The 70,363-nt window shown below is 35.6% G+C and overlaps 3 protein-coding genes across 4 annotated transcripts; all 3 read left to right on the top strand.

The window, feature by feature from the left end:
- Nucleotides 1-20,520: 20,520 nt before the first annotated feature.
- Nucleotides 20,521-36,980, top strand: LOC101892841 (chitin deacetylase 1). Its single transcript, XM_005180460.4, has 5 exons — nucleotides 20,521-21,420; nucleotides 26,058-26,227; nucleotides 27,457-27,706; nucleotides 34,412-34,730; nucleotides 35,208-36,980. Exons 1-5 carry the CDS (start codon nucleotides 21,369-21,371, stop codon nucleotides 36,034-36,036), a joined length of 1,620 nt encoding a protein of 539 aa, XP_005180517.1. The 5' UTR covers nucleotides 20,521-21,368; the 3' UTR covers nucleotides 36,037-36,980.
- Nucleotides 36,981-60,944: 23,964 nt separating this feature from the next.
- On the top strand, nucleotides 60,945-66,795 carry LOC131801497 (chitin deacetylase 1-like). Of its 2 annotated transcripts, none has more exons than XM_059120254.1 (6): nucleotides 60,945-61,098; nucleotides 61,269-61,363; nucleotides 62,655-62,775; nucleotides 64,795-64,907; nucleotides 65,355-65,504; nucleotides 65,567-66,795. In XM_059120254.1, exons 2-6 carry the CDS (start codon nucleotides 61,312-61,314, stop codon nucleotides 66,715-66,717), a joined length of 1,587 nt encoding a protein of 528 aa, XP_058976237.1. In that variant the 5' UTR covers nucleotides 60,945-61,098; nucleotides 61,269-61,311; the 3' UTR covers nucleotides 66,718-66,795. The 2 variants fall into 2 exon arrangements, with proteins under 2 accessions (XP_058976237.1, XP_058976236.1); XM_059120253.1 differs by lacking the exon at nucleotides 64,795-64,907 and adding an exon at nucleotides 63,790-63,923.
- A 1,079-nt stretch (nucleotides 66,796-67,874) lies between these two features.
- Nucleotides 67,875-69,976, top strand: LOC131801498 (guanine nucleotide-binding protein subunit beta-2). The gene is made up of 7 exons (XM_059120255.1): nucleotides 67,875-68,034; nucleotides 68,588-68,803; nucleotides 68,863-69,092; nucleotides 69,153-69,354; nucleotides 69,421-69,550; nucleotides 69,616-69,702; nucleotides 69,761-69,976. Exons 1-7 carry the CDS (start codon nucleotides 67,966-67,968, stop codon nucleotides 69,865-69,867), a joined length of 1,041 nt encoding a protein of 346 aa, XP_058976238.1. The 5' UTR covers nucleotides 67,875-67,965; the 3' UTR covers nucleotides 69,868-69,976.
- The last annotated feature ends 387 nt before the right edge of the window (nucleotides 69,977-70,363 follow it).

The following is a 70,363-nucleotide window of genomic DNA, read 5'->3' as shown; positions in this document are numbered from 1 at the left end:
TTTAACTGTATTGTATTATTCATATATGTTTTTCTCACTAATTCTTAATCCAATTTTCTCCATAGAAATAACAAAAATATTATTATAACCTTCAAAAATTGTTTACCATCTCTGAAGGGGTTCCTCACTCTCTCTCTCTTTCTCTCTCTGAGTTTTTTGTACATATTTAAATGCAAATAATACTTTTAAATATACTTTCAAATTAAAAAACTATTTTCAATTCCTTTGTGATGGAAATTCTTCTCAATTATGCCTGTGTCGAAAATTTAAATTTCAAAATTAATCTCTTTCCCCACCCTCCATAAACTTTCTTATTATAAAACTTGTCTTCAACTCTGCCGTCAGTGGCCCAAGGGCCAGCATGGAATGCAATCAACTTTGTCGAAGAATATCATTCTCTTTTTCTATTAGCGATTTTTATTACCTTTCACTCAGGTCATATTGTTGAAATTGAACTTGTATCCTTTTTGTTGTTGGAAGAGGAGAGTTTAAATAGCCTTTGGCGCAAGAGAGACTGACTGGCTGTTGCTACTCACATTTCAGCAGAAGCATCGTTGTCGTCGAAAGTGGTCGCCGTACACGTGCAATGAAATTTTTCAAACACCAATCAACAACGCACACACACACACACAAACCTATACACTTGAGCTCACAGTCACATGCCACAAGAAAGTTCTCGTTCTGTTTTTTTCTAGTTCTTTTTATTTTCAATTTATACTTTTTAAACGAAGACTTGACTTGTCCACTTGCCTGAACTGGAAGAGATATTGATTAACAATTTGAAATCATATCTCCGGCATGGCGTTGAAATGCCATGACATGGCATGGACTGGAAGTTATGTTTGATACCAGTAAACAGACAGGTGTATGGTAGACCAATACAGCTGGACATTTCTATGGAACTTGTCTTAATCTTGCTCTCTATTGTCCCCTTGACTTGCAAGAGTATTGCAAAAAAAATGGTGGGATTTCCCCAATGCCGGGAGAAATGGAAGGGGATAGAGTGAGCCAGGCAATAAAAGAAAAGCCTTAAAGAAAAAATATATACTTAGTAGGGCTTAAGTGGACAATAAAGTGGGTTGGTGATGGTGGGGTGGAACGTGCAAAGTCATAAAGCTTGGGTATTAAGTTCTCCCAGAAGAAATATTAGAAATCATTTGAAATTTCTCCTCCCATCCAAATGATTTCCCCATAAAAACAAGTGAAAAATATTTCATTTCACCCCACCCTAACGTACATAACACTGAATACTCACATACACACATGTATGTCTAATTTGCTGTGACATGGATTTCCCAGTTGTGTGACACCAAACCAATAAGAAAATACATAACCAGAAGAAGAAGAACAAAAAGAAAATGAAATAAAATAAAACTCAAAGCATACATTCAGGCTGCTAGACCGTGTGACAATTCTCATGATGATGGAAAACACAAGAATGCAAGAATTGCTTGTAAGCAGCAAATATTGTATTTGACAATAACAAAAAACAAACAAACCAACAAACAGACCAACTGACATGACAAGTGCAACACATGAACGGGAGAATTGAAAAGAGAGAGAGAAAAAGTACAAGCAAGAACAAAAAATGTCGTAGTTGGCGAAGTTCTACAAAATAGCAACAGGGGAATTGACAACAAGTATGCCGATGTCATTAAAGGATATTGTGTATGGGTTGCTCTATGAGGATCATAGTTAGATTTATTAAAGGAAAAATATTCTGGAGTATCCCTTCTCTAGGCCTACTATAAAAAGAGCTATTGGTCCTCTTTGAGAGGACCAACAGTTCTTCGTTGAGAAGACTAACGATCCCCTTGTAAAGGCCAACTGGACTTTTTTGGGAAGATTTATTGATCTTCCTTTATAAAAGACATATTGGACTTCTACAGGGTGAGATGAAAAAACTGCAACCAACTTCAGGCTGTTGTCATTCCAAGCCATTCGTCCGACAGCTGTTAAATTATTACAGCGACAGATCATTATATTGTTTACAAGCGTACAAAAGTATTTTGGCAAGAATTTTCCAGAAAAAATTTATTCGTGATTTAATTCATCATGGTTATTCGTGGTGGAAGTGGCTATCGTTAGAGCACTCCAGCATTTAAATGCGAGAAAATCTTTTGTGACCGTGCCTGACTCGTTACCGTGATGCTAGTAGCGTAGCCCGACATATGTCAAGGATGTGGACGGAGAAACAGCAACATATCAGCAGAAATGGTCGAAAAGTAAAGAAGCGACTGATCGAAACCTGCGTCGCAGAGGCCGAAAAATGGCTCGTGAGCTGAAAATATCGCAATATTCCATTTGGCAAATATTGAAAAATGAGCTTGGGGTAAAGCATGAATTCCAAAAAGTACAAGAACTTACACCTCAACTGAAAGAAAATAGACTCAAAAGAGCTAATGAGTAGCTTCGCTTGGCCAAAAGTGATGAACTGCCGAATTTGGTTTCCTCGATTCCCTAAAGAGAAAACATTCGTTGTCCAGCAGTTTGTAAACAAACAAAATGATCGTGTTTACTTGCCAAAAGGTTCAGCTAAAAACGTGCACCTTCGGTTGGCCACCAGAACTCAAGCGCCGGTCATGGTGAAGCTGTGGGCCGCCATAACAGACGATGGTCGCTCTGCGCTCGTATTAATCGACCGGCATCAGAATAATTGCCGATTATTATCGCGAATGTATTCTGGAGGGTGTATTAAAGCCTTGAGCACGCAAACATTTTGGCCGCAGACCTTGGACATTTCAGCAGGACTCAGCACCATCGCACTCGGCACGCGTCACCCAATAATGGTTACAACATCAGGTTCCTCGATTCATTTCCAGCGCACAATGGCCACCAAAATCTCCGAATACCAATCCGTTGGACTATTGTATCTGAAGTATTTTAGGATGAAAGGTTGGCACTAAAAAACACCAAAGTGTCGATCACTTCAAGCAAACGCTTGTCCGGGAATGGACCAAAATACCGCAGAGCAACATTCGAGCAGTGTGTCACGGTTTCATTAGCCGTTTGAAGGTCATTATTCGTGCCAAAGGTGACCAATTCGAACAAACCTAAACTTATTCTAAAATTTGATGCTATTTCCGACATTTTTTGCTTTCATTCAATAAAATTTAAGGAAAGAAAATGTAAAAAAGATGGCGTTTGAATTTGTTGCATTTTTTTATCTCACCCTGCATAAGAAGACCTATTGGTCTTCCATAAAAAGTCCTGAGAACATCAAATGGTCTTCTTTGAAAAGACCATAGGTTTTCCTTGAGAAGACCCACTGAACTTCAATTGAAGATCAATTATAAAAGAAACCCAATTTCTTCCTTGATAAGACCAAGAGATCTTTTAGGGAAGATCAACTGGACTTATTCGAGAAGGCCAACTAGTCTTGTATAAGAAGATCAACTGGTCTTCCCTAAGAAGACCAACTAACCTTCTTTGAAAACGTAATTGAAGGTCAATTCTTTGAATAGATCTACAGGTCTTCGTTGAAAATACCTACAGTTTTTTCTTTGAGAAGAATCAAATAGGCTTCTATTATAAGACCAATTGGTCTTCTATAAGAAGACGAACTGCTTTTCCGTGAGAGGACCAACTAGACTCTTACAAGAAGATCAACTTAGTTTCTATGGGAAGGCCAACTGGCCATCTATGAGATGACTCGTCTCCTTTGAGAAGGTCTATTGACCTTCTTTGGGAAGACCAATTAATCTTCTTAAGGAATACCTAATCGTCTTCGTTGAAAAGCTCTGTTGACCCCAAGAAAATTTGTATATTTTTTCCCATGTTATTAAGTGAAAGAACTTCTGCTACCAGACTAAAAGACAGTTCCCCAATTAAATCCCACCACTATTTCAATATCATTTCGAAATGGGCAAACACCCATAATCCAAATGGCCTGACTCATTTCGCAATATTTTCCTAATTTCCCTTCTCACTAAATGGTTGGTGGTCGGATGTGGGATGGCCAAAAACAAGAACATCGAAAATAATCTTAAAATTATGTTTGAATTTATTATGGACTTTGTTGTCGGTTTAATAACTCTAAGCTCTTGGCATTTTGATGTACACTCCTATACACGTGTGTGTATGTGTGTAGGTAAGTATGCATGTTCAGGTTATGGATTGGGGAGCGTTGTTGAAGAAAGTCAAAGTCTCGGGGTGCTATGGAAATGTTTTCTAGTTTAGCTAACAAATACTACATTATAATATAAAACAGGTACATGGTTCATTCGTTTGGTTCGGTCGGTCGGTCGGTTGGTCGGACGGGATGGTGAGTCGGTAGTTTTATATTCCAACTTACAAGGCTAACAAACCCCAATATCAGTTTGCAAATAAATATAACAATACTTTTGCCAAGGGGAGTGCAGGGGTATTGGAGAAAATACAATGACAAACTTGTACACCAGGTCGGCCACCAATGCGCAAAATAATATAAGCAAGAAAATACGGTGTACAAAAAACCAACAACAACAACAACAACAGCAGCAGCAGAGAAAACAAGGAAGTAGAAATACTTATTGTGGCATGGAATAGACGAACTATAAACCAGTCAACCCATAGACACAAATTCTCCCTCCTTTCTTGGTCTCCTCACCAGTTTCAGATAGCTTTACAACTTTTCATATTTCCCTGCCCAAGGGGAGGGTGTGAGGGAGGCAGGGATAGTGGCACATTTTACGATGACGTCGAAGGGCACCACCAAGTAAGGCAGTCCCAATAAGAAGGACATACAGCAACCTGTTACAAGGCTACATAAATAACAACAACAACGACAACACAGGAATAATGTGTGGCACTTGTTACAACAAGGCTCTCATAAATATCTATGAGTGTCACACACAAACGCACTCACACTACTCACTCGGTAGAGGGTATTCGTGTCAACAAAATAAATATATTTTCGAATGTTACAAATTCCAAATGGGCCAATGTTTATCCAAATATCATTGTTTTTATTAATTAAATTTCAAAACAAACGAAATGATTTCATTTGTTTTGACCCAGGATAATTGATAGCAGCCTCAACGGAAAGCTTTCAACTAGGCGAGAATTGAAGAGAGCCAAAGGAAATCAGAAACAAACACAACTAGGGAGAGTATAACAAAGCTGTTGCATGTGTCGGTTATGGCGCTCTCTCTCATTTATATGGGAGGCAAACGGGGATGAGAGGAGATTGGTTATATGGATTTGTAAATAAAACTCTTATACAGGAAGGCATTTTTATAGCAAGGTTTACTCATTGAATTGAATGCAATTTAAATCAATTGTTGTACCTTTTATTTATTGAAATCAATTAAAACATTAGAAATATATATCCGCGAAGTGCTTTAAAGACACCCTATACTATAACATAGAAAAAATTAGGGGCAAGAGAAAAATAATTTCGTTTTAATTTTGCAGTCCATGGGGAAGCATTCTGTAAGTATGCAAATTGGGAATCGATGCCTCACTCTTGGTGTGATGGTTCGAAATTCAGACTGTTTTTTAGAAATTGATAATGAAAGTCTTCAATATGCACAAATTATTTTCTATTATTAAATTATTTTAATTTATTACATAAAAAATGAATTTGGCTTGAAATTGTAAAAATATAGCAAAAGGCTGTCACTTCCAAGCCACTCGTCCGACAGCTTTTAAAATTTTTCCAGTAACAGCTCATTATATTGTTTACAAGCGTACAAAAGCATTTGATGAGATTTTTCCAGAAAAAAGTTATTCGTGACTGAAGTCAAGCGTGATAGTTTGATTTCTTTATATTTGGCTGTAAAACAACAAGAGGCTATCGTTAGAGCACTCCAGCATTTAAATGTGAATAAATCTTATGTGTCTCGTACCATCGCCCGTTACCGTGATACTAGTAGCGTAGCTCTAGTTTAAGGAAGTGGACGGAAGAAAACAGCAACATCAGCAGAAATGGTTCGAAAAGTAAGGAAGCGACTTGATCGAAATTCGCGTCGCAGTGGTCGAAAAATGGCTCGTGAACTGAACACATCGCAATGTTCCATTCGGCAAACATTAAAAACTGAGCTTGGGGTAAAGCCATTGAAATTCCAAAAAGTGCAAGAACTTACACCGCAACAGAAAGAAAATAGACTCAAAAGAGCTAAAGAGTTGCTTCGCTTGGCCGAAAGGGGTGATCTGCCGAATTTGGTTTTCTCCGATGAGAAAACATTCGTTGACCAGCAGTTTGTAAACAAACCAAATGATCGTGTTTACTTGCCAAAGAGGTCCGCCGAAAATGTGCCACTTCGGTTGGCCACCAGAACTCAAGCGCCGGCCATGGTGATGGTGTGGGCCGCCATAACAGCCAATTCGCTTTCCGCTCGTATTAATCTACCATGGCATTAGAATAAATGCCGAATATTATCGCGAAGAAGCCAATATTATGAATTTAAAATTAGCCTCGCCTTAAAGTTAACCCTTATCTCCACTTAACCTTTTCAAAACTTAACTGCTATTTTTCTTTATTAAAATATCTCAGGTATTTCTTTCATCTTTTCAATAATTGCAGTTCAGAAACCTAAACTGCAAGTGACATTTGAATACGATAAGTGACGGTGGTGTTGGTGTCGTGGTGGTGTGGCTTTTTTAGATAACTTATCATTTCTACATTTTGTTTTGCATAAAAACAGTCTTTCAAGTGTTAACATAACAAAAAATAAAAGAAGAAAAGATAACAAGAAATATACTTCATAATTGTTGATATTTTATTTTCATTCCTTTTTTTTTGGTTTTTTCTATTTTGCACAAACCAGTTAATGATCTTCTGTTGAACAATTGTTATGGAACAAATTAAATCCAAAACGTGATTCAAAATCGCCATTATTGGAATACTTCGAACGGTTTATTCCGAAAAGAAATCACATAATTAATATGCGCGATTCGAAGATAAGGTTAAGACCGAACAAATTGGCCAACGATAAATATGAAAATAGACATTTGGAATTCTCCGCAAAACGCTGTTGTATTCAATTGCATGAACACAAGCCGGATACATCTTTCGGAATAATGATTAACTCAGGCGTGTGATCGCAACTAATTAGCATATATTTTCATACACCGAAAAATATAATTATTATAAATATATATGTACAATTTGGTTAATAAATTTGTTAAAGATTTACTCAACGACTCCATTCAAAATTAATGAAAATTAAAAAAAAAAATAATACAACCATGGTAGAAGAATGCTGGTAAATGCATCAACGCTTGGAAAATTTTTGAAATGTTTCTTCAAAAATAAGTAGATTTGTATACGTTTTCCTATACGACGCCATTTGAAGATTGTATGTTATGCATTTTTTTTTTAAAATTTTTACAAATTTGAATAATTTTTCATTCAAAAATTTCAATTCCAAAATTGATTTGACAGTTCATTGTCCCAGCAGCTGTGTCGATGCGACTACCTGTATTCTTCTACCATGAAATACAACTCTGTATACCATTAGGCTTTCTTCAAATTATTGAAATACTGTTTAAGCATCGAGTGGATTTCACCTGTCAATTCCATAGCTTATAGGTCAAAGAAATCCACTGGAATATTATTTGACAGTTAAAATCCACTGGGTTTTACAACAAAGTCAAACGCAATAATTTTTACATTTTTTTTAAATTTTATTGAACAAAAGCAAAAATGTCGGAAATAGCATTACAGTTAAGAATAAGTTTAGATTTGTTAGAATTGGCCACCTTTGGCACGAATTATGGCCTTCAAACGGCCAATGAAACCGTCACACGCTTCCCGAAAGTTGCTCTGCGGTATTTTGGTCCATTCCCGGAGAAGTGCTTGCTTGAGGTGATCAACATTTTGGTATTTTTTTAGTGAAGATTGGCACTAAAAAATATTCCAGACACAATAGTCCAACGGACTGGTATCCGCAGATTTTCGTGGCCATTGTGCGCTGGAAATGAAGCAAGAAACCTCATTTTGTAACCATTCTTGGGTGGCGCGTGCTGAGTGCGATGGTGCTGAGTTCTGTTGGAATGTCCAAGGTCTGGGGCCAAAATGTTTGAGTGCCCAAGACTTTAATACACCCTCCAGAATATTTTCGCTATCATATTCCCCATTTATTCTGATGCTAGGTCGATTAATACGAGCGGAGAGCGACCATCCGCTGTTATGGCGGCCCACATCATCACCATGGCCGGCGCTTGAGTTCTGGTGGCCAACTGAAGGTGAACATTTTCAGCCGACCTCTTTGGTAACGAATATTTTCTCATCGGAGATAGGAGAAAACCAAATTCGGCAGTTCACCACTTTCTTTACTTTTCGAACCATTTCTGCTGATGTTGCTGTTTTCTTCCGTCCACTTTCTTGACGTCGGACTACGCTATCACCGTAACGAGCGATGGTACGAGCCACAAAAGATTTATTCACATTTAAAAGCTGGAGTGCTCTAACGATAGCCACTTGTGGTTTTCCAGCCAAATATAAAGAAATCACACTATCACGCTTAAATTCCATCATGAATAACTTTTTTCTGGAAAATTCTCACCAAAAAGGTTTGTAAACAATATAATGTCACTGGAATAATTTTAACAGCTGTCAGACGAGTGGCTTATAATCGACAGCAGTCTGAAGTTGGTTGCAGTTTTTTTTTTATCTCAATCTGCATATATAGGTCCCATGGTAGAAGAATATAGGTAGTCGCATCGACACATCTGCTGGGACAGTGAACGGTCAAACTAATTTTGGAATTGAAAATATTGAATGAAAAAATATTGGAATTTGTAAAAATTAGTGAAAAATGCATGTCATAACAACCTCTGATTGTCGTCGTGTAGGAAAACATATAAAAATCTTCTTAAGTTTGGAAAAACAAGAAAAAATTGACGTATCCATGTTTCGAAGGTTGATGCACCTACCTGTGTTCTTGTATCATGATAGGTCTATTATCATAACAACTCTTAATGCTAACTCCTAAGGCTAATTTAAACCGACAACTAAATTACGCGTTTTACAAAATTTCAATTTTTTTATTATCAACGTAAGTTATAATAGCTTTTTTAATAAATAATGCTTTACTGACCTCCATACCTTAAATATTAATTACACTATAAAAAATGTGTATATAAAAATAAAATAATCGCATAGCTATACCCCTCCCCCCACTCAGAACTCCATCTTTATTCCACAAAAAATATCCCCTGCCAGAATACCAGCCAGTATTCAGAAATAGAACAACAACTAATTTGCATGTCATAAATATATTAAAAAAATCCTATGGTTTTGCAACTCAAAAAAAAAAAAACATTTTAATTACTTGTTACTAAAAATAAAACGACAACTCTACAAACAAGTAAAATATTGTACAGGATATTGAAACGATAGAGCGAATGGAACAGCAAACGGTCCCTTCAAACAAAAAAGGTCATATGCAGAGAAGAAGAAGAAGCAGATGCATCGCCACATTTGTTGTTTTTTTTTTTTTCTCTTCATGTTTTGTTGTGAATCCAAATATTGCATGCAGCAAATAGATATATCCTTCGTGATGAAATTATAGACATATTTACACTTCCTGTTGCGGCAAGGTTAACGTTATGGTAATTAAATTATAGCAGAAATGGCAATAGAATTAAAAAAAATCTCTGCTAATGCAGTAAAAACAACTGCAACCTTAATAAAACGATTACAGTTTGCCCGATTTAGTAAACACAGTAGCTTTAAATTACCAATTCCATAGCAAATATGTCAAATAAATTCTCATATATAATCTACAACAGAGTTGACAATCGAAGAGGGAGATTGGATTTTATTCTCATTAACATTGGCCCTTCGAGCCAGATAGAGAATTTAATATATACCCAAGTGAAGCGATTGTGTTTCCTTTCTCACTAAACATTGCGCCAGTCGAGCCGAATAGAGAATATAATTGACAATTGAAGTGGAAGATTGGATTCTATTCTCATTATTAAAAACATTGATCTTCCGAGCAGGATCCAGATTAGAATTGACAAGAGGGAGATAGGATTCTATTCTCACTTGCACATGGTATGGCATATTAATGTCTAATTATGAGTGAAAAGAGTTGTAGGATTTTAGTGTGTCTCTGACATCCTTTTATGAAATGTCACCAAATATGCCATGCCTTAATGCCAAGGTGCTTATGTATGATCACCTTAATGTAAACATACCATAAGTTTCTTCGTCTTTGTCAGCCTGGAACGGTAAAAGCATAGTAAAATAAAGAAAGTAAAGTCATTTCAATAAGCATACCCATCTTTGCATTTTCCGCAATTTACCGTGTCAAATTTCACAGCATGGAAAACAGGTTCCCATCACTGACTTTGACAATAAAATGTCGTCAAATGAAAATTTTTTTGAAAAAAAATGCATATGACTACCTTTATTTACCATAGGTAAAATTTGCAACCAATTTCAGACTGCTGTCATTTCTAAATTATTACAGTGACAGCTCATTATGTTGTTTACAAGCGTATAAAAGCATTTTGGTGAGAATTTTCCAGAAAAAAAGTTATTCGTGATGGAATTCAAGCGTGATAGTGTGATTTCTTTATATTTGGCTGGAAAACCACAAGTGGCTATCGTTAGAGCACTCCAGCATTTAAATGCGAATAAATCTTTTGTGTCTCGTACCATCGCTCATTACTGTGATACTGGTAGCATCGCCCGATGTACGGAAGAAAACAACAACATCAGCAGAAATGATTCGAAAAGTAAAGAAGCGACTTGATCGAAACACGCGTCGAAGTGGCCCAAAAATGGCTCGTGGGCTAAACATAACGCAATATTCCATTCGGCAAATGTTGAAAAATGAGTTCGGGGTAAAGCCATTGAAATGCCAAAAAGTGCAAGAACTTACACCGCAACAGAAAGAAAATGGACTCAAAAGAGCTAAAGAGTTGCTTCGCTTGGCCGAAAGTGTTGAACTGCCGAATTTGGTTTTCTCCGATCTCCGATGAGAAAACATTCGTTGTCCAACAGTTTGTAAACAAATGATCGGGTTTACTTGCCAAAGAGGTCAGCTGAAAATGTGCACTTTCGGTTGGCCGCCAGAACACAAGCGCCGGCCATGGTGATGGCGTGGCCCGCCATAACGGTCGATGATCGCTCTCCGTTCGTATTAGTCAACCATTGCATCAGAATAAATGCCAAATATTATCGCCAAAATATTCTGGAGGGTGTATTAAAGCCTTGGGCACGCAAACATTTTGTTCGCAGACCTTGGACATTCCAACAGGACTCAGCACCATCGCACTCAGCACGTGCCACCCAAGATAGGTTACAAAATAAGGTTACTCGTATCTCTGGATACCAATCCGTTGGACTATTGAGTCTGGAGTATTTTGAAAAGCAAGGTTGGCACCAAAATACCGAAGTGTCGATCACCTCAAGCAAGCGCTTCGTCGGGAATGGGCCAAAATGCAGCAGAGCAACATTCAGGTAGCGTGGATGGTTTCATTGGCCGTTTGAAGGCCACAATTAGTGCCAGGTTGACCAATCCAAACAAATCCAACTTATTCTAAAATTTGAATATATTTCCGACAGCTTTCATTCAAAAAAACAATTAAAAATGTGAAAAAGCTGTAAGTTCGGTCGGGGCGAACTTTGAATACCCTCCACCATTTGAAGCAAATTTGGCAATTCTCAAAAACAATAATATCCGTTAAAAATTCTGTTAAAATCTTAAAAATACCGAATGTAGCTGTTATATTAGGGTATATACGACGACATGAACCTGCATAGGTAACATTTGTCAAAAGCCATTACAATATTCAAATGCGAAACTTAAAAAATCGAACGGGAGGTACCGTTATATGGACCTGCACAGACAATTTTCTGTCTTAGACTGTAGTATCCATTACGAACTTCAAATACCAAATTTGAAACAATTCCGGTGAATAATATCGCTAAACTCATCAAAATACCGAATATCGGGAGGTCCCATTATATGGGGGCTATATAAAAACGTGGACCTACATGGCCCATTTTACCTGCAGACATAACATACACTTTGTTCGGAAGCTAGAGTGATTTCCAGAGACGATTTCCTCAGACGGGCGGACATCGCTAAATCGACATAGAATTTTATGCTGATCAAGAATATATAACCATTGTGGGGTCTAAAATGTGCATTTTCAGGTGTTTCAAACGGAATGGCAAACTTAATATACCCTCCATACTATGGTGGAGGCGTTTGACTTTGTTGCAGTTTTTTTTATCTCACCCTGTACATATGTAAAACACATTTCGTCTGATAGATCCCTTAAGATTGATAGATATCTTACAAATATAATGTTCTTCGTACTCCGAGAGAGAGAGAGAGAGAGAAAGGGGGAGAAAGAGGTATCATTTTATATTTTATTCCACCGTTATAGAATTGAAAGACGTTTACCGAAAAACTCTCATGAAATAAAATTCCGATTAAAAATTTTAATAACCTTGCACATGTCTTATGTTTACTTATGAAGAATCCATTAATATATAATAAATATGCTGCGGTTCTTTATAAAAAATTTTATTTTTTTCCTCCATCACCCATTCTCTTTTTCCCGGAACACACTATCAGTAGTGAGTGACATGCGGTAATACCAGGAATAGTATTTTGGGTTTTTTGTTTTAAATATATATTTCATTGCAATTTGTTGCGGACCAGTTTTCGGCAACAAAAAATTAAAAAAAAAACTAAAGAAGTTGAATGAAGCTACGTTCACATGTACCTTAAAATTGTTTTCATATTTGACAGTTTCCAAGAAATTTCTACGTAATTAATACTGCCAATTGTTGGCATTTTTTGTGAAATTCACTTATTTCATGGCTCCAGATTTGTGAGAGAAAAAAATAAAAAAAATGAAAAAAAAAAAAACTGAAAACTGCAAAACATTGCATGTAACATATCCCCCCCCCCCCAAAAAAAAAAAAAAAAAAAAACAACAACAACTCACGTTGTTAACCTTGAAATGTTGCCGTTGTTGCTGCTGTTTCTTTGTTCGCGCAATGGCAGCGAGTTACAGACAGGCACACCACCAGCCAAACAAAAAAGTCACATTCTTCAGGAAGCAATTTATTTACAATATTTTTGTTTTTTAAAGTTTGTTGTTAAATTTTATTTTTTTTTTTATAAAAACAAATCACTTTGCTCTACGAAAGTTATCTACCTACAACCGAAAAACAACCAGCCACATAAAAATATTGTCATGTCAATCATTAAAGGAAGAAGATTGAATGCTTCAACAAATCATCCATCATTTTATGATTTTCGATTTGTGCCCGGGGTTTCGGAAAACAAAACGCTCAAAAACGGCAAGCAAGTTAATTATTCATTAATTTTTTTGTTTTGTTGTTTGTTTATGTTGTTGGCTGTTTGTCAGAAGAATGCCAATAATTTGATGGCTTTTTATTTCTAATCACCAGAAAATTTTGATGTTGTTGTTTAGTTAATGGTTGCACTTAAAAGGTGCTGTTGAAGATGCTGCTGCTGCTGCTTCTGCCGTTGGTGATCGCTCCCATTGCTGGTTATTCGGTTTTATGGCCAAAGAATCAGCAGTTTATTGATAAAAATTAAATATGCAAATGCCAACTAATTATAACACTTTATTTGAAGCAGATTTATGGTAATCAAAAATTTATGATTTTTCCAAATACGTCAGTCAGGGCAGGGTTTAACCCTTGAGCCATCAGGGGGGTCCTTGTGGTCCTGGGGAGCAATTTCTAAAAAAATATTTCACAATTTGTTAGCGTATAAATACCTTACTTAAAAAAGTAAAAAAGCAGTAAGTATGGCCGGGCTGAACTTTGAATACCCTCCACCATTTGGAACGAATTTGGAAATTAAAAAAAAACGTTAAAAATTCTGTTAAAATCTTAAAAATACCGAAAATACCCGTTACATTGGGGTCTATACGAACACGTGGATCTGCATATGCAACCTTTGCCATAAACCATTACAATATTCAAATGCGAAACTAGAAAAAACCTCGGTGAATAATGTATCTGAACTCATCCTATAACTAATATAAGGAGGTACCATGGGAACTATACCAAAACGTGGACCTGCACAGACACTTTTCTGTCATAGGCTGTAGTATTCATTACGAACTTCAAATACCAAATTTGAAACAGTGCCGGTGAATAATGACGTTAAAATCATCAAAATACCGAATATAGGGCAGTACTGTTAAATAAGAGCTATACGAAGATCGGGACTTGCATAGACAATTGTCTGTCGCAGGCTGTAGTACCTATTAGGTACTTCAAATACGATATCTCAAACAATTTCGGTGAATATTGTACCTAAAATCGTCAAAATACCGAATATAGGCAGGTACTGATATTTAGGGCCTATGCGAAGACCTGAATGACCGTGGACAATTTTCTGTCATAGGCTGTAGTACCCATTACGAACTCTAAATACGAAATTTGAAACAACTCCGGTGAACTATGTCCCTAAAATCGCCAAAATATCGAATATTGGGGGGTACCGTTATATGCGGGCTATACGATATCGTGGACCTATATGGACATTTCTCTTCCAGGGCATAAAGTGTTTAGAAATAACTTCTAGCCCGGATTTTTAGACAATTACATTGAAAAATTTAGCTAAAATCACAAAAATACCGAATATAGGGTGGTACAGTTATATGGGGGATATACGATATCTTGGGTCTGTATAGACAATACTCTTCCAGGGGGTAAAGTACTTAGAAGGAACTCCTTTTGTGGATTTTTAGACAATTTTATTGAAGATGCTGGCTACAATCATCAAAATACCGAATATCGGGGGGTAACGTTGTAGGGGGGACTATACGATATCGTGGACCTATATAGACAATTCTCTTCCAGAGAGTAAAGTACTCAGAAATAACACCTTGCATGGATTTTCAAACAATTTCATTGACAAATTTGCTATCCTCATCAAAATACCGAATATCGGGGGCTATATGATATCGTGGACCGATATAGCCCATCTACGAACTTGACTTGCCTGCAGACAAAAAAAAACTGATCTGTGAATAATTTTAGCCTCCTATCTTTATTCTTTTTGACTCTAGCGTGACTACACCAGACGGACAGGGCTAAATCATCATAGAATTGTACCCTGATCAGGAATGACGAACTTAATATACCCTCCATACTATGTACGGTGGAAGGTTATTTAATTTTATGATAAGGTTTTAACCTGTTGCCAGCCAAGAGGGTTAAGCCCACTCCCAAAATGTTAATCGCTCAAACTTGCTTTGCTGATTTCTTGTCTTTGTTCGCCACGTTTGTGGCCGCTGGTCTCATCTCCATTTTGCGAAACACAAATTCAATTCAACAGCTCAGCTACGAATACAACAACAATAAATCATCGTGTAAATTGATACAAATCGAAATTAATACAGATATTAGATAAAAATGTTAAGCTATTGATTGTTCAAGGTTGCGATAAACAACAAAAGTCTTCATCACACCATGGAGCGAGCATCCAACCATCCATCCATCTACCGAATATGCCAAGTAACAATCGCCAAGAAAACAAAGACCAAAAATAGGTTTTTTTTCTATTTTTATGGCCATTGGGCCAAAAACACAAAAGAGCGAAAACTAAAACTTGAATAGGCCAGAATAACACTGAGGCTAACAACAACAAAATACAATAACAACAGGTAACACCAAATCAAGAAATGATGAGAATAATGACGAACTACAAAGACCGGCTGACTGTCTGATTAAATGGCAGACAAACGAACAGACAGACAGACAGACTGTCTTTTGATTGACAATATTTATGTCTGTCTGAGGTTAAATCGCCAACAAAGTAAACAAAACTAAAACCCCCAACCACCAAATGCGATCGTCGCCGTCACAGCGAGGTGTAATAAAAATCGCCTTCAGCCAAACATCTTCGATGAGTGGGCACAACGTCAACCACAGAGGCTACTCACATGGATGCAACACCACACGAATAGATGGGTTACAGGTGCATTTTCGTTGACCACCGAACAAAGCCACAGCCAATTGTCCAATAACTTATTACCAGTCATCCTAATCATGAAACAAACAAACAAACAAACAGACAAACAAAAAAGCCATTGACAAGTGCCAGCTTGTGGTTGTGTATTTTTCTTAAATGGTATCAATTAAATTTTAGAAAAATAATAAACTTTTTTCTATCGCCATGACCATTTGCAATGCAAGTACTTGAGTTTGGGATTTGATTTATCTCTTTGTTGGATATAAGTTCGATTAAAGGTTACATTTTCTATAAAAGGGATTGAGTACAAAATGTGTCAGGTGACAAAGAATTTTGAAAATATCATAGAAATTCCAAAAATAAGAATTAAAAGTTTTGTTTTAGCCCTCCACCGCACTTTAAAATTTCATATCTATAGGAGATTTATAAAAAAAAAATATTTAATGCATAGAAACTCTAGGCGAAGACCTGGAAATATCTTGTAGTTGGGGTTTATAGGGACACATAAGAGGATTTCTCTTTATTGAGGGCGTGTAGATGGTCTTGTTTCATAGAAGACCTTTGGAACATTTTCAATATGAGCCAATCATAAATATCTGAGCGGAATTTTATTCCCACACAAAACATTTAATAATTTTTTCTCCAAAGACCATTCCTCGAATCATGAATAATTGAGGAGAAATAATTTGTGAGGTTGGCAACGCTAATGGGTCTTTTATGTACCTTGTGTAACCTATTTCTTGTGAAACTGGTGCAAATTTTGGATGCTTTGGTTAAAAACATGTAAAAAAGCTGTAAGTTCAGTCGGGCCTAACTTTTAATACCCCCCATCATTTGGAACGAATTTGGCAATTTTCAAATAAAATAAAATCTGTTAAAAATTCTGCTAAAATCTTTAAAATGCCGAATGTAGCCATTATATTAGGGTCTATACGACGACGTGGACCTGCATAGGCAACATTTGTCAAATACGAAACTTGAAAAAATCAATGAATAATTTAAAAATACCGAATATAGGGGGGGAGGGGGTGGGTACTATTATATGGGGGTTACACCAAAACCTGACAATTTTCTGTCGTAGGCTGTAATATCCATTACGAACTCTAAATACCAAATTTAAATCAATATCGGTGAATAATGTCGCTAAAATCAGCAAAATACCGAATATCGGGAGGTACCGTATGGGAGCTATACGAAGACGTGGACCTGCACTGACAATTTTCTGTCATAGGTTGTAGTATAGTACAAATCACGAAAATACCGAAAATAGGGTAGATGGCAAGATTTAAGCAAATCTGAAGCTGAAAATTAAGACCTATTTAAGGATTTTTTCAAACAAGAGTGACTCAGGAGTGTACACCAAACAAAACAAAAGAGTGAAGTGTAGACTCCGCAAAAATCTCACACGCTTCCAACAATCCTGCTCGTGAGCAAGTTTCGCTCTGTGCTCTGGTAAAACCTACTAATTTTGTGGTCAAAAAGTAGCTTTCTTGTCCGATCGTATGTATGCCTACAATCATGCTTTGAATTTTAAATGTCTTTTGTCAGATGATCTTTCCGTACAGGGACGGATTATCTGAAAAAGGTGGGGGTAGATAACTCTGTAAGGTCTTTTGTGTTCAGAAGAAAATTATGGTCAATTAGATGTCTTTGCCTAACAGAAGGCTTTGAGAAAGTCTTCTATGTTTTAGAAAATATTTAGAATTGTACCTAAGGAAGTCCTCCGAGCGGCCTTATGTATATCAAGCTCTTAACGAAGGCTAAACCTTCGTATAAATCTCTTCTAACAAAAGTCTTAAATCTGGGTGGCGGCCTTTACACCACAGAACTGCCAAAACCCGGACATTGCATATTTTTTTCGAAGATGTCTTAATAATTACAGTCACTTCGGCTGGAAAATATGTCTAGAACTTTTCGAATTTTTGTTTAATATTTTGTTGTTGCAAAATGGTCAGGCTTATCCCTTTATTGTTGTTTTTATAAAAACAACGTTTGTTTATTAGTGGAGAACGATGGTAATGTTTACCAGGGGGTAAGGCAGGGAATACCTAGGTTTCGGAAAGAGCCACCAATCCTCATCAGTTCCCTTGTTTTTGTCTGGGATATTCTCCCCAGAAGTTATTTTAAAAATAACTTCTGTAAAACTATTTATCATCCATCAAAAGCCAAAATTTCAAATTAGAGTATTTATTTTTGCAAATCGAATCTAAAACCTCCAATATACTGAACATCGGGATGCTGCTTCAAAAAGAGGATGTATCAGATATTTATGATATTTATTATGGGTCTAAAACCTCTAAAATTCCTAAAATCGGAAGATACAGTTATTAGAGCCTATATCAAATAGTGAATCTCTTATACACATTGAGAGTCCGAAGTGTCAAATTTCAGCTCAATCAGTTGGATATTCTAGTTCAAACATCGTAAAAAGCCTGAATCTGGTGCTAACGTCATATTGAAGCTATAAGCCAGAGTTAACCGATAAATAACTTTTTCCAATGGCCAACAACGTTGATTTCAAACAAGTAAAAAACATTAAGTTCGTCCGGGCCGAACTTTTAATATCCTCCACCTTAGGGTAAAGGAAACATTAGAACCCATTATGACCCACAAATACCAATATTTAGACATAATCGTGGGAAAATGTGGCAAAAATAATCAAAAAACCGAATATCTAGAGGTACCGTTATATGGGTACTATACCAAAACGTTGACCTATACATCTCATTTTCAATACCAATCATCCCAGACAAATAATATGGGCCGTATCGTGATTTCAACAGCCAGACGGACAGACAGACGAACATCGTTAAATCGACTTAGAATTTTATGCTGATTATGAATATATATATACTTTATGAGATCTACGACAAAGAATGACAAAGTTAATATACCCTTCTTTCCAAGGAGGATGGTATAAAAACAGATCAACTGACCGATAAATAAATCGACTTATATTATGTTTAAAATAATTTTGTCAGGCTTAACCTCCTTTATGAGGATTTGTTTGGCGTATGAAGTTAGAATTTTAAATCCAATGAGTTTATCAAATCTTGTGCCAATCAGAAATATTTGTGGTTAAAGTGGCCGCAGACGAATACACCTTCCATTTTTTTAGTGAAGGATATCATAAAATTTAATGGGTGGATTTGTAAATATGGCTCTTTCGTCTTTTAATTTTAAAATCTAAAAAAGAGGCCAATTTTTAAACAATTTTCAAGGTTGATAAGCTATTGGCCGTTTTTTTTTCGATCATAAAAAAACTATCAACTTTAAAAAAGTTCACACCTTAGACGAACTAAAAAATTAATAAATAATATTTTAATGACCATATAAAATAATATGATTGCTCCACCAATGATGCATTTGCATATGAAAATAAATTTGGCTCCGATGGTGGCGATGTGTGAAGATTCTCTTCAAACCAAATGTCTCTTCTTCTTCATTTGATCAAAAAAAAAAGAAAGAAAAAAAGTGTCAAAAATTGTGGCACACTTTTATGGCTAACAACAAAAAATGGAACGAAACAAACAAATCTACAAAAATGATAAGAAAACAACAACAACTACGACGACGACAACGTTTCAGAAAAAAAACAACAACACACATAAATTGTTGAGGATTTATTTAAAATCAAGGTCGTCTTATAAAACCAACTAGTTTTATTTCTTTTTTTTTTTTGGTTTTTTATTTCGATTATTATTTGATGATGACAAACATGTTGGCAGTTTTGATTGTTGTTGTTGCTGCTGCTGCTGTGGTTATTGGTGTGGTGGTAATGGCTGATGATGATGATGCTGCTGCTGCTGCTGCCACCATCCCTGATGATATCAATTATGATGCTATTGATTGTATTAAGCTTTTTTTAAGATTTATTTTATTTAATTGTTTTCTTATTAGAACCTTATTTATGTGGAGCAATTAGAGGAGATTAATGTTTATTTTTTACCTCCCATGGAAGATCTATAAATGGCTGGAAAATATTACCTATTCTGTTCCTTATTATTTCATTGCTAGTTTATGGTGGGCCATTACACATTTACGTGGCGCGCTGTTGTTGCCGTTAACGAGTTTAGCAGCAACAACCCACAACAATAACAACAATAGCGACCACGGCTACGAAGAAGAAGAAGAAGCACACAAAAATGCCACCTCATTTAATTGGTTTTTGGCTTGTCTCTCTCACATTACAAGTGTGATCAATGTTTTCTGCTACCAAAAACCACAAAGCTTTGGTGGCTGGGCATTGATTGCACAAAGAAGAAATTATAAAACAAAAGACTTAAGAGACAAACTTTATGGGAATTACTTAATCGCCAACGTCAACGTCGTCGTCGACGCCAACTCCAACACACCAACAAAACTCACCACAAAAGTGGTTTTGCGGTTGTTTGTCTCACCTGTGCCTTTGTATGGGTGTGAGCAAATCTCAGGGGCTCAATGCCCCTACTTTTGAGCCCCAACTCACCTCTATGCGTTGTGTTAGCCAAGAGAGCCGCCCATAGATCACCACTTTTTACCCCCTCACCCGCAAGGCTTGCATTTGATTATAAAACCCTGCTGACGTGCGCAAGGCGCTCTCTCGTGTTCTGAGGCACGTCGCGTTATGTAGTTTTTTGTGAAACCGAACCAACAAGTGTCGTTCTGCTTCTTCAAGCGAAAAACCCATTAAACAATTTTTATAACCTTATCAAATCCGAATTTGAATAAAGCCATAAAATCGGGCTGCGAACAACAAAAAACAAGCTGCCCATGTTATTTCGGTTAAATTTGCATTTTTCTAACGCAACATAAGTCCGAGACAGAAACTGGCTGCAACCTCCCTCTCCGTCTCCTCATCCATCTCCTCAGCGATCTCCAACGAAACCGAGGCGGACAAACAACTTCAATTGCCAGCATTCGTTGTGTGTTGCGCGTGCTCTTTTCGTACTCTCTCGCTTACTCTTGCGTTGAGCAAGTCGCCAAAGCTTTTCGACTCGTATTCCCACCACCACCATCGCCACCGTCCATCTGTGTGTTCGTGTGTGTGAACGCTGCCGCCAAGTATTTCACCTCAACACTATTGTTGTATTGTGCTTTAGCTGGTGTTTTTGCATACGACTCCGACTTTTTGTAATAAAAGAAGAAGAAAATCGGTTTTGGCTCTTTAACTTTTAAAAGAAGTTCGAGAAATTTTACTGTGCTGCGTTTGAAAGTGTCAGTGTAAATGAAACATTGATACCGATCGGAAGGACAAATTGCAGCTGGTGCGCTTGTGCTGAAGATCATTGTTTCTTTATTCCACTAATAAGAAATTTTGATATTTTTTAAGAAAAAATCAAAATAGAAAAAATAATTACATATAAGTTATAGTGCAAATATATATTTCAATAAATATATATACAGTTCAAGTGTTAACTTAGACCAAAAAACCAAACAAAAAACCCCAGATTTAAGAAAATCAACATTCCACACAAAATGGCAAAACTTTTTGTGGTTTTTGCCGTTTTAGCCGTTGCTGTTACAGCTGGTAAGTAAAGTGTTGTAATTTTGTATTTTTTTTATAAAAAAAAATTATATTAAAAAATAGACATTTTTGGATATTTGTAGAGAAAAAATGTAAAAATTATATAAGTCCTAAAATTTGTAAGCAATATGCAAACCTGTTTGTTATTTCTTTTAATATGGCTATTTATTTCGCAAGAAATTACAATCTGGCAATTGTGAGGCAAGTTTGAGGTACTTTTTTCCTGAGGTTAGTTACACAAATTTCACGCTAAATTTAAAGTGATGGAAATTTTTGAGGTGAAAAATCGATATTCTTATAGAAAAATAATTCACAAAGTAATTTCATTTTGTCTTAAAATATAATCAAGTGCTGAAATATGAAATAAAGGGGAATTCATTCCATTTATTTTTATATTTAAAAAATGTTAAAATAAAAATCTAAATTTTCATAAAAAAATGGCCAAAATAAGTCAAATTTTTAAAAATATATACTTGATAAAATATATTTAGAGGAATCATTTATTTATATAGCAAAAAAATAAATTTATAAAATTTATTTAAATTTATAAAATTTATTTTTCAATGAAAAATTAGGGACATTTTAGTTTATAATGGTAAAAACTATTATATGAAGATTTCTAGAAAAATTTTAAAAAGATTGAAAATTAATTTTTAATTTCTTGTGAAAAAAGGAAAGACGTCACTAAAATTTTTTAGCGCCACCTAATGCAGATTTCCTATTTTAAGAACAAGGTTTTTCAAAGGATCAAACGTTTTTTCAAAGGAAATACTGATTTTTTATAAAAACATTCGACATTTGGATAAGAAAAGTCTTAACAAACATATTGAAATAAATATAGAAGCCCATTAGAAATATTCGGGTCATCATATTCCATTTTGGAGCCAGGAAAGGGCTTTTAAAAAATCAACAAATTTTTCCCCAAAATTTCCGCAAAAAAATACTTGACTAGCAAGCCTTCTTGAGGAGCTGCGACCCCAAACATCTGTTGCTAGATAAGGTTACAATGTCAAAGCGAATGTACGTTTTCAAGTCCCCCATTCGAGTGGTAACACCAAACCCAAACAATTCCTTGATATGGCGTATACCAGGCCTAAAGGACTCGGAGAGGTATGCCATACATGACAATCCCTAACATCTAAGTCTTCTGGCTCCAAATTATTGATTCCAATTGCTATTCTTTCAATTAAAAGAAATATAACACTTTCAGCGCAATTGACATTTTTTGTGGGAACGCTTTTTGTTTATGATTGAACTTTTCACAATCTCTCTTTCAATTCATTCCTTGATATTGCGTATATCAGGCCTAAAAGACTCGTAGAGGTATGCCATCCACGACAATCCATTTCATTTACATCTTCTGGTTCCAAATTGTTGATTCCAATTGCTATACTTTTAATTAAAAGAAATATAACAATTGGTATTTTTTTGTGGGAACGCATTTTGTTGAAGGTTGTACTTTTTACAATCCCTCTTTCAATTAAAAGAAATATAACATTTATATAGCAATTTACATTTTTTTAGTGGGAACGCTTTTTGTTAAAGGTTGAACTTCTTACAATCTCTCTTTCAATTACTTTCATTTACAAAATCCACATTATTAACGGAAAGACTGAATTTAAAGCACAAAAAAGAGTCCATTACATTCCCCCTAGAGAGTTGGGAGCAACATTCAATGCCTTAGCCCAACAACAACTTGAAATAAAAAGGAATGGTAGACAACCTTGGTACGCCACCAAAAAGGACTCGACAAGCAACAGCCATGGCACAACTGGGATGATTTTGGCCTTACAGTACAGGGAGACAGGGCTGGCAGGCATGACAACCTAAAATGTGGTTTTGAAAACAACTTTCATTTTTTTCGCCAACGCCACAATGCACAGGCGCATAAAACACACGCACACAAATCCCAACAAAAATCATAACGTTTTTAACTAAAGGCCTAAAAGTCATATCAAAATACAACAACATTACAAAAAGATAGTTGTATATATCTTCCACTTATATGGATGTAATAATTCATATATAAAAATAAATAGATTTGTCTGCATAATCTCCAGCAATAACATCCAAATGGCTTATAGTAATTTTCTGTGGAATTACATTTACAACAACAGCAAAGAAAAAACACAAAAACCTTTGACATTTGAAATTGTAGAGCCATTGGAAAAAATAAACAAAAACAACAAGTTGTTACTTGCTATAAGCGGACCTAACAAAGCCATAGCCAACCAGCCATCATCATCTCAACACCATGTAGCTGTAAAAAAACGCTCATTCGTTCATACATCCATCAGCCACAAAGTCATGCATCATTGAAATACAACTCTCTGCTGTTGTTGTTGTTTTTGTTCTCCAATGAAAATAAATCTCCCATAAGTGGTCAAGCCAACAACTTACCTACCATTCAATAATGTCAAACGAATACGGACCAAGAGAAATAAACATGTAATGACCAATTCCCTAAGAATTCCTTACAAAGTTGGGGGTAATTAGTGAGCTATAGAAAAGCAGGGCTGGATGTGCATTACTAAGACCTTAAAAGAGATTCTGTAAGGATTTCATATTCGATAGCAATTGTGGAACACATGTATTTTGGCTAAATGTGAATAACAATAAAATAAATCATACACAGCAACAATGTCCACACTTGCATATCAGGGGTGGGAATTATTAATGACACAAATAAAGGTACTGCTTTTTTAAAAATAACTTAAGGTCCAGATACATTAAAAGCTTGAAGTCATGGCTAGGCATATTAATGTCAAATTATAATGAAAAACGACGAGAGGATTTTAGTGCGGCTCTGTAATCCCTTTATGAAATGTCACAAAACATGCCTAGTCATGACTTCAAGCTTCTTATGTACTTACACCTTTATTTCCCATTCACAATATGATCCGATACATCATTGGATTCATTTAGACATTAATATATAACAGATTTAAAGCTGAAACGATTTTCTCTTAGTTTTCTTAAATTATCAACAAATTAGAGTTTAAACATTTTGGCTAATTAAATTTTTTTAATAATAATAAATGCTTAAGAAAATCGATTTTTTAGTAATCTCTTTCTCGATTTTTCTCACCTCAATCGATATTATTGTAAAAAGAAGAAGAAAGGTAGTCTCACTCTCAGCACAAGGGTTGCCACACTAATGCGTTATTGGGGCAATTTAAAACTATCATTCCAACGCAAGATGGAACCAATTGTTTTGTTTATATAAATAAATAGACCCAAAAGAGATATTTTCAACATAAAATTAAGCTTTCTTTAGGATTTAATATCAAAATCTACTAAATAGCATTTAAATATATAAAAAAACTTAAAAGTTCTACCATTTTTATATATGAGCAAAAATGCCCAAATCATAGCTTATAAATGACATGATTGTACAGTACCTTTTCCCGCAAAAGCTAAATATCTTATCTCCCAACCCTGCAATTTAAGCACATGGCACCCGGCCAACAATCAACTGTCCGTCCATTCTTTTATACATAATAGAGCTAGAATATAAAAAATCTATATTTATAGCCAATTGCCACATGCATTTATTCGCTTTGTGAATAACTTAACGTTTTATGCAAATTTTGCTATTGGTCTCAAAAAAAAAAGCAATCGAACCAGAATCCTCCATTGAAACCAGTGGAAAGTGGTGGTGGTGGTGCTAGACAACAAAATGCGATTTGTTGCCAAGCTAATGGCCTGATTCTATTACCTGCCCAGAAAAATAAAATAAAAAATAAAACAAACATGCATTTAATTGTTTCTGGTATTTGGGTTTTTTTGTTGGCATTCTTTCTTTCTTGCTGGCTTGCTTGCTGCGCTCTGGGAAATGTCAAAGTGTTATTTGTTTTGGATACAAATTTTCAACTCAATTTCATTTAGGTGAAGGGGTGGGGTGTGTCACAGCATGGACCGAGTAATTGTTTTCATTGGCTTGGCTTTAATGATTATTATTTCTTAATTTGATAAATGGATTTTTAATTGAGCCAGGAGGTTGTAACACACATTTGTGAGGCCCAAATCAGCACACTTTGTTGTTTTGTGTTACCGTTTTTTTCACTTATTTTTTTCTTTTTCTGGTAAATATGGTCAATTGCAATGAATGTCGCCCGAACAGGAAGTTAACGTAACGTAACTTTAGTTCAAACCACGTTGTTTTGTTATTTTCTTGAATATGGGCCTGTTATGGCTGGCTAGCTAGCTGGCCGCTTACATGGCAAGGTAAGGCTGGACAAGGCCTGGCCATGTGACAGCTGGCAATTTTTTAAAGTGTTTGCCATTAGAAACCTAGTTTTCAATTAAACGCCTGTAATTTTAACATCAACAAAAGATAGTAATTATATATTTAACCTACTTTGTTTGCTCTCAAAACACATAATTATTTCAATATTTTGACATTTTTCGTAACAAAATTATCTGAATAAATAAATTTGAATATTTTACAACATTTGCTAAAATATTTTAAATATTTCACTCTTTAGTTACAAAAAAAGGCGCATTATTAAAATAAAAACATGCACATGTATTTAAAACAATATCCAAAATGTCTATTTTTAAATAAATTGTATAAATTGTTCATATATATTTGTTCTCTCTTATATCAATATTGATGGTTATTGTTTTCTCTTTTCCAGCCTCGGCTTCAAGCTATGATCGTGTCAAACGTCAAGCCAGCACTGAAGAACCCAAGAAAGAAGAATCTTTCGAAAAGGAATTGTGTAAAGACAAGGATGCCGGCGAATGGTTCCGTCTGGTAGCCGGTGAAGGCGATAACTGTCGTGATGTCATTCAATGTACCTCATCGGTGAGTAAAAAGAAGAAAAAAAAAAGAAAAAAAAAAAACAAGAAAGAAGAAAAAAAAAAGAAAAAATCCCTGAGGATGACAGAAAAAATCATTTACTCTCAATGGGGGATACAAATGTGGCTATTCGTTGCTAAGAAGTTTCATAAAGAGAACATAGTTTTTTAGAGAAAATGTGGAAATGGTCAGATAAGTTGTCTTCTATAGCTTCTTTAACTCTCAATCACATACTCTCCCTCTTTCTTTTTAACATTTTCCCCATAACAATGCAAAATTGTATTAATTATTTAGAATTATGAAATCACAGCTGATTATCATATTAGCTGTCAAAATACACTATTGTGAATGATATAACAACCCGAAAGATAAACAAACAACAAACATAAGATAAAAAAAAACTTCGATATTTAGTCTGTTTTTTTATTATTTTCACATGTTAGAGACAACAACTAAGAGAGAGAGAGACAGAGGGAAAGAGAAAATATTTATTACCTCGACACAATGATGTGGCTACATTTACCACAGCTGATCGACAGTTTAGCTGTCAAAATATATTATTGACTATAATAAAAAGGTGACAACTTGACAAATAGTAAACAAATATAAACAGATTTTGACATTTAATCTGATTTGTTGTAGTCTGTCTATAAAATATCAAAAATATTTGCCCGAAGATTTGGGTATTTCGCAGCTGTTAACCAGGCAATCTGGCAAAAATAGTCAATTCTCATAAAAGAGGTTAACCGCGCAAAAACTCTAATGTAAACATACTATTACCCTTGGTTGTTTTCATGGTAGAAGAATACAGGCGGTCGCTTCGACACAGCTGATAGGACAATAAACTGTCAAACCAATTTCGGAATTGAACATTTTTAATGAAAAATTATTCAAATTTGTAAAAATTATTTAAAAAAATGCATTTCAAAACAACTTCCGATTGGTGTCGTATAAGAAAACATATAAAAATCTACTTATATTTGAAAAAAAAAATTATAATTTTTGACATACCAAGAGTGAGGGCATCGACATGTATTCTTCTACCATGATTGGTTTGACATTAAAGAATAACTTTAGAGGAGTTTTTTTCGAAACATCCAAAAATACAAATTTAACTCACTTGGTCCATAACTTTATAAATTTTAGGCTGAATTCCGAATTCCTTTTTAATCCTTATCACATATTTTTAAAATATTTAAATTTTTAATTACATTTTCTTTTGTTCTTTTTCCTAGGGTCTCCAAGCTATTCGTTGTCCAGCCGGTTTGTATTTCGATATTGAAAAACAAACTTGCGATTGGAAAGAGTCCGTCAAGAACTGCAAATCGAAGAACAAGGAACGTCGTGTCAAGCCTTTGCTCCACACCGATGAACCTTTGTGTCAGGATGGTTTCTTGGCTTGCGGTGATGGTAACTGTATTGAACGTGGCTTGTTCTGTAACGGTGAAAAGGATTGTAGCGATGGCTCCGATGAAAACACTTGTGGTAAGTTAACACTCACTCCTCCCCCACCCATTACGAATTAAGGTCAAAAGTTATAACGCACACACATACATGCAGATTACTTCAAAATATATGTAGAAGACAACAACTGAAAAACGACTTGATTTGTAATAATTTCAAGATTTTGTTTTTTTGGTCTGAATTTTCTTGATTTCAACCACAAATGCATTGGTAATGCAATGTGATAAACCGGTATGGCGGCATAGCATAGCATGGCATGGCATGGTAAATGAATATGAGACCTAAATTTTCCACACAAAAAAAGCTCAAAAACACAGACACAAAAACAATTTCATTTTTGTTTGTGCCATAATAAGAAGAAACAAAAAACGAAAAAAAAATGAAAAACAAAAGTGAAGGAAAAGTTGTTTGCATATGCAGGTTAACATTTATTCTTTAAGGCAAAGAAAAACGAGAAACACAGCCCAGATAGACATTCACAAGTGGGACTGACTGACGTTTTATGCTTATGACTTAACTTGGATTACAAAGAAAGAAGAAGAAGGAGAAGACGACGAAGAAAAATGACATGTGAAGTAAGCCTACCTCAAAAAAACAAACTGGTATTGCCAGCATACCATTCGACATCATCTTCACTTTTTCTTTTGTTTTAAGATGAAAACACATAAAAAACAAACAGACAAACATGCTGCCTCAAAAAGCTTAACAATAAATTAACCATGTCTTCAGCATGAATATTCATTATATTGATGTTAGTATCGGTAATGGCCAAATACCGGCACCACCAACAATCCCCAGCCAAAAAACAGTCAGGTTAACCTTGCTCCCAAAACCTTTAAAATACAAATTAGCACATTTTGGGTGCTACACACAGAGATACATCAACGGAACAGACAGACGCTTAAACAAAAATTACATAATATCTAAAACAAGCTGCCAGTCGGCACGATAATCAATGAGCAATACATACAGATATATGTATGGATGTATGTTGAAAACAAAACACTGAAAAAGCCATGTGAAAAAGAAAAATGAAAGTGAAATGTTCAAAAAATCAGTGAGGAATGAGGAGTTTTTTGTATTTTTGTTTAAAAGAGTGGATGGTGAGGGGATCCTTGATATATTTTTGAATACATTCCTGGCCTCTAAGATAGGATAGAAAAAAAGATTTTTAAAATTAAAAGAATGATTTTAAAAATTAAAAGAAAGAAAGAAAAATGTGACACTTTATGACAGATTACGGCTTATCGGATTTGGAAAACCCAGAGGATTTAAACTGTCAGTTCCATTGCTTATACATCAAATAAATCTTAAAAAAAGGAAGTTAACCCGACAGAAAGGCCTCACGTAAACATAGTATTAGTTCTAAACATAGATTTCTTTTTGATAAATCAGGGTTGCCAACCCTGCAGAAAATCAATTTACTGGATTTAAAAAGTTAAGTAGATTTAAATTGTCAAATGCTTCAAAAAATCCTCATAAAGCCGACAAAAATGTAAACTTACTATTAGTTTCAAACATGGATTTTCAAATTCTTTTAATAATTATTTGTTCCCATCCCTGCAGAAAATTAATATAAAATCAGGTTTTATAAAATCAAATAAATCCTCACAAAGAAGGTTAACTCGGCAAAAAAAATCAACTGTAAACATGCCAAACATGCGCTTTCAACTCTTTGTCATAATTATGGGTTTCCATCCCTGGAAATGAAGAATACAATAGTAAACGTACTATTAATATAATAATACGTTTACACTTTACTGGTTAAAAAAAAAACAGACAAAAAACTCAAATGTAAACATGCTATAACGAAGAAATGAGAATTTTATTCCTTCTCTTCCTTCCTAGAAAATACATGGTAGAAGAATACAGGTAGTTGCATCTACCCAGCTGCTGGGACAATGAACTGTCAAACCAATTTTGAAAATGAAAATATTGAATAAAAATTATTCAAATTTATAAAAATTGTTGAAAAATGCATATGATAAAAACCTCCGATTGGTGTCGTATTAGAAATCTCATAAAAATATATTTATTCAAAAAAAAAATCATTTTAAAATTTTTGACATATCAATGTTCCCAAGCGTTGATACATCCTTCTACCATGAGAAAATAGTAGAATTATTCTTAGTTTCCAATTGGCTCATATGCGGATTTTTATATAATTAATAATAATAATTTTTATTATAATATCGCCATCTAGTTTTGACATTTGTACTACTTTCTCGGTTGACGTACTTCATGGGCAAAATCGTTCTTTCTGATTTAATTTCACATTTGGCAAATTTTAGAAGAAAACATTCAAAAATGGTGACGTATGACGCTCTTAAAAATTACTAGAAAATATTTTCTGTGTAAAAAATAGTAGCATCATTGGCAGATTTTATTTGGTTAATATGCTGAGAGCTACTGCCATCTAGTTTTGACATTTTTGACTTGTTAGGAGTTAATTTCACATTTCTCTCTCTCTCTCATTCACAATTGTATCATTGAAAAAGTGCGGGAACACAGCATATGACAAACGTTTCTTAATGTAAGAATACATAAAACGCTTTTTTGACTGGTTTAAGTTATCGGAGTTATCTTCTTCGGAAAAGAACAAAGGAGTTTAGGGCCAAAATCGAACTAAGGGTGAAAATACATAAAACTATTTTTTGACTGGCTTAAGTCATCGGCTGTCTTCTTTGAAAAAGAACAATGGAGCGTAGGGCCAAAATCGAACTAAGTCAACCTAAAACTCCTTTGTTCCTCTACGAAGAAGTCAGCCGATGACTTAAGCGATTCAAAATGGCTTTTATGTACTCTCACCTTTATTATCCCAACAATTCTTCGACTTTCGCTTCAGATTTTGGTTAATATCCCAATTTTCAAATGAATCTCCTTTTGGTCTCTCTCATTTCTGTGGAATCCAGATTGGGGACCCATGTTTCAAATACAATTCTGAAAACTTCCCCCATTTAGCATTTTCATATATACGCCACTGCCTTTCCGTTCGTTTAAATCCAACTCCACAAAACAAAATTGATGATTATGATTTTCAGTGAAGCGTTCCAACAACAATTTTAACACAAAAGGAAGCCACAACGAACTTAGCAAATGATTAAACCATTTACAAGGTGTTGCGCTTGTTGGGAAAAAATTGGATTTTCACGCTTAAAATTTGTTACAGTATTTTTTTGTGTTGCTGCTGCTGTTTTTTTTAAAAATACTTTGTTTTGGAGTTTTATTTTTTCGAGGTGGCTCAATCCATCCATCCATCTACCACCGTCGAGCAATAATTGGCATTGCGAAAAAATTAATAAGTGGCCAACACCAAACAACCAACATAAGGCACTTGGCAATAAACCATAAATTATTAAACAATTGTTGAACATAAATGCTCAATTAGTTAAAAAATAATAGCGAATAACAAAACAAATATTTATTTATAACTTTAAAATGGAATGAAAAAAAAAAACAAAATACATAAGTGGTTATTAAAAATCGATAACAAAAGCCAACAAATTCCACAACAATAATAAATTTTGGAGAAAAAAAAAAATCCCCAAATAACAAATAATAAAATTTAAAACCTCTAAATCAAAAGTGATTATTAAATTAAAGTGCTTGGGTTTTTGATTTAAAACTTCCTTTTCACACAACACATCCATTGTGATTAATGGTTTGAAAATTATAGGAAATTTTTTTAAAGATGATCTGGGCAACATATGTCAGAACATTAATTTCAAATCCAATAATTTAGCTTAATTTGTGCTTAAGGTTAAAACTCCAACTTGTTGTTCAAATGATGTCATTGCTTTTTTGTTTCTTTAAACATTCAAGTGTGAACTGAAGTAAATTCCATTAAAAGCCTGGTTGGCGGGCGATTATAAAACATTTGGTTTTATTTCTTTGACAAATTTATAATCCAACAGGTTGTGTGAGTGAGCCATTTCAATTACCCCACTTCTCTACACCTTCACTTGCTGTGACATAACATTGTCTGTTTCTTTTTTTATTTTTGACAAAAGCGTGCAATGAAATTTTAAATTTACTTCACTTCTTTTTTTTTTTGTCAAAATAATCTTCATCGAAAGCCGGGAATTGCAAAGAAACCATTAAAAGTTTCATGAAAAGTAAATTTCGTGTGTCATTCCGAAACTTGTGTCGTTTAAATAACGATCTGTTTTCGCTTGTTGTTGTTATTGTGCATTTCAAAAGATCACATTATGCCAGAGATAAGAGCTTATGTATAGCCCAAACAACCTGCATGGCATAATACATTTTTTTGGAAAAGAAAACGCCACATCAAGCCATCCTTTGTTGCGGCACAAAACGAGTCACACCTGACATGATTTGCGATTTTTTTTCTTTTTGATAAGAAATCTTTTCAAGAAAACAAATTCAGTTTTTTCAAGTGGTTATTAAAAAACTCATATGAGTCATTTTGAAAATAATTATTCAGCAAAAAGTTCTTTAAGATGAATTAAAAATGATAATACGTACCTCTTTAAATAATTTATATGCAGAAGAGAACACGGGAGATCATGAAGATTATATCACAAACTATGCGCAGTGCATGTATGACAAATGGAAAATGTCAAAAGAAATGTTTTATAATTGAAGATTTTATCGCCAGAGGAATGGAGAAAAATAAATTTAGTGCAGCCTTAATGATTTGTTTTTTGGAGAATGAATTAAGAACATTTTTCATTTCATTTTTGCTTCTTTGTAGAAAATTGACGGTATTTTGTTTTTAGGAATAAAAAGTTAAAAAAAATTTCAATAATAATAGTTTTATTCGCGTCCTGGAACGCATTTTGTTGTGGATATGCACAATTAGAGACATGCACCAACATCTAGCAAAAGCGCTCACATGTGCTACACTAAATAAAAGTCGCTCCCATATGCAATAATAACTGTCATGTAATCACCATTATGGAGACTGAAAGCAAATGACTAAAAAATAATTTAAATATTAGGCCTTAAATGCCAATATTTTACAAAAAAATATAGTTTTTTGGTTGCTGACCATTTTTTAATTCCTAATAATAAGAGAACAAAATTCCAATTGAATTTTATCGTAAAATATTTCCAATTTTATATTTTTGGTGAAGAGATGACAATTATTTTATGGAAGTTATTTGCTTAAATTATATAACATTCATATTTCTTAAGTTAAAATCCTGCCTCAATATCTTCGTATTTCAAATCAATATCAACATTTCTATAAATACATCAAATACGCTTCCCAAAAAAAGCCATTTTTCTGAAAGCACCTACCAAATAATTCACAATTAAAATTGCAAAGCACGCAAATGGCAATGTAAACACCCCACACTAAACCACACGCCACAAATCCATCCATATGGCCATCGCACAACAGAGGAAATTTACAATTGATTGTAAATTACCTCCATTTTTTTTTGCGCGCAGACATAACAAAAGAAACTTGAACTTTCGCAAAAAAAAAGAAACAACCCAACAAAAGAGAAACAAAACCTGTTGAACATAACAAATTAGAGTGATTGGCAAAATACGAAATAACAATACACGCACCCAAATGCCAAACTCCAAGTAAAAGTGCAATGTTTGCAATTCATTTACATTTGCCAATGATAATGGCGATGATGGTGATGATCCAACACAAATATTTATCTTTTCAAAAGCAAATCAATAACGAAAGGAAAGGATTTTCCACTTGACCTGAATGCCGCTCTAAAAATGTCTAACACACTTGGCAAGTTAATTAACTAACCGTTGTTTGGCTAACGGCACTTGCATGGCAAAGGAAATACATTTTGTTGTTGTTTTTGTCTTTAGTTTGGTTTTCAACGCACATGCCCGCCTAACTAACTGTCACTGGTATTTGGCCGCCAAGACATGTTAGGAATTCATAATTGATAGAAATCAAAATACAATACGCACCCATTGTTTGTAAGAGAAACAAATATAAAGAGAGAGAGGGAGGGAGGGTGGTAGAGAACCTCAATTTCGTGCTGACGGGGAGTAATGTGACAATCATTTGCCTAGTTTATTTGACGTCATTATTAATTGTTTGGAAAAATCTAATGTGGGCCACACCAAAATACACACACACCACACAGAAAGAAGAGGAGAAGAGAATAACACACCTGAGAGTTCATTACTCACTCATTGACGTTCACTCACTCACGTAATGCAAATTGCATTGTCGGCAATTAACGGTGTGAATTATTTGGGTGTAACAAAACAATGTTGGTGTTGGTGGTGGGCTGGTTGCCAATGCCCTCTGTTGGTGTTGTTGTTTTGAGGATGCACTTTTATGGCTGAGTGTCTGTTCCACAATCACGAACAGTGGCGATGATGACATGAAGAAACAAAAATTATAAAAAACACACACATAAAAATACAAGAGTTCATTGGCATTTAGTTGGAAAAATGAGCTGCAGTTTCGTTTAACACATTACCAAATGGCGGCTCTACCGTATAACGGTACAAATTCCAAAAACAAATAAAAAAACATCATCCGCTCACATGTCCATTCACCATAAAACCAAGCAGCGTACCAATGGCGATGAGATGGTCATTCATGGCATGGCTTGGCTGTTTATTTTATTTTTCCTCAACAACAAAATGCAAATAAACTTAAATTAACAAAAAGTTTAATGAACTTCTGCATCTCTGCCATTTCATGTATCTTTTTTTATTGAACACAAAATGAGGCCAACTAATAAAAAAATTTAATTATTTCTTGTATTTTTCCAGACATTGAAAACGATCCCAATCGCGCTCCTCCCTGTGACCCCACTGTCTGTGTCTTGCCCGATTGTTTCTGCTCGGAAGATGGTACCGCCATTCCCGGTGATTTGCCAGCCAAGGATGTTCCCATGATGATCACCATCACCTTCGATGATGCCATCAACAACAACAACATTGAATTGTACAAGGAAATCTTCAAGGGCCGCAAGAATCCCAACGGCTGTGACATCAAGGCCACCTACTTTGTTTCCCACAAATACACCAACTACTCGGCTGTCCAAGAAACCGCCCGCAAGGGTCATGAAATCGCTGTCCACTCCATTACGTAAGTAGAAAATAGAATTTAAGGGGCAAATACCAAAAAATACCCAAAGGGGGAAAATACCCAAATATTTATTTTGGTCGGGTTTTCAAACTAAGAAATATAAAAAAACCGAAAAACATTAAATAAATAAATGGTTAGACCCTGATTTCACTCCATGGAGTCTTTCTCTTTAACATGGTAAATTTTTACATTTTGACCATATGTGGAGCCTTTTTTGCATAAATTGCGGCAGAATCGTCACGATAGTTCATTTACGACCTGAATGTACATGTCAAGCATAGCAAAGAGAACAAATGTTTAGATTTTTGTAATACATTGCATTGACATACTCTTTTTCTCTTTCACATTCTCTTTTTTTCACACAAATGCATTTTCACCGGGTCTCTTTTTGGTCGAAAATGGTTCTCTCAAAATCTCCCTTTTTATGCCCTTTTTTAATTTCCAATTTTTTTCTCTTCCTTTCTCCCCTTTCCACAGCCACAATGACGAAGAACGTTTCTGGTCCAATGCCACCGTCGATGACTGGGCCAAGGAAATGGCCGGTATGCGTATCATTGTTGAGAAATTCTCCAACATCACCGATAACTCCGTCGTCGGTGTCCGTGCTCCCTACTTGCGTGTCGGTGGTAACAACCAATTCACCATGATGGAAGAACAGGCCTTTTTGTACGATTCCACCATCACCGCTCCCTTGTCCAACCCCCCACTATGGCCATACACCATGTACTTCCGTATGCCCCATCGTTGTCATGGTAACTTGCAGAATTGCCCCACCCGTTCTCACGCTGTCTGGGAAATGGTCATGAACGAATTGGATCGTCGTGAAGATCCCACCAACGATGAATACTTGCCCGGTTGCGCTATGGTTGACTCCTGCTCCAACATTTTGACCGGTGACCAGTTCTACAATTTCTTGAACCACAACTTCGATCGCCATTACGATCAAAATCGTGCCCCACTTGGTCTGTACTTCCACGCCGCCTGGTTGAAGAACAATCCCGAATTCTTGGATGCCTTCTTGTACTGGATCGATGAAATCTTGGCCAACCACAATGATGTCTACTTCGTTACCATGACCCAGGTCATCCAATGGATGCAGAACCCACGCACCATCAGTGAAGTCAAGAACTTCGAACCCTGGAGGGAGAAGTGCAGCGTCGAAGGCAAGCCTGCCTGCTGGGTGCCCAATGCCTGCAAGTTGACCTCCAAGGAAATTCCCGGTGAAACCATCAACTTGCAGACCTGCGTAAGATGTCCCAACAACTACCCATGGGTGAATGACCCCACCGGTGATGGTTTCTTCTAAGTCAGCTATAACTTAAAAATTCAGCCAAGCCCCACTACCCTACTATAACTACTAAGCACCATAAGACATTTTCTCTAACTTAAACAACCACTAGACCTACCTTCCCAAGAAAATGTGTTTCCCGCCCTTTCCCATTCCCAGACCCTGTCGTCTCCCCGCCCAACAATCGAACACATGCACACGTCTTTCCCGTTTCTTTTCTTTAAAAAATGAGAACATTTCTCCCAAAACAATGTCATTTGAACTTTGTAAATAATTTCCAATTTTTCGAAATCTTTTGAAACATATTTTTTTAAATTTTTTAGTTTGTTTTTTATTATTATTTTTATTATTTTTTGTTTGTTACAACAATAATATAAACATATTTTTTTATTTCTCAATTTGCAAAGACTTTTTAGTTCGGCTTTTGGCCATTGCACACATCCCCCCACCAACCCAAACCAAGGGAGGTGCGGAAGTGAGTAAATGGCCCAAAGTCAATGCTGTGTTAATTTTATTAAAAAACAAAAATAACAAAAACATGATGATAACGAGAAGTGAACAAATTTTGTTTATCAAAATACTGAATAGTAGAAGAAGAAGATGATGAAGTGAAGAAGTAAAGAAGAAGAAAAATAATGGAAAATCTAAAGAAAAATCCAAAACGAGATCGTAAATATTTTTCTTTTATTAATTTCTCTTTTGTAGAATATTATGTTATTTGTAACGTACTATATTTAAAATATTTTTATATTACATACATTCATGTTGGTATTTGTATTGTTCAATTTTTGAATGTGTGCGTGTGTGTGGGTGGTAAACCTACACGTGCCCCACACACACACATACACACGCGCACATTGAACGAAAAAGTAATAAAGAGACACGATATAATTTGTAAACATTACAACAACAAAAAACAACATACAACAATAAATAAAAAACAATAAAAATTGAAAAAAAAATCAAATTGACTTCTTTTTAATGGGGTTTATTTGGGAGTTGCTGGGGATACTTTGACATAAGACAGTAAGAAGCTTATTGGCTACCACAAGGCTTAAGAAGGCACGAAAAAAAATTATCAAGAAATTTAGAAAAAAAAATGAAATTTAATAAGAATTACACCAAAAATTAAAATATTTGATTTAAAACGGGGGATGTTCTAAAAAAACAACGGGTTTCCTTGCTCCATTTTTGGCTGAGCGGAGTGCATTGCTCTCTTTACAAGAACAAACATGAGGCTTAATCAGTAATGGACAACATTGGAGAAGAGATATTTCAGGGGAAAATTTCGATTGATTTTTTTTGTAAATTTTCTTTGCAACATCAATATTCAATTGCATAGTTCACAAATCAAGATATTAAAAAAAAATAATAACAATGCGCAAAAGTTGATTTGTTGTAAACTATACAAAAAATGAGAGAAAGTGTGATATGGTAAATGCTCTAAACAATTCAAGAGAGTGAAAAGTTATAGAGAGATGAGAAAAAATTGTAGTTGAGCGAAAACAAAGTGTGAAAAAATTAAAAAGAGATTCAAATTGGATTTTTAAGGTTATTAAAGTGCACTTAAGATCAGGTCCGAAATAGCATCAAATTTTAGAATAAATTTAGATTTCTTCGACTTAGTCACCTTTGGCACGGATTATGGCCTTCAAACGGCCAACGAAACCGTCACACGTTGCCCGAATGTTGCTCTGCGATATTTTGGCCCATTCCCGGCGAAGAGCTTGGTTGAGGTGATCAACACTTTGGTATTTTTAGTGCCAACCTTGCTTTTCAAAATACTCCAGACACAATCCAGTCCAACGGATTGGTATCCGGAGATTTTGGTGGTCATTGAGCGCCGAAAATAAAGCGAGGAACTTCATTTTGTAAACATTCTTTGGTGGCGCGTGCTGAGTGCGATGGTGCTGAGTCCTGTTGGAATGTCCAAGGTCTGCGGCCAAAATGTTTGCGTGTCCATGGCTTTAATACACCCTCCAGCGATAATATTCGCCATTTATTCTGATGCCACGGTCGATTAATACGAGCGGAGAGCGAATATCGGCTGTTATGGCGGCCCACACCATCACCATCGTCGGCGCTTGACTTCTGGTGGCCTATCGAAGGTGCACATTTTCAGCTGACCTTTTTCTGACCACGATAATTTTGTTTATTTACAAACTGCTGGACAACGAATGTTTTCTCATCGGAGATCGGAGAAAACCAAATTCAGCAGTTCACCAGTTTCGGCTAAGCGAAGCAACTCTTTAGCTCTTTTGAGTCTATTTTCTTTCTGTTGCGGTGTAAGTTCTTGCCCTTTTTGGAATTTCAATGGCTTTACCCCGAGATCATTTTTCAATATTTGCCGAATGGAATATTGCGATATGTTCAGCTCACGAGCCATTTTTCGGGAACTGCGACACGTTCGCTTTCTTTGAGCGTTTTGTTTTTCAAAATCTCGAATCCTATGTGGGGGAAGTACCGAAGAAATGGTCCGATCCTCACCATCTTTATAACAGATTTTGTTTTAATGGAAATATTGAGACTACCAAGTCTGCATGGAATTGGATGATAATTTCGCGTTTTATGAGCTTCATGGATATTGAAAATGTTGACCCTTTTGTGGGGGAGGTACCGGAAGGAGTGAACCGATATATCCCATATTCACAGCAGATCTTGTGTTAGTAGTAATAATGGGATGTGTTAAATATAAAGAGAACTTGATGCTTATTTCGGATTTTATAAACGTTTTGCTTATTCAAAACGTTGACCCTTTGTGGGGGAGGTATTAGAAGGAATGGTCCGATCTCTACCAACTTTACAACATATCTTCGATTGATGGAAATATTGAGATGTGCCAAGTCTGATTGAAATTGGATGATAATTTCGCGTTTTATGAGCTTCAAAGATATTCAAAATTTCCACCCTTTGTAGGGGAGGTACGACAAGGAGTAGACCGATATATTTAATCTTCCCACCAGACCTTGGGTTAATAAAAATATGATGATGTGTATAATTTGAAAACAATCAGACATTTTTATCAAATTTAATAAGAGTTATAAATATTCAAAATTTTGACCATTTGTGGGGGAGGTACTTGATGGAGTGCACCGATATTGTCCATTTTCGTCCCTGACTTAGAACTGATGCAAATATTAGGATTTGCAAAGTTGGATCAAAATCGGATAATTGCTTCTCTTTCTGTGCAGAAAAAAAAATATTTTTTTTATTTCGAACCTTTGTGGGAGTGGTACCAGAAGGAGTAGACCGATGTATTCCACCTTTACACCAGACCTTGGGTTAATACAATTTTTGGCATGTGTGAAATTTAAAGACAATCAGACTCTCACACACCATTTTATAAGAGTGCGCCAATATTGTCCATTTTCGCACCTGACCTAGCACTGATGGAAATATTGGAATTTGCAAAGTTGGAGCAAAATTGGATTATCCTTTCTCTCTCTCTGTGCAGTAAAATAATTTCTTTGAAAATTTCGAGTTTTAGTGGGAGTGGACCGATATTGCCCATCTCCGAAACGGATTTGATCCAAAGAGACCTGGGATCTTAAACCGTTATTTCGATGAGGCATGTTTTGGATGTATCAAATGATTCATACCCTCTCTAGCCATATGGCTGAGGGTATAAAAAGTGTCATCTATTGTTGTTAGACAAATGCGGAAAAACAGTAAAATCAAATCTAGATATTCCGAATAAAAAAATGGAACATGTTTTTATGGAGGTAATGAAAAACATAGTAATATGCAAATCAATATGTTTTAAAAAAAATATATGTAAAAATCCATTATATAAAGTCGATAAGACATCAGAAAGTCGATTTTACGATCTAATTGATAGAATCTGTAATTTTATGAAACTTATGTCTACGTTAGCAACCAAAAATTTAAATATATATTTACAATATTTATAAATATATATTCAAAATGACGTCTATGAATTGTTTAATATTCAATAGCAAAATGGTTACAAACACGTGTACAATGTGGCCAACATGGGTTGGATTGGTGTCTATCAATTTGGCTTGGCTGGCTGGTTGGCTGGCTGGCTGGCTGGCTTTGGATTTCATTACCAATTTGCATATAACATTAGCGCATCATTAGCAAACCCGATCAAAATGTTGAAATTTATTGAAGAAAAAAAAACTGAAATAATACTAAAACCTGAATGAACATCAAATCTGTGAGTGTGTAACGTCAAAAGTAAATTTCGAATGCGGTTAAGTCTATTTTTAATGCGGGCATGGCTAAAATAAAATAACCACAAAATTTGAAGTTTTTCTACTTCTTCGAGCGTCTGCATGTTTTTTTTTTTTTTTTTGGCTTTGAGGGACCATTAAAATCGAATCCTATTCATTTGATGGGCAACCAGTTTGATTTCACACATAATGGCCCAGCGCCACAGACCCACGGACACAAAATTTCAAATATGCAAATGTTGAGATTAAATGTAAAAATTATTCAATTCAATTCAATTTGAATCGAATCAAATGAAAATGAAACTGAAACAGAAATCAAAATCAAATGAATGGCCGGAGTCGAAATGAAACCGAAACCTATTATAAAACAGGTATTGTAGCTTTTTTTATGAAACCCACAGAAAAGCCCAGAGGGGCAGGTTTCCACACTAACCTCAAAAGCCATTGTTTGGCCTAAAATATTTCCATTTCCATTTTCAAACCAAAACGGCACTCCCGACGATAATAAGCTTCTCTATTTTTAAGTGTTAAACAATTATTTTCTAATTTATTTAAATCAATATTCTAAGAACTCTCACACACACGCACGCACACACACACCCATGGTGTTGATGTTTTGGCAAGTTTTTGGCCCAAACACGATTACACACATAAACTAAAAAAACCAAAAACAAAAAAAGTGGCTTTAAAAATATTTCGAATAAACTGGCTTTTTAGCCACAAAATTTGCATGAAACATACATTCAAACAAATACACATGCATGTTCATGCTGGCAGTTAAGTGCCAAATAAAACACACAACCAAAATATTCAAAATAACTTCAAAAAAATATGCAAAAATTCCAGCTAGATTTTAATATGAATTTTGACATTTTGCGTAAGTAAATGTCAAATAATTTCTCAAAAAATCTTAGCAAACAAGGAAATATCGCGACTTCAGACGTCAACCGGCTGCTGATAACCAGATATTCTCTTTGATGACGTACTTACAGTGTCCATTCCGCCAGATTTGAATTGTGTAAATCAGCATTGATAGCTACAGCTACATCTAACTGCCGCTGCTGGCGGCACAAAAAGATCAGCAGTTTTGCAAATCTACGGCTCTGATCTACTCATATGGGCATGGTAGGTTGGTTGCTTGGCTAACTTACGGGTTGGGTGAAGTGTTAAAAACAAGGTTATCATCTATTTTATCACAAAGAAATACCAACATGGCATGTTTCTGCTGTTTTTGCTTTAATGTTTCATTTACTGGATGTCATTGATGTTGTTAAATATTGACTTGGAAACTATTTCCTACAGCAACACCCTCCATATTTGAGTAAAATTAAAATGATAAAAGTTGAGCTAGGGGAACATGTTTTAGAACATAGTTTTCTTTTGAGTCATTGAAAATGGTCCCGTGTTTTTTTTTCATTATATACGAGGTCTGTTCATAAGAAAATATAAAGCTTAACAATAAGACCAAAACTCAATTTTTTAATATTTTTTTTTTGTTTCAAAATTTTAATTCATTTTTTTTCAATTTCTCAATTTTCAATTTTTTTTTTAATTTCAATTCAATTTATTTTCAATTTCAATTTAATTTTTTTTTCAATTTTTTGGTCTCAAAAGCTACATTATTTCCTAAATTTTTAACTCAGCCTCTATGTGGCTCGTTACTCATTTAGAAGAGAGAGAGAGAGAGTTTGATCCGGCCAAAACGTGCTTCGTCAAAATAACGGTTGTAGAATCTAGATCTCGTTTCGGGACATTTGGAATCGATTTAGCGATGTCCGTCCGTCTGTCTGTGTGTCTGGCTGGTGCGCACGATAATTCTCAAAGGGTGTATCCGATTTCTCAAACTTAGATCGAGTTCGGAGATGATCAACTCTCCTTCTAGCAACTCTCCCACAAAATGTTAACATTTTCACAGAAAATATTTTACTGCACAGAGAGAGAGAGAGAAATGATAATCCGATTATGCTCAACTTTGCAAACTCTAATATTTGCATCAGTTCTAGGTCAGGTGCGAAAACCTCCCAACAAAGGGTTAACATTTTGAATAATTATAACTCCTATGAAATATGATGTAAGAGACCGATTGCCATCAAATTACACATATCACAACTTTGTTATTAACCCGAGGTCTGGTGCAAAGATAGGATATATCGGCCCACTCCTTCTCCTCACCCAGAAAGGATTAAAATTTTAAATATTCATGAAGCTCATAAAACGCGAAATAAACTTCCGCTTCCATTCAGACTCGGCACATCTCAATTTTTCCATCAACGCAAGATCTGTTATAAAGATGATAGAGATCGGGCCATTCCTTTTATTACCTCCCCCACAAAGGGACAACATTTTGAATAATTAAAACGGTTATAAAATCCGAAATAAGCATTCGGCTCTCTTCATATTTCACACATCCCACTATTTCCACTAACACAAGATCTGCTGTGGAATACATCAAGATCTGCTGTGGATGGAATACATCGGTCCACTCCTTCGGGCACCTCCCCCACAAAGGGTAAAAATTTTGAGTATCAATGAAGTTCATGAAACGCGAAATTAACATCCGATTGCATTCAGACTTGGTACATCTCAATATTTCCATAGATTGGACCATTTCTTCTGGTACCTCTCCCACATACGGTTCACGATTTTTGAAAGCAATCCGCCAAAAAAGCAAAATAAGCATCCAACTCTCTTCAAATTTCCAAGTATTTTTGCTAACGCAAGACCTGTTGTGAAGATGATATATATCTACTAACCCCTTCTGGAGCATCACCCACAAAAGGTCTCAATTTCCAATGCTTACAGGGTGAGATGAAAAAACTGCAGCCAACTTCAGACTGCTGTCATTTCTAAGCCACTCGTCCGAGAGCTGTTAAAATTATTCCAATGACAGCTCATTATTTTGTTTACAAGGGTACAAAAGCATTTTGGTAAGAATTTTTCAAAAAAAAAAGTTATTCGTGATGGAATTCAAGCGTGATAGTGTGATTTATTTATATTTGGCTGGAAAACCACAAGTGGCTATCGTTAGAGCACTCAAGCATTTAGATGTGAATAAATCTTTTGGGTCTCGTACCATCGCTCGTTACCATGATACTGGTAGCGTATCCCGTCGTCAAGGAAGTGAACGGAAGAAAACAGCAACATCAGCAAAAATGGCTCGAAAAGTAAAGGAGCGACTTGATCGAAACCCGCGTCGCAGTGGCCGGAAAATGGCGCGTGAGCTGAACATATCGCAATATTCCATTTGGCAAATATTGAAAAATGAGCTTGGGATAAAGCCATTGAAATTCCAAAAAATGCAAGAACTTACACCGCAACAGAAAGAAAATAGACTCAAAAGAGCTAAAGAGTTGCTTCGCTTGGCCGAAAGTGTTGAACTGCCGAATTTGGCTTTCTCCGATGGGAAAATATTCGTTGTCCAGCAGTTTGTAAAAAAACAAAATGATCGTGTTTACTTGCCAAAGAGGTCAGCTGAAAATGTGCACCTTCGCTTGGCCACCAGAACTCAAGCGCCGCCCATGGTGATGGTGTGGGCCGCCATAACAGCCGATGGTCGCTCTCTGCTAGTATTAATCGACCGTGGCATCAGAAAAAATGCCGAATATTATCGCGAAAATATTCTGGAGGGTGTATTAAAGCCTTGGGCACGCAAACATTTTGGCCAAAGACCTTGAGCATTCTAACAGGACTCAGCACCATTGCACTCAACACGCGCCACCCAAGAATGGTTACAAAATGAGTTTCCTCGCTTCATTTCCAGCGCGTAATGGCCACCAAAATCACCGAATACCCATCCGTTGGACTATTGTGTTTGGAGTATTTTGGAAAGCAGGGTTGGCACTAAAAAATACCAAAGTGTCGAACACCTCAAGCAAGCGCTTCGCCAGAAATGGGCTAAAATACCGCAGAGCAACATTCGGGCAGCGTGTAACGATTTCATTGGCCGTTTGAAGCCCATAATTCGGGCCAAAGGTGACCAATTCGAACAAATCTAAACTTATTCCAAAATTTAATGCTATATCCGACATTTTTTGCTTTCATTCAAAAAAAATTAAAAAATGTAGAAATTATGGCTTTTGATTTTAATGCAGTTTTTTATCTCACCCTTACATACATGCATACATACATATGTATGCATATAGTTATCTTTGTGTCAACTGCAATAGATAATAAGTAACAGAAACAGCATTCAATTGAAATGCCAAGTGACAGTGGCAGGCAGAAGAGAAGAAAAAATTGCCCTAACCCCAGAACAATTATCCAAGTCAAACCGCAGCTCGTCAAGTCGAACTCAAGACAACAATGGTGTTCGAACTAAAAACATACATTCACACTTACCTACAATGAATCAATGTCTGTCGAACCAAATATGCACAAGTGTATGTATGTATGTAGAGTAGTTGCAGTACAGAAATTGCATTGAGAAGCGAGAATTCTTGGAATTATAATGAGCTCATGCCCTGAGACTGCACAGATGCTGACGGAGACGACGATGATGAAGTTGAAGCTGTGAGAACCAACCATGAAAGGATGGATGTCAGAATTTGTTATGAGACTTTGTCAATGATTTAATTTATATTTATCCACTAAGTAAACTGCAGATTATGTGATGCGACAAGGTGGGAACACTTATGCGCAGATGATATTCGATGCAATTGCGTCAAAATAGCGGGATGGAGGCAAAACAACTTTAATGTTTTTTTCTTTTCAATAACTTGCAAATAAACAATAAATTCTGGCTTCAATGCTGGAGGGGATTTTTAAAAATAACCACTCGACATATTTAAAATGATAATTTTCAAATTTAACGTTATGTTGATATTTTGAAAAAACGGTACTACTTTCAAAACTGCATAACAGTAATTGTGCCCCTGAAGTTGTTAGCGATTGTTTTCAACCAAAAAAAATAAATAAAAAATAAAATAAAATCTGAAACAGAATTGAAATCTTAAAATACTTGGTACCGTTACTTTAATATTCTCAAAATATCAAAATTTTAAGTACTTGAAATTGAAACTGGTCCAGGGAATACCAGTTCTCAGAGGCTGCATCTGAATTGAACCAATTCTTGGCAATTGCAATCTGTTAGCCTTCCTGATCTTTTTTGTAGGACAGGTGTCCGGCAATGAGTGATGTAATTACCGTCCGTTCCATGGCTTATCGGCAACGCCTCGAATAGCAACAGCCAAGCATTTAATTTGTTTATTTATATTAGCTGCTCTTAATTAATTCTGTCATAAATTACGCTAAGGAATTTCTTATTGCGGAGGACAGAGAGCCGTCCATGTGGATTGTTTTTTTTTTCGTTTCTGTTCTTTAAATTTAGAATTAAAGCCCAGTTTTATGACAATTATTAGATATTTCTTGTATTTTTTCAAAGCATTTATGAATCTATGTTCAAAGACAAAGGCAAAAAAAACAGAAACCTCATAAAAATCTTGTTTTTCCCTTGGCGACTGGTTTGGGTGAACCAAAGAAAAAAAAAAAGAAGAGAAGAAAAAAAATTTAGCATAAGACAAAATATGATGAAATAAATAATCGGAAATCTTGTATGTTATGTATTTTGGACATTTATACCAAGTCCATAGCTCAACTGGACACACGCACACACACTTGCACACAGACACACACACACGCCACACACAATGTGATTATTATTTGGCAACGCATGTCATTCGAAATATTTTACGATTTTGCAATAATTTTAATTAACATTCAGAATTCGTTTGAAAATCATTAATTTTTGTGGTGGTGTTCTGGTTCTAATGATTATCGTTGTTCGTAGCTGCCTCTCTGCCCGCAGTGGTGCAGACTGTTACTGATTTGTATTTCTTTTTTTTATTTTTTTAAATAACTTCTATTAGTCTTCTCCGAGTGTCCATTTGGATCCATGTCTAATGACTTTTGAAAATATTAAAGACGTAATTTAAGCCGACAGTTTTATATTGGCCATAATTATTCTAGACTGATTCTCTGTTGTTTACGCAAAACGCTCGTGGAAGAACTATCAACAGCTTGTGTAATGGGCGAGCACATAAGCAAGCATATACACGGTGTGTGTATTAGATCGGAATAAATGTAGACTCTTTTGTTGTAAAAAAAATGTTTCAAAACAAATGGTCTGTCCCAGAACAGCAAAAACGTAAAAGTTTTTACTATGATACCCGATTTTCCCTTTACGATATCGAAAAATATTGTAAAAATAGTAGATTCTTGCAGGTTATGAAACAGACCAAAAATTAGGATATGGTAGCTTATAGACTTCTGAGGGTGTTCTATTGAGAGAAGAGCTTCCAATATAGTTCTACATATAGAAAAAACACCTTTGAAATGTCTTATACAGATGGAAGATCTGCTAAACGGGGTCCATAGATCGAAGCCCTTCCAAAAACTTTGTGTTTAAAGAATATGTCCTTGGTTCTCCACCAGTGGAAGGAAAGAAACCTAGATCAATGGATAATGTGATGGATGGATAGATAGGTAGAACTTCCATAGATGCCCGATTTATGGTTTCCTGTAAGAGATTTTATCCGAATCAGGGTTAAATAGAAAACGGATAATGGTTTCTTAAAAAAAATTATTCGGATAAAGTTTTTATATTGCAAATTTTAGCCGGATAAACTTTTCCTTTTGAAAACCTTTTGCAGATAATAATTTCCCATAGAAGATATTATCCGGAAAATGTTTTTCATATAACATATTATCCGGATAATATTTTCTTATAAAAATTTTTATGCTGACAAAATATTTCTATAGAAACCCCTTTTTCGGATAATGTTTTTTTAATGTTAATCGGATAATGTTATCCTAAAGAAAATATTATCCAAATAATGTTTTTTCTGTAATAATCGTTATCCGGATAAGGGTTTTCTATAAAGGACGTTATCCGGATAAAGGTTTTTTAAGACTCTATCCGGATAATGTTTTTTTCTTAAAAACGATAATCGGATAATTTTATCCTAAAGAAAATATTATTCGAAGAGTGTTTGTTTTTTTTTTTTTTTTGTTAGACCCGTTATCCGGATAAAGTTTGTTTTATAAATAACGTTTTCTATAGAAAACGTTATACCAATAATATTTTTCTAGAGAAAACCTCATCCAAATAATATTTTTCTAGAGGTAACCATATCCGGTTAATGGGTATCTATTGAAAAACTTATAATGTTTTCCACAGAAAATATTATCCGAATAATGTTTTTCTACATAATCCAAACACTACTTTCCTTTAGAAAACGTTATACGGATGATGTTTTCCTAAAGAAAACGTTATCCGGATAATGTTTTCCTATAGAAAACTTTATCCAAATAATATTTCCCTATGAAAAGCTTTATCCGGATAATGTTTTTTCTATGGAAAACTTTATTCGGATAATGTTATCCCATAGGGAATTTTAACCGGATAATAGTTTCATATAGAAAACGTGTTCCAGATAAAGTTTTTCTATAGAAAATGTCAACCCGATAATGTTATCCTTCAGAAATTTTTATTCGGATAATGTTGCCTATGGAAGACTTTAATGTTTTCCTTTAGAAAACCTTCTCCGGATAGTGTTGTCATATAAATAACTTAATCCAGAAAGTGTTTTTCTATAGATAATTTATCCGGATAATGGATAAAAAATGTTTTCTTATAGAAAATTTTATCCGAATAAAGTTTTCTATAGAAACACATTATCCGCATAAAATTTTCCGAAGAAAAACATCGTCAAAATTGGTGTTATCCAATAGAAAATTTTATCCGAATAGTATTCTCCTATAGACAACTTCATCCGGGTATTATTTCATTTAGAAAATGTTATCCGTATAATGGTTATCTATTGAAAACCTTATGCGGATAATATTTGTCTGAAGAAAATGTTATCCGAATAAGGTTTTCTAAATGGATATGTTATTCGGATAATGTTATCCTATAGAGAAATTTATCCAAATAATGATGTCTCATAGAAAAATTTATGGTTTTCTATAGAAAAATTTTTCCGGATAATGTGTTCCTTCAAGAAATTGTACTGGATAATATTTTTTTTCCTTTAAATAACATGGTCCGGATAGTGTTCTGTTATGGAAAATTTCTTCCGGATATTGTTTTCCTTTTGGAAATGTTATCCGTATTAAGCTTATCTATTGAGAAGCTTATCCGGATAACATTTGTGATCCGAATATAATTTTTCTTAAGGCAAACATTATCCACGTAATGTTTTCTTATAGAAAATGTAATACGTTATAATGTTTTATTTTAGAAAACTTTATCCGGATAATGTTTCCTATAGAATACCTCATCCGGATAGTGTTGTCCATAGAAATTTTATTCGGATAGTGTTTTTCTGTAGAAAATTTTATGATTTTCCGTCGAAAATATTATCTCACATTGAATTTTATCCGGATAATGTTTTTATGTAGAACAAATTATCCGAATAATATTTTATGGAATCCAATTTATTTTCAGTTAATTTGTTTGATTGTTTCAAACTGAAAAAACAAAAATTCTCATCGGACATATACTGACCTATTGTATCTACGATACCTGCCCATGTTTCAATTAAAATCATAATGACTGATCACAGAGTAATGAGTTGTTGTTGTTGTTTTGTTTTTTCAAAACTATTCAACATCGTAACCATTCAGGGTATGTCTCGATAAATTCATTGTGACGCCTGTAAAAATATCGTTGATTGATTCATTCTGATGAATTTACGTAATTGCTTCACCTTAACTCGGAAGTCGGTCTGTACCTACACAAATAAGCAAAGAAGAAAAAAACTAGCAACAACAACAAGAAAAAAGACTTTGACAAGATCAGAAAAACATTGAAACAATCTTAAATAAGCACTTTGTATGGGGGTGGGCATCGGTGATAATTACCATTTTCAGCTGATGGTGAATAATAATGGCAGAGTCTTAGCGAATAGCTAATGAGTAATGAAGTGTTTGGAAAAGGTCAAAGGTATGGGGATATATAGAAGTAACAACTTCCTTAAATACACCTTTGAGTTGGGGATTTCCATTTTTCCCTACATTTTCGATTTCCACAACAATTTCAATTTCATAATTTTCATTGAAAATGTTGTCATGCATCCATAGTTTAAATACAAGTTTGCTGTGTGACATTAAGTACGTTGCTGTGCCAAAAACCCACATTTGTGCTCCAACATCATGCCACGCCACGCCACAATGAGAGATGCCTTCGAGGCGATAAACTTTGACTAGGAATTCTCAAAACAAGAAAAAGAAAAAAAAAAGACACCACAGATTGGTGGAAGATGGATGATGCAGTTGCTGTTGTTGTTGTGGCATTCAGGTACATATGTATGTACATATGTCATGTTAAACAAATATGGAAAAATTAAAGAAATAACAAAAACAAAAGAAAGACCAATTTGGATACAAACGAAACTCATTAAAAAATATGTAAATTTCATTAACACTTTTGGTGAAATAAATAAATAAATTAACAAAATGCAACAATAATTCGTCTAGATGGCCTAGGCCACTTAATGTGTGTGAGTGTGTGTGTGCGGTATGATGTGTGCATGTATGTTTGTGTCCTAATTTTATTGAAACTTAATGTGACTGCGACTCGTTTATTAGGATTTGCCCAAGAGGCTAATTTCCATTCAGCCACCAACGAAAACTTATCAAAAAATGTGTCGTTTTTTTATTTTTTGTTTCGAGTGGCGAGTGTCTTAAAATAGCATTCAGGTTTTGGGTTTTTGGACAAAATGCGTTGCTTACATATGTAATTTTATTATTTTTGTTGTCTTTTTGGTGGTAAGGTTGTTTATGACACCATCAACAACACCAACAACGGCCAGAAAATTTTAAAAATAATTTTCTCTTGAAATATGAAAAACGAAGCAAAAGACAATTCAGGAGAACCAGTTTCTTTTGGGGATTCAATATTGAACTAAATACCAACAGCTATGGCGGCAGCAGCTGCGGTGGCGGCGGCACCAACACAGTTCCAGAGATTACAAGCAAGGCCCGGACCATGACGGAGGGAGGCTGCATCGGCTGCTGGTGGTATTGCTTACAACGTTATATCACTTTTGGCTTGAGCCATTCATATCCCCAGCCAGTTGTTGCTGCTGTTGTTGCACGAATGTTGCTGGTATTTTGTTGTTAATTTAGTTAAATTTTTTTTGTTGCTGTCTTGGCTATCGGTTTCCTTCGACATCGACGACATCGTAATTATGCAACTTTGAATTTTATTATTATTTATTTATTTTTACGAAATTCAGAAAATTACAAATCAATAACCGGCAGAAACCTCCAAAATTGGTAAGGCTTTATGCAAAAATTTTCATTAACTGTAACCTCAAACCTTGTGGGTTAGCCCTCACAAAAAAGCCAGACCGAAAAACAAAGAAATGTTAAAAAGAAACGGCACACCATTTTGCAGGCGGATATATGGCCAACGAATCAGCTACCATCTTCATCGTGCAGGCAGGGGGAGCAATGGGGCTTGGCGTGCATGTAAAGCAACAGCAGCAACACCACCATATGGAGTAATGGGATGGCAATGATGACGATAACTCTGCCAACTGATTGACGACTGACTGGCAATGGCCACAAAAGAAATGGCCAGCCGAAACTGGGCTCATTGCAAAATGCAAGGGTTTTGCTTCCCCTCGCTTTTGTTTCTTTAATCTGCCAAAGTCAAAGAAACACAAAAGTTACATAAGATGTTAACATATGTTTTGTTTGTAACCTGGCGGGATGGTTTTATTGATTGCATGGATGTGTGGATGGATGGTTGATTGGATGTTTTGAAGGGTTTATTTTTCGATTGCCATGAAAAACCACACCTTGCTCTAATCTTTAAACATCTCCATTTGATGATAACAAGACCCAACGAAACAATACCCCGCTCAAAACGACACTCAGTGGGTGTCGAAAGCTGTTGATGCTGATGATTAACATTTGGTACATTTGTAATCAGAAAACTATCCACAATTGAAGGCGTTTGAAATGAACTTTTAATTATTTCTGTTAATTTCATCGGAAGATCGTGGTGGAGGAGGGAGGGGGAGTGTGGTGGATTCCACGCACCTAATTTATACGGTTTATTAGTTTTCGTTTTAATTATCCAATGTCAAATTTGTCATGCCATACCAAATCAGAAACTTAAGTACAACTAAAAAACAATAAGAAAAGGATCAAAGCCGGATAGGGTCGACCTTATGATACTCTACACCACACAGTGATCCCAACTCCCCAGAAATATCTCAATGTCGAAAAGCTTTTTCATAAATCCATTCTACAAATCAATTATGGGAATATGTTTTTATCCTGTTAAAATTGACAGGATAAATTACAGAAAATCCAGAGCTGGATATGCTTATTCGAGATGAGGTTATTTTTTTTTATACCCTCAGCCACATAGCTACAGGGTATACAGGGTGGGATGAAAAAACTGCAACCAACTTCAGAATGCTGTCATTTCTAAGTCACTTGTCCGACAGCTGTTAAACTTATTTCAGTGACAGCTCATTATATTGTTTCCAAGCGTAAAGAAACATTTTGGTGAGAATGTTCTAGAAAAAAAGTTATTCGTGATAGGATTTCTTATATTTGGCTGGAAAACCACAAGTGGCTATCGTTAGAGCACTCCAGCATTTAAATATGAATAAATATTTTGTGTCTCGTACCATAGCTCGTTACCGTGTTACTGGTAGCGTAACCCGACCTGGACGAATGAAGTGGACGGAAGAAAATAGCAACATCAGCAGAAATGATTCGAAAAGTAAAGAAGCGACTTGATCGAAACCCGCGTCGCAGTGGCCGAAAAATGGCTCGTGAGCTGAACATATCGCAATATTCCATTCGGCAAATATCGAAAAATGAGCACGGGGAAAAGCCACTGAAATTCCAAAAGTACAAGAACTTATACCGCAACAGAAAGAAAATAGACCCAAAAGAGGTTGGCCGAATTTGGTTTTCTCCGATCTCCCATGAGAAAACATTCATTGTCCAGCAGTTTGTAAACAAACAAAATGATAGTGTTTACTTGCCAAAGAGGTCAGCTGAAAATGTGCACCTTCGATGGGCCACCAGAACTTAAGCGCCGGCCATGGTGATGGTCCCTCTGCTCGTATTAATCGACCGTGGCATCAGAATAAATGCCGAATATTATGGCGAAAATATTCTGGAGGGTGTATTACAGCCTTGGGAACGCAAAAATTGTGGCCACAGATCTTGGGCATTCTAACAGGACTCAGCACCATCGCACTCAGCACGCGCCACCTAAGAATGGTTACAAAATGAGGTTTGTCGATTCATTTCCAGCGCACAAGGTCACCAAAATCTCCGAATACCAATCCGTTGGACTATTGTGTCTGAAGTACTTTGGAAAGCAAGGTTTGCACTAAAAATTACCAAAGTGTTGATCACCTCAAGCAAGCGCTTCGCCGAAAATGGGCCAAAATACCGCAGAGCAACATTCGGGCAGCGTGTGACGGTTTCATTGGCCGTTTGATGGCCTAATGTTATTTCAGACATTTTTGCTTTCATTCAATAAAATTTAAAAAAAGTACAAATTATGGCGTTTGGCTTTGTTGCAGTTTTTTTATCTCACCCTGCATATGGATGTGCGAATTTTGAAGAGAGTTGGATGGTCATTTCGATTACTTTGAGCGTTTTGTTTTTCAAAAATCCTGAAACCAATGTGGGGGAGGTACCAGAAGGAGTGAACCGACATATTCCATCTTCACACCACCAGACCTTGGGTTAATAAAAATATTACGTACTCTAAAACACATTTAATAAGAACTATAATTTTTCAAAATTTTGTATTTTTGTGGGGGTGGTACTTGAGGGAGTGGACCGATATTGTCCATGTTCGTACCTAACCTATTAGGATTTGCAAAATTGGAGCAAAATCTGATTTTTCTCTCTGTGCAGTAAATTATTTTCTTTGACAATTTTGATATTTTGGGGGAGGTACCAGAAGGAGTAGACCGATATTGTCCATCTTCGAACTCGATCTAAGTTTGACAATAATATTACGATGTACCAAGTTTGGATCAAATCAAATACTCTCTTCGAGAGTTTGGATGAAATCGTGCGCACCAGTCCGCCAGACGGACGGCCGGACTGGCTTGATCGATTCCAACTGTCCTGAAACGGATTTGGTCCAAAGAGACCTAGGGTCTAAAACCGTTATTTCGATGAGGCACGTTTTGGCCGTATCTTTAGCCATATGGCTGAGGATATAAAAAGCAGATTAACTCTCCAACAGGCTCTAAGACTAGAGACAAGCTTTCCGGCATGTGTTTTATTTATCTGTATACAAATAAAGCAATTATGATTAATTTTCAGTTCATTCCTAAAAATTAACTGAAAAAAAATATTTTTCCCATTCTTTGTTACGTAAACTCAACGTGACAGCTTTGTCCAACTTCTTTCGCCTCGTAATAAATCATGATTTAGAAGTTGGTTTGTTTTTTTCTTTTTTTCGTAACTGAATTGATCGTGATCTAGAAAATTTTACATTGTTTCCTACAAACTTTGATTGAGCCAACCGTGGCAAACAAAAAAATCGCAAAAATTCCGCACCACCATTAATGGCCATAAAAATCGAATAGCTTTGTTGTAATGGAACCGAAGTACAAACCCAAATTGCATTCCGATTGTAATTGTTGTGATGGTCAAACAAAGGTTTAACATTTAAAGCCATCGAAGAAGTAAAAGGGGAGCGGGTGGAGGAGCGGAAGGAGGGGGAGCTTGTTATTTGGAAACACCAAGCAAGATTTATTGTTTCACATTTATAGGCAAACAACATGGAAGACCTGTTGCTAATGCGGTAGTTGTTGAACAGCTTCGCCTCAGGCTCCTCATCTTCAGCTAGGCTAGGCTAACTTCTTTCTGGTGGTGCTGTTAGTGGGCCCTGCTCCGAGGCTATTTACTTGTGTTTTCCTAATGCCATTCAACAATTTGCAAACCAAGTCCATTTTGCCATTTGCTGAATTTTTCCACATTTCGTATGGCAGGGCACAAAAGCCAGAGTACAACAAAAGGCGGACGGGCGGACAGTCGACCAGTCAGTCGAACAGGCCAAGACTAATGCCTGGGCTGGGGGCTACTGTCCGGCGTAACGTCGCGTCGCGTCGTGTCGTGCCATGCCATGCCGTGCACTCTGCATTTTAGACTTCCAGACTTGTTTCTCGCAGAGTTGTAGCGGCAAGCCGCTCACCTTGAGCGGTGATAAAAGTTATTCAGACAAACAAACGCCGTACCTACAAAAGCAGCAGCAACAACAAAAACAAACGTAATAAAATAAAACACTCACTCACTCGATCGCTCGCTCGCTCGCTTGCGCGCTAGCTAGCTGGCTGGCTGGCTGGCTCGTTCACCCAACGACATACATACAGATGAATGCGATTGCGCGCAACAACCGACATTTTTGATACGCTTCGCAAAAAAAGCTGAAATAAATGAATTAACAACAAAAACTATAAATACCAAAAAATGGTAATATTGTTGTTAAATATAACCAACAAGACAGCCCCGACGACTCCCCCACCCAGCCAGTCAGCCAGCCAAAAGAAAAGAAGCGACAACGAAATAAATATCTTAAAGCTGTTGCTGCTGCGGCTGGTGCCGCTCGCAAAAAAACACTTAAAGATGCTGTAATAAATTTCGTTATTGGCTGGTTGGCTGACTGGCTAACTGACTGACTGGCTGGCTGGGTAATTCCCTTACTCCACATCAAATAATCAGCACAGCAAACCAAACCAGTCTTGCGATTATCGTCTTCAGCGGTCCACAAGACATCAAAACAACCAAAAAACGACATCACCAAATAGCCAGAGATGTAATCAAATTTTGAATGTGGTATTCATTATTTCTCTTTGTTGTTGTTGTCGTCGTCGCTGTTGTTGTTGTTGTCATTAGCCAATAGCTATAAATTAAAATCCCCCCAAAAACGCAAAACATATTTACAAATATCGTCGTATCATTGACGAGAAAATTCTATAGAATTCTCTTGGAATTGGAATTCCTTTGAAATAATCAAAATAAAAAATAATAATAACAACAACAACAATAACAATATTTATTTAGCCTTGCACCGCTTTTTGCCAAGTCTTTCATTAGCACGCAATTAAAGCCAATAACAACTTGCAATCACTGCCATTAGGTGCTTGATGGGCTAATTGGATAGTTGTTGGGTGGCTACACCAGCACCCAGTTCAGGAAGCTTTCTGATCTGGCTTTATCCAAGATCTGAAATACTTTCTAAGGAAGTATTGCCCGAGACATATTGTCGATCATTGAAAACATTTTCTTTTAATTGCAAATCCAATCCAACAACAAGCACAGAACTGCTCCAACATTCTCCCATTGAATTGAGTTCTTACATGACGAGGTCAACAAGCCAATATGGTTCATAGCTGAGTTATTAACTGCTATTGCAATGGTTACATAGAAGGTGTTCTGTGCACGACTAAGATTGCGTAAACAAGGAATTATTACATCAAGGCTATTTATATCGCGTATGAGTAATATGGCAAAAAATGTGAGAAAGAAATAGAAACTGGAACTGTAATACTCTGGTAAACGATAATAGTTGTGTTCCAGGACTTGCATCAACATGCAATGTTGTACTATTTTAATATTTCTTACTTAAGCAAAGTCACTGTACTCGACTGTCCCTGTAACACTTGTAGTCAAATAATGAGAATAAACACAAAGATGATGTTCTCTTTAACTGATTTTGAGTATTGCTCTCTTCCAGGATCTGCAAGGGTCTATTAGTTTACATTTTTCGATAAAGGAAAAATCGGTTATCGTAGGAACATTCTTCGAGATTCTGGAACAGAGTATATGGCTCATTTTTTCCGAATCAAAAATATTATTGCACAAAGAGTAATATAACTACAAAGAAAATTATTTGCAAAAAGGCCATCAGATAGCTGTGGTTAATTTCTGTGCAAGATCAAGCACGGCTTGAAGTATTTTCATAGACTCTGTTATGTTTATATTAGACTCGTAGAATAAAAAGAAAATATTTACTCAAAAATATCAATTTTCTGAGTAATGCCTCTCTCTGAGTAAATGAGCGGTATGCAAATTCTACCATGTAAGAAATAGTAGTCTGGATTCCGACTAATATATGGATTTTATATAATTGCTATCTGTATTTGTTATTACCCGTTCCCATACTTTCTGAGCAATCCAGTTCTTTCATTATCGTTTACCATTAAAAAAATATAGGAAGACAATGGCTCCTGAATTGGCAATGTATATAGCCAGGTTACTGAGAGTTAACAAATTCTCACTGAGAAAATTTGCTCAGTAAAAATGATCGCATAGACCTTCTTTCATCTAGTTTTAAAGTGTGTACCTATTTCCTCCTTTTCATTCAACATTCAGACTGCCAAATCTAAGTAGCGCCATGTTGGGAGCCATCTGTGCTATGCCCTATCCCTTCTGTGCAAATTTTTGTTTATGGCATACCAAGTTGATATTGTTCTTCTAGCAGTGTACATTGACGTGTCTGTTCCTCTAAACTTGGTCTAGTTCTAACCCCAATTTAAAAATTCAGCTATTACATGAGCTTTCCTGCTCTCATGCTGGCCAGATTTTCTTCACATTATCACCATTACAAATTGAGACGTCTGCATCATCCTGAATGTAGTGGGACCAAAACAGCCCCGACTTGTCAAGACAGACAATGACCAGTAACTGCAATGGATGTGGAATTGACTCCGAGGACGGTATTCACACTGGGTTGATATATAACCTCTGGTACTTCGTCGGTGTTAAATCTACTCAGATCTTTGTCATAAACTTGTTTATGTAGAAGCTTTCTGTTGTATATTCCCCTATATCACATGAACCCATCCCTGACGAAGGAGTTTCTTATATCATAGCTTGATCGAAATCAATTCCACAATACCAATAAAACAGTTACCTCAAAAACAACAGCGCTGTTGACTTACAAAATACTGATGATCGCTACATTTCGAAAATTATGAAATATAAAATATTTTGCAAATGCTGATATCGATAGTATCGGTTAATTAATTTCATAACTAAAGGAATAACTATTACTAAATCCACTGGCATATTTCTGGACTGCAGGCAACGGAGTGGTGCTTGTGGTCCCTCAGTGTTCCTCTAGGGGAGATTGCAACAGATTTTTCACACGCACTCAGCACGCGCCATCCAAGAATGGTTACAAAATGGGGTTCCTCGCTTCATTTCCAGCGCACAATGGCCACCAAAAACTCCAGATACCAATACGTTGGACTATTGTGTCTGGGGTATTTTGGAAAGCAAGGTTGGCACTAAAAAATACCAAAGTGTCGATCACCTCAAGCAAGCGCTTCGCCGGGAATGGGCCAAAATACCGCAGATCAACATTCGGACAGTGTGTGTAGGTTTCATTGGCCGTTTGAAGGCCATAATTCGGGCCAAAGGAGACCAATTCGACCAATTCGAACGAATTTAAACTTATTCTAAAATTTGATGCTATTTCCGACATTTTTTGCTTTCATTTAATAAAATTTAAAAAATTATGTAAAAATTGTGGCGTTCAACTTTGTTGTAGTTTTTTTATCTCACCCTGTAGGTGTGTACGATAACCTAATGATTATTGCAAAATGTTTTACATCATCATAAAAGATCAGCAAGTGAGAGCGAGTAAAGAGAGCATCTCTGACTGTTGAGTTACTGAGAGTTAGCTAATTCTTACTGGCAAACTTGCACTATAAGAATTGTCTAGTCTCATTAGGTCATTGAAAATCTGCTGTTTTGCGTCCGTTATGAAAACGTTTGAACATTTTTGCTGAGACTTTGTGAAAAATGGGTTGACCGCTATCGATATCAGCCTATTAATATGCCTCTCATCATTCATGATTCCTACCTCCATACAAATGGATTCTCTATAGGAAGTTATATGTTATCATCTGGGTGTTATCAAGCTGTATGTAAATAAAATACGAAATCTAATTATATATCGATCCCTTAACTCAGTTCCGTTCCAGAACTACAAGAATGACAAAGTTGTTGATTTTTCCTTTATGAAGTCGACAATAATTGTAAAACTAGTAAATTCTTGAAGGTTTTGGAACAGAGCATCAATTATCCAAACAAATTAAATTTTGCGTATACCTGATGTTACTATACGTTATATGTTAGTCAAGACTGGTTCGTTTGAAAAATGGTTTAATAATGGTTTGTTTCAATGCCATTTTTTAGGTTTCCTGGGAGTGCTTACTTCAAAGACCTTGGCTTTCTGAATTATATTTATTATGTTTGATGTTTCAAAACTTTCGGGGATAGCATCTCCTTTGCAATGCGAATCAAAATAGGAATGAAGCATTCCTGTTTTTCCAAATGCGTATGATTAATAAAATATCAAATATGGTAACATTACGTATACGCAGTATTCAATTATATTAAGTAATTGAAATGGGGGATCGTTATATACATATCTAATTCTTAGATCACATTTAGACTTCACATTAGGACTTCAGATGTCAATTCCATAGCGTATACGTCACGTTAATTGTATGGCCCTTGCTAATATTTGACTGGAATCCACTGAAATTGACATTTGATTTCGAGTGGATTTCGTAAATCTGAACGTACTTTTACTTAGTTTTCATTGCGTTTGTTTACTTTATGTTATGAAAACATTCTCGATGCCAGATTTAGCAAAACCCTATATAAAAAGCCAATCTCCAAACAAGGTGGTGACACATGGGTTAATTCTGGCCTAGATTCTCTAAGGTCATGTCATAATATTCCTATTTTTAAAATCACACGATAAGAATTGCTTTTTATCTTCAAATTTTTCTGAGTCTCTGGCTATAAACTTAGAAAAAATCAAAAAAATCTAAACTTTCTTCTCCGCTCTCCTCCCAATTTCTTTATAAAAACCTTGTCTATTTCTAAAAATAGTAAAAATTCTTTCCAAAAATTTTGACATTACAAAAACGTTCGAAATATAAAACAAGTTGAATAACCTCTTAATTGAAGCGCATAAAATATCTATGAAATTCAATTGAATTGAAAACCGTTTAAACCGCACAGAAACCCAATAACAACAGCAGCAACAACAACAACAACTGAACAAAATAATTGATGTTATTATTGTTATGCACAAGGCTTTTATTGTGTGGGCTTGGAGGGAGTTGTAGAAAATACTACAACCGCAGCCGTTGCCTGGAGACCCTCAAAGACTAGAAAAAGCTAGACACTGATATATGGTCAAGATAAAATAAACATTGCGGCTGACGCTGGCCACGTTATGAGAACTAGGGACGTGGAATGAATTTACATTCAAAAAACTACAAAAAACAACAACACCAACGATAAACGGCAAGTGTTTGGCATCGCATTTGTGGTTCTTAAACTGTTGTTTTCCATTTTGTGCTGGAATGAACCAAACCGAAATAACGTTGTTCGTTTGTAAGCCAGAAATAATTAGTATTCACCTCAGGTTGAAGAGGTGAAAACAACAAAACAGAAAAAAAATTATTTTTTTTTTTTTCTTAGTCACACAAGTTTAAGAAAAGAATAAAGCCGGCTTTTTTTCTTGGACAGCAAAAAAAAAATGGTGTTTCAATGAAAAAAAAAAAAAAAAAATAAAGTAATACAAGCCATGCAATGAATAACCATCCAGAAACGACAAGAAAAAATAAGTAATTTTAAATTGAATAAATCTTGTGGCAAAGTTTATTTTATTTGACATTTAAATGTTTTTCTATTGGTTTTTAATCTTTTCTGTGTTTTGTTGTTTTCATTTTTTTTATCTTAACGCCTGCACGAGTTTAAATGTCAATTTCATCATTACCAAATAGTTGTTGTGTGATTTTGGAATTTTGTTGATGGCCTGCCTGGTGATTTGAAAAAAACTCAACTCCACTCCTTAATTTAATTGAAGAGTCCATCCCATGTCTTGTGGTGTTGCCGAAGAACTGCAACAAAATAAATTATTTGTTTCGTTTGGGAGTGTGGCAAATCAAAAGTTAGTAAATTTTGTTGGCTAAACCCATTATTTACAGACGAACTGAAGACCCCAATAAAACGAAACAAGAAACTTGCCTAATTTGAAATTTAATTTTATAAAAAACGAGATTTTTTCAGAAAAAAATAAAAAATTATTTAAATGTAAAACAAAAGACTTAGCAAACAAACTTGCTGGTGGTGAATTTCAGCAATGGCGCCACCATTGAGAGTCCATCTAGTATTGCCCCTATTTCTTTGGGGTTTTGTGGCTAATTATTGGTGATTTTTCAATCAATCCCATAGGCAGGGCAGTCGGTTATATAAAAAATATATATATTTTTCTTCTTTTTTGAATGACAGCAAAAAAGATGAGCTCCCCAAAAAAAACTGGATTTTTGTTCAAATTCCAATTGCATTAACACTTTGCAGTGCATACTAATCGCATTTGTTGTTCCGAAGCGAAGACATAGCCAAAAGCTTGGTCTTTTGTCATTTACTCCCTCAGCGGGGCAGAGCAGAGCAGCAAGCAGTTGAGCTTAAACTAGTTTTACCCCTGACAAAATTACAAGAAATTCACCACTCGGACAGAGTTACCGTTTGGAGCATAGAAAGAGAGAGAAAGAGCGAGAGAGCGAGGCCTGTGTTAATGGGCACGTGAGCAAAATCTACAAGAAGTTCGAACTCTTTCAACTCCTGCTGCCATTGTTGGCATTGGTAGTGGTGTCTTTTGCTTGGGCAGAGCTTCAGGGGTATTCGTTTGCGTATTCACCACTCTGCAAATATCGCTTTGAAAATCGTCAAGACTTTTGTGCATCTTAATAAATAGAACTTGCTGCTGTCAGGCTACACCTAGTGTAACCGTGGCTGTGTATTGAGCAAGTACGCCAGCTAACGTTTATAGTTTATAGCAGATAAACTACAAACATAAAAAGTTAGTATCATTTTTCATTTAATTTTAAAGCAATTTTTCTTCCAAATTTTTCTCTTTAATCCGTTTAACCAAAAAAAGAAAGAAAGAAAAAAATTAAGCCTCAAATAAATAAAAACAGTAGTGTTCCAAGTGCTGATAATCGAATTCTTCAAATTTCTTTCCTTTTAAAGGTTTCCCTACCAAGACCGAGAAAACCAAACGCACATACGCAAGATGGCGCGTGTGTTGCCCGTATTAGGCTTATTTGTGCTGTGCTGTGCTTTGGGTAAGTTTTTGTTTTTATTAATAATTCAAAAAAAAGTTTATGTGAAAAAAGTGTTAATTTTTTTAAATTTAAAAATAAAATATTGCTAATTTCGAACAAAGGAAGTGTCATAAAGGCGCCATCTTGAATTTGGCTTTTTTAAACATTGAAAACAGTGATGCCACGTATTTTGTGAAAATAAATTTAAAATCCACACATTTTGAAATGAAACGATCGTTACTGAATCACGTGACCTTTTAGCGAAAACTATTGCATTTTCAAAGCCATATATAAAAGTTTGCAGTAGCTAAACACTTACAATAGCCAATAATTATGGTTGATTGGCAAGAGCCAAGGTTAGCAGCTTGCCCACAACAATTGAGCAGTGGCAAAAAAACAACTTAAATAAATACATACACACAAACGAACAACTTTAGCACAAGTCAAGCCAACGATTCGTCCGTTCATCGATCATCCAACAAAGTAAACAATGGGATTATTTCTTAAAACATCCATCATTGAAATGTAAATGACTGGCCCTCACCAGTCAACCAACCAACCATCCATTTAGCCATGTATGACTCTTTGTATGGCTGTCTTGGCTTACTTGACTTTTAAGGTGCAGTTGTCTTCTGTTAATTTTCTTTAGCCTCCACAACTCGAAGATTTCTTAGCGACTTGTTGTTGGTGATATTTACATAATTTTTTTTTTTCTGTCATAATATCCTCGATTGTTTATGCAATCCACACACTCAGGCACACACACAAACACACACGGGGAAGGGGGGAGGCAGAATGTCTTGTTGTTTAACCAGCAACAGCAGCAGCCGCCATAACTGGTTAAACCAAAACCCAGACCGTAGCCGTAGCAATCAATTGATCGAACACTCGTCTAGCTGCTGACAATTACAAATGCAGTTCTTGTTGTTGCTGCTGCTGCTGCTGCTCTAGAGAGGCAAGCTATTTGTGCTATTTGTATATCTTTACATTACTTTTACTCTTTATGGCTAAAAGGAATGTCTGACTAGAGATTGCATTTAAGCTGTTTAGCTGTTACGGAAACTGGTTAAACGCCTGACTGCCAGAAGACAACAACAAGGCAGACTTGAGTAACTGGCCGTTTGAAGTTACCCAGCTAATGTTTCCCTTTCGTTTTCATTTAGCGCAAAACAAAAAAACATACTTAACTTTTAATTATTTACAAGCACCGGCATGCAATTTCTGACACCGCCTTTGAATCTGTTCCAACGAATTGGGATCTTAACAAAATTTGTAATTGGTTTTTTGTTTTACTTTGTCCTCCTCCCTACAGCTGCCAGTCAAGAAACCCGCGATAAACTTGAGGGTATCGATGTTGAAGAAGTCTGCCAAGACAGACCCGGAGATGAATATTTCCGTTTGGACACCGAGTCCGATTGCCGTGAAGTATACAGGTAAGAAGTCGAATTTTGAAATTCTAACGAAAATTCTTTTGGAAAATTACATTTTCTTTTTAATATTTGGCAACAACTTTAAATCTTGAAACAAAAAAACAATGTAGATTTTTAAGACGCATTTTCTTGGGTAACAAGTTTTTAACAAAAAAGAAATAAAAAGCAACGTAGTATTATATAAACAATAGCCATTAGCCTGAGGGTGTTTAAAAATAATACAGATTCTTCGTTATAAAAATTGGATAGATGTTAATCGAAATAAAATGGGTTTTACCAAAACAAAATAAATATTCTAATATTTATTTGTATTAAAATATTTTACCAAAATAAAATACGCAACAATATCTCGTCAAATGTTAGCATACAATTCTGGTGTAACGAAATAAATATGATCTGTATAGGCTCGGTATAGAAAACAAAACATAGTTCTATTAAACGTAACATTAAATTAAATTGACGGGGCTTATCTCAAGAGTTAAACAAATATTAGACATGTTTTGCTAAATTAAAGCTGTTCTGAAGCCATACAATAAACATTTTCTTAAAGAAAAACAAAGATTATTTATTAGAGGAGGAGAAATGACTTTGATTTTTAACCAAAAATCGATTTTCTTTCATAAAAAAATGAAATTAAAATGGTTATTCACCTTTGGCAAACAACTTTACCGTAACGCCTGAAAGTATGCTTTAAAATACAAACAATGGGCAGCAATTGGTTAACGAAAAGTAAACCAAACAATTATGCAAAACATATCTAAATGTGAATAGAAAAACACATTTATTTTAAGTAAATTTGAAAATTTAAAAATTCTGACATTCAATTCTCGTCATAAAAATGCAAAATATAATGTACAACTTGTAAAAAATAGAAAATTTTTATATGTTTCAATATAAATGAAAGAAAACTGATTTCCATGCAATTCTCCCACTTTTGCAAACTCTTTTAAACATTTATTTATTACCTTTTTTTATTAACATACATTTTAAAAATTAAACATTTAATTCACAATAAAGATGTGATAATGCCGGTGAAAATGGTGGCGCTCCACGTTTAGCTTCCATTAAATGTTCCGGAGGTTTAGCATTTGATATTACAAGGCAAACATGTGATTGGAAAACAAATGTTAAGAACTGCGATCAAAATGAGAGTAAGTCAACATTATGCTATGCCAACGGCAATTGCAACAAAAAATTATCTCCCCCATATCCCCTCCAAACAACCGACAACAAAAAGACAATGAAAAAAGAAAAGAAAAAACAAACTACCAGTCCCGATCCTTTTGTTATTCCCACCTTAAATGTTTGTGTTAATCCCACTGGTTTTTATTTTATTGTTTTGTTTGGCTATGTTCTATCCGAAATGGTCAAATGGTTCAAAATTCTTAACTCTCCCTCCTACCTACCTCCCCCACTCACTCTCGCTCTCTACCTCTAACTTATTCTTCTGTGATGTTCTAAATGTGTTTTCTTCACAACAACAACAAAAAACATCATTTCTGGAATATCGTTGGTTTCCACTGTCGTTCTGGTGATTTGTTTATGAAAATCAACAACAACAACTACAACAACATATGTACTTTTTCATCTCATTATTTAACCATCATCTGTATTATCTCTACCTATAAATGTTTCCGTGTTTGTGTCTCACAAAAAAAAAGAATGGCCTTTGAACGTCAAGTCCTCTGATGCATCTCTCGAATTCCACCTGAATTAAAGTCAGCATTATGTATGTGTCTCTAATTTGTTTATGTGTTAACATTATTGTGTACAACAACAACAGCAAAAAAATAATTGAAAAAAAAAAAGTTACAAAAATATATGTTCGCCTATTTACCTTTAATTCTCTGCAAACCAAAGTTCTTCAGCAAAAAAAAAAAACAAAAAAGAAAATCCGGCGTTTTGTTTGAGCAGGGACATCGAAAGATTTAAATGTTGAAGCCTGTAGTTCTTGTAGAAGAAACCCCACAAAAAACCAAAGAAATACCCAAAAACAACTCTCCATTTTTTGTGTGTTTTTAGATGTACAAGATCAGGTTTGAAAGAAATCCAATGTCCCTCCGGTCTGGCCTTCGATATTATGAAACAAACTTGCGACTGGAAGGCTAAAGTAACTAACTGCAATGAGAAAGAAAGTAAGTCGACCAACAAAGCTTTTTTGCAACAACAACAACAACAAAATACAAAAACAATTTAAATAAAACACACACAATCTGGCAAAGGGACAAAAAAGTCAAAAAAAAATTAAAATAGAAAAAGAACGCAATCAGAGTACAAGAACACCTCCAACCACTACACTGTCCCCTCTGTTTTACTCCAGAGAAAGCATGAACTTTGGTTTCTGGCTTAAATCATTACTCCAACTACTAATCCCACACATAGACGCCAACACACTCTATCTACACTAACCAAATACCCCCTCTATCTTCTAAAACCTTGTCACTAACGCTTCCAAGAAAGAAAAAAAAAACAGACTAACAATTCCCCTTTTGAATAACAAAAACAAAGTCTCTCTCTCTCTCTCTATCTCCAAACCGTTGGCTAATCCCACATTTTTTTCTTCCTCTTCTTCAACAATTTAGAGCCACGCAAGGCTAAGCCCATCTTCAAGACCGATGAGCCCATTTGCCCTGAAGGCAAATTGTCTTGCGGTGATGGTGAATGTTTGGACAAGGAGCTTTTCTGTGATGGCAAAGCCAACTGCAAGGATGAATCTGATGAAAATGCTTGCTGTAAGTAATCCCTCTCTTTCTTTAGCTACCGAACCATTTCCTAATCTTCACTTCCCATACAGCTGTTGATGATGATCCAAATCGCGCCCCTGAATGCGACCCCACCCAGTGCGCCTTGCCCGATTGTTTCTGCTCTGCTGATGGTACCCGTATCCCTGGTGGCATTGAACCCCAACAAGTCCCTCAGATGATCACCATCACCTTCAACGGTGCCGTCAATGTTGACAACATCGATTTGTACGAAGAAATCTTCAACGGCAATCGCCAGAACCCCAACGGCTGCTCCATCAAGGGTACCTTCTTTGTTTCCCACAAATACACCAACTACTCTGCCGTTCAAGATTTGCACCGCAAGGGTCACGAAATCTCTGTCTTCTCCTTGACCCACAAGGATGATCCCAACTACTGGACCAGCGGTACCTACGACGATTGGTTGGCTGAAATGGCCGGCGCTCGTTTGATCATTGAACGTTTCGCCAACATCACCGATGGTTCCATCATTGGTATGCGCGCTCCCTACTTGCGTGTCGGTGGCAACAAACAATTCGAAATGATGGCCGATCAATTCTTTGTCTACGATGCTTCCATCACCGCCTCTTTGGGCCGTGTACCCATCTGGCCCTACACCTTGTACTTCCGCATGCCCCACAAGTGCAACGGCAATGCCCACAACTGCCCATCCCGTAGCCACCCTGTCTGGGAAATGGTCATGAACGAATTGGATCGTCGTGATGACCCCACCTTCGATGAATCTCTGCCCGGTTGTCACATGGTTGACTCATGCTCCAACATTGCCAGCGGTGATCAGTTCGGTAGACTTTTGCGTCACAACTTCAACCGTCACTACAATAGCAACCGTGCTCCTTTGGGTCTCCACTTCCACGCCTCCTGGTTGAAATCGAAGAAGGAATACAAGGATGAACTGATCAAATTCATTGAAGAAATGTTGGGCCGCAACGATGTCTTCTTCGTCACCAACTTGCAGGTCATCCAATGGATGCAAAACCCCGTTGAATTGAACGCTTTGCGTGACTTCCAGGAATGGAAGGAGAAGTGTGACGTCAAGGGTCAACCCTACTGCTCTCTGCCAAATGCCTGCCCCTTGACCACCCGCGAATTGCCCGGTGAAACTTTGCGTCTCTTCACCTGTATGGAGTGCCCCAACAACTACCCCTGGATCTTGGATCCCACCGGTGATGGTTTCTCAGTTTAAGTCGCCGCCGAACAACGAGGGAACTAATTTATATAATTTTTAAGTTTTTGTTAGGATTCAGTTTTTCTTTAAACAAACCATAAAAAAGAGAGCTCTGTTTAGGAGCTGTTTGCAAACGAGCCAAGAATTACGTTACTGAAGTAGTTCTAACTAGAGTCTGATTAAAAAAAAAGAAGAAAAGAAATATGTGAAAGAAACTAATTCTCAAATCTAAACTAGAAGATGTCGACGAGAGTCTTCTAAGGAAAAAAATACTCATTTCCGCTTTCCCTATTTCTAGACTTTTTCTTCCTTTCTATCTCTCTCTGTAATTTTTTCTGTTATCTATGAATGTCTATCATTTAGAATTTCTCTTTCATTTCATATTCTAAGTGCCAAACGCTTAAAAATATCCTTTTCTCTTTTTTCACCTATCCCCCCTCCAACCACCTACCACTTCATTTGTTGATACAATTTTGTAAAAAAAAACGTACTTTTATTAAGTAACTCCCCCCTCTATTGATCCTTTTAGAGCTGCCATCTCTGTTTTTTTAAATAACTTTTATAGAAGACCAAAAAATATTTTTTTTTTTATTTCAACTGCAGCTGTAACACCATTTTTTAATTATTTTAGTATTTTTTTAAGTGAAATACAGAAAAAAGGATACACATTTGTAAAATAGAATTAAATAAAAAATTAAAAAAATTGAAAAAATATAAAAATGGATTTTGTTTTATTTGAATTTGAGTATCACGGAAATACATGCACTTAAATGTGTATCTGTTTGAAAACACAACTTATTTGACCTTATTAATCTGAGAAATTCCTGGCCACATGACCATCACAAAGAATTAGAATAGCATTTCAATAGCTATGACTCAGGTCGCAGCCATACCCTCTTCTTGCATTTGCTTTTCCTTTAAGGAGAACAACAAAGCTTTGGAAAATTGTTTCTTAGTCAATAGCATTTGCTGTCATAAGAGTACCCAGCAGCAAATCCAATTAAAACAGCCAACTAATGCAATTAACAACTGGCCGACAAGCAGCCAATCAATGGCATCGACAATGGCGGCATAGCTGAACAATGTTATGGCAAAATTGCCCATTTAGTAGCGAACGGTCTTTTCAGGTGGTTTCATTTTGAGGAACAAATAAAACAATAGATAAAAAAAAAAACAATTTACGGCAGTTTTATAGTTGTATTGGAATCGTTTTTGGAGTAATTTAAAAGAAAAGTTCGAGTTCAAGTTAGAAAGAAATCCGCCACCATGCCGAAAGTCGATCCAGAAATCCAAAAATTATACGATGAAATCAATGGAATGATTGAAAAATTCAGGGTAATGAAATTTCTTTCTCTGCAATAATGTTACAAAACCAAATTAAATTAAAATGTTACTAGAATTGAAGCGAAATTGAAAAGAATACTTGGAGTCGAACAAAAAGGAACACTAAACATTAAAAGAAACACTAAAAACAAACTTACAAGATTTAAACAATGAAATTTTATAGACTCTGCTGCCAAGTGTCTGCTGTAATAACTCCTCAAAAATTGAATGTTCGGTTTGAATAGTTAAATAAAATTTATATTTTTTCCAAAACCTAATTCGCAAATAAAAACAAAATGTAATTAAATGTGTGATTTAATTCTAAATCAATTTGGAACCGATGAATTAATATGAAAATGTATATCCCAAAATATGACAAGGATATTTAAAAAAGGATGTTTAAAAAATATATATTAAAATTTCCCGTACTACGAAGCAATTTTCTATTATATAAAATAAGAACAGGGTTTCATTTAGCGCAAATTCTAATTAATTCTATAAATTGGCTGATAATCTTAACTCTCCTTCTTCCACAAATCTAATTTTAATTTAATTATCTTCACAGGAAGATCAAAAAGCCAAAGCCGACTGTACATTGCAAGAAAAATGTGGGGACATGGGCGACATTCCCAAAATACGACTAGCTCCCAAGAAGGTATTAAAAGGACATATCAACAAAGTCAATTCGGTGCATTTTGCTGGAGATTCGAGACACTGTGTGACAGGATCATTGGATGGCAAGCTAATTATATGGGATACATGGACGGCAAATAAAGTGCAGGTTTGCAAATCGTGCGTTTTTTCGTAAACAGTAATGCAATATAATTAATTCTCTTGAAGATTATTCCCCTGAGATCGGCTTGGGTAATGACAGTAGCCTTTTCGCCTTCGGGTAATTTTGTGGCCTGTGGTGGTATGGACAATCAGTGTACAGTATACGATGTCAATAATCGCGATGCATCGGGTGTGGCCAAATTAACCAGAGAGTTGTTGGGTTATGAAGGTTTTCTCAGCTCTTGTCGTTTTCTGGATGATACCCATTTGATTACAGGATCGGGTGATATGAAAATGTTAGTCGAAATCAAACCATAACCATTACTTGCTCTTGATGTTATAATTATTTTCTGTAGCTGTCATTGGGACTTGGAAAAAGGCGTTAAGACCATGGATTTCAATGGCCATGCAGGAGATATTGCCGGTCTGTCATTGTCGCCTGATATGAACACCTATATTACCGGATCTGTGGATAAAACTGCAAAACTCTGGGATGTACGAGAGGATGTACACAAACAAATGTTTTTCGGCCACGAAATGGATGTTAACTCAGTTTGTGTAAGTGAAGATTAATTGGGAAAAGTTCAATGAATTTTTAATAAAAAAAATCGTTTCACTTTTTAGTATCATCCAAATGGCATGGCTTTTGCCTCAGCCTCGGAAGATCAAACGGCACGTATGTATGATATACGTTCGGATCAACAAATTGCCCTATATGAACCGCCACAAAAGAACACGGGTTTTACATCATGTGGTAAGGCATATGACAAATCATTTTCAGGGATACAAATTAGAACTGATATATATTTCTGTTTCAAGCTTTATCAACAAGCGGTCGTTATCTATTGTGCTCGGGTATTGAGGGCAATATTCATTCCTTTGATACCATGAAAGTGTGCCACAATGGTAGGTTAAAAATTTAATCAAATAATTTGAACTTTAATAATTTTTACTAATTGTTTAGGAATGATGGCCGGTCATGAGAATCGTATAACTTGCATAAGTCTGTCACCAAATGGCATGTGTCTGGCATCTACAAGCTGGGATCAACAGGTCCGCTTGTGGTTATAAATTAACATGCAACTAAACAAAATCAATATAGAATTTTATTTTTAAACATGAATAGAATTTTGAAAAACGTTTAAACTAAAGAAAAATTGTGTAAATTGTGGAAAATATATTATGCAAGTGTTTCATTTTAAATAATGTAGGGGTAATTTAAATTTAGGCAAAAGTGCCAAATTGTCGACAAGAGTGTATAGTGGTAAGAAGTCAATAAAGCGGTTTATTAAAACCTTCATTATAAAAGGCAATGGAGGTTTGTTCATCCAGTACTATTAATTCCTTAATCTCTCCGGAAATTATTAAACAATACATTAACAGAAGTGTACCTAATTTATAATCAAATTGTGCTCCTTAGTCATCAGTTTTATACGCAATTTAAACATCCCAGATCAAGGTAGTTAAACTGGGCTTTGATAATCTGCCAGTCATTCAAATTTAACTTTTTTAATCATAGCGCTGTTCCTATCAGTACAATATATTTTAAATAAACTTTAAAACCTAT

This window comes from Musca domestica, unplaced genomic scaffold, assembly GCF_030504385.1.
Source record: "Musca domestica strain aabys unplaced genomic scaffold, Musca_domestica.polishedcontigs.V.1.1 162, whole genome shotgun sequence".
Classification (NCBI taxonomy): Eukaryota; Metazoa; Arthropoda; class Insecta; order Diptera; family Muscidae; genus Musca; species Musca domestica.
Note: the sequence above shows the minus strand (reverse complement) of the source record. Positions and strands in the feature narration are given on the sequence as shown.

Bases quoted from the DNA above. Each gene is read 5' to 3' on its own strand.
- LOC101892841 (XM_005180460.4), top strand. From the start codon at position 21,369: ATGGCAAAACTTTTTGTGGTTTTTGCCGTTTTAGCCGTTGCTGTTACA. The intron at 26,228-27,456 runs GTGAGTAAAAAG...TCTTTTTCCTAG, and splicing joins TCATTCAATGTACCTCATCG to GGTCTCCAAGCTATTCGTTG. The intron at 34,731-35,207 runs GTAAGTAGAAAA...CCCTTTCCACAG, and splicing joins ATCGCTGTCCACTCCATTAC to CCACAATGACGAAGAACGTT.
- LOC131801497 (XM_059120253.1), top strand. From the start codon at position 61,312: ATGGCGCGTGTGTTGCCCGTATTAGGCTTATTTGTGCTGTGCTGTGCT. The intron at 62,776-63,789 runs GTAAGAAGTCGA...TTCACAATAAAG, and splicing joins GATTGCCGTGAAGTATACAG to ATGTGATAATGCCGGTGAAA. The intron at 63,924-65,354 runs GTAAGTCAACAT...TCAACAATTTAG, and splicing joins GAACTGCGATCAAAATGAGA to AGCCACGCAAGGCTAAGCCC.
- LOC131801498 (XM_059120255.1), top strand. From the start codon at position 67,966: ATGCCGAAAGTCGATCCAGAAATCCAAAAATTATACGATGAAATCAAT. The intron at 68,035-68,587 runs GTAATGAAATTT...TTATCTTCACAG, and splicing joins GAATGATTGAAAAATTCAGG to GAAGATCAAAAAGCCAAAGC. The intron at 69,093-69,152 runs GTTAGTCGAAAT...TATTTTCTGTAG, and splicing joins GGATCGGGTGATATGAAAAT to CTGTCATTGGGACTTGGAAA.